The following is a 70,584-nucleotide window of genomic DNA, read 5'->3' as shown; positions in this document are numbered from 1 at the left end:
GCCCGAGTCCGAGCCCTGGGGTCGGGCGGGGCGGAGTTCGCCGTGGCGCCTTTGGCAAGGCCTGACTGCCTGTCAGACTCACTCTGTCGAGTGGCACTGCAGTCGGAGTGGCGCAGGCGGCGCTGTCCTTCTGTCAGACTGGCCAGTGGAGCGGTGGAGTGACGGCGGTCACTTCGGCTCTGCCGGGGGCGCGTGTCAGGATAAAGGTGTCAGGCCACCTTTGCGTTAAATGCCCCTGCAATTTGGTCAGTCGGTGTGGCGATTTAGTCAAGGTTGCTTCTGAGCGAAGCCAAGGCCTCGGGCGAGCCGGTGATGTGTCCGCCATAAAAAGGGGGCCTCGGGCGAGACGGAAGTCTCTCGAGGTCGGCTGCCCTTGGCCGAGGCTAGGCTCGGGTGAAGCGTGATCGAGTCACTCGTGTGGACTGATCCCTGACTTAATCGTACCCATCAGGCCTTTGCAGCTTTATGCTGATGGGGGTTACCAGCTGAGAATTAGGCGTCTTGAGGGTACCCCTAATTATGGTCCCCGACAGTTAGTGTAGCAGATTAATCGAACTAACTGATGTACAATATTTATATTTGATCATGTTTGAACTAAAAGTTATTGTTAATACTTGTTTAACGTTAACGCGCTAACTTCTCAACCGTAGTTTCGAGTTCGACGTTTCTTTCCCTCGCGTAACCATAGAATTGAGCTCTATTTTATGCTGCATGTTTTTATAACATTTTATCTTGTATGGTGTAATGTTCTTATGCATATATATATATGTGTTTGTTTGTTTGTGCCTGTTTGTATTCGCTGTGCGTCGCGAATAGATTGCGATCCATCTCCAAGCTTCAAGGAATCGAAGATCAAGCGTTGGCGACCAAGTGATGTAGCTCTTCGAGTTCTACGAGATTGAAGATCCTGAGCATCTGTTTGTGAAGGCAAGTGTCCTCTGACCCATTATGTCCTATTCACTTATAATTCACTATCCCGCATTACTTAATTGAAACCTAAGGATTGACTAGCTTTATATTTACCTTATCTTTGATGACCTTTTTGGGTTATTATGGTTAGCATTTTGCTATTGCTTTAACTTAATCAATGAACATGATGTGACTATTTATGATACGATACTGTTATCCTGATTATATTGATGATCTTGTTATACTCTAGGGGGCTCAGGCTGTTTCCTGAGTACCTCTCCGTAAGGACCTGTTCGTTGAGAGACAACCCGGGATAACAGTGCAACCATGAGGGTGAAATGGGATGCCCTTAGCTAATTAATTAGAGGAACTAGAGGTGTAGTTGCTTCGCCGTCGTGCCGTCAATGGGGTCCAGGCACAGTGCTTGCTCTGCCGAGGCTGAGTGCCGAGGTTCTTTCGTTTTGCTTTTGTTAGTCACCCTCCTGCGGGGAGAGGTACTGTGTTTATCAAACTGGAGAAACCTAACAGGCGGCTATGACCTCTAGGGAATCTTTGTAAAGGCTACGTAGTGATACCCTGCCGGACCACCTAGGAAGTGATCAGTGGGGAGTCATGATCCCCGGGCAAAACGGGAATCACGGCTCATTGGTAAAGTGTGCGACCTCTGCAGAGGGTAATGAAACTGATATATCAGTCGTGCTCACGGTTAAGAGCAGCCTTGGGATCCTCTTTGATTAGAGATACAAATGATCTGGGATACAATGGTTCTAGTTATTATTTTGGTTCGATGACGATAATGATGTTCCTCGATGAGGAAATGATTCACGGGTTGGTTATATGATAAAACTTGGCTTCCACTAATAATAAATACCTGACCAACTAAAAGCAACTGCTTAAGCTTAACCCCACATAAAGCTAGTCCACCTCAGCCAAACGGGACATTTGCTGAGTACGTTGATGTGTACTCACCCTTGCTTTCACAAAACACCAGGTTGCCTTTGGTGCAATCTATGCTCAGGTAAAGAAGAAGGTGTCGAGGCGGATCTCCAGGAGTTCCAGGACTTCGACGAGTTCGAGGATTAGGCTAGCGACCTCCCCCAATCAGCTGCCTGTGGTGGGTTTATTTACGTTGGCTACGTTTCTATTCTGTGTACTTTGATTATATTATGTAAATGACTCTAGTCTTTCATATTATTACTTATCTTTATTGTTATTCGAAGCATTGTGCTATGATGAGTCATTTATGTAATCGCCGTGTACGTGAATTTCTGATCCTGGCACGTACATGGTTCGCATTCAGTTTACCTTCCAAAACTGGGTGTGACACGTCGATGGGGAGCCTACTTGACGTAGACTCTTCTTTCTTCTCCTCCGTCGCTTTGAGTGCGACGGGTTGGACCTCGGGTGTGGAGGTGGCGCCTCGCTCGATGATTTGTTTGGAGCCTTTGATCATCAATTCAAAGCTCACAAACTTTCCTATCACTTCCTCAAGAGACATTAGTTTATATCTAGGATCACCACGAATTAACTGAACTTAAGTAGGGTTAAGAAAAACGAGTGATCTAAGAATAACCTTGACCATTTCATGGTCGTCCCATTTGGTGCTCCCGAGGTTGCGCACTTGGTTCACCAAGGTTTTTAGCCGGTTGTACATGGCTTGTGGCTCCTCTCCTTAGTTGAGCATAAATTGACCGAGTTCCCCCTCGATCGTTTCTCGCTTGGTGATCTTGGTCACCTCATCTCCTTCGTGCGCGGTTTTGAGCATGTCCCAAATCTGTTTGGCACTCTTCAACCCTTGCACCTTATTATACTCCTCTCGACTTAGAGAGGCGAGGAGTATAGTAGTGGCTTGGGAGTTGAAGTGCCGGATTTGGGCTACCTCGTCTGAGTCATAGCCTTCACCCCCCACGGATGGTTCCTGCGCTCCAAATTCAACAATGTCGCAAATACTAGCGTGGAGTGAGGTTAGATGGTGCCTCATTTTATCACTCCACATACAATAATCTTTACCGTCAAAAACCGGTGGTTTGCCTAGTGGGACGGAGAGTAAAGAAGTACGTTTGGAAATGCGAGGATAGCGTAAGGGGATCTTACTAAACTTCTTGCGCTCATGACGCTTATAAGTGACGAACGGTGTGTCGGAGCCGGAGGTGGAAGGCGACGAAGAATCGGTCTCATAGTAGACCACTTTCTTCATTTTCTTCTTCTTGTCGCCACTCCGGTGCGACTTGACGCGGGGAGGTGATTCCTCCCTCTTCTTGTTGCTGGACTCTCCCGATGGAGCTTTCCCGTGGCTTGTGGCGGGCTTCTCGCCGGTCACCATCTCCTTTTTGGCGTGAGCTCCCGACATTACTTCGAGCGGTTAGGCTCTAATGAAGTACCGAACTCCGATACCAATTGAAAGTCGCCTAGAGAGGGGTGAATAGGCAAATCTGAAATTTATAAACTTTAAGCACAACTACAAGCTGGGGTTAGCGTTAGAAATAAAGTCGAGTCCAAAAGAGAGGGCGAAAACAAATCACAAGCAAATGAAGAGTGTGACACGGTGATTTGTTTTACCGAGGCTCGGTTCTTGCAAACCTACTTGAGAGCACCTAGAGGGGGGTGAATAGGTGATCCTGGGAAACTTGAAAACTTAAGCCACAAAAACTTGGTTAATCGTTAGCACAATAATTGCCAAGTGGCTAGAGAGGAGTCAAAACACAATAACCACAAGAAATCAAACACAGAGATGGCACGATAGTTATCCCGTGGTTCGGCCAAGTACAAAACTTGCCTACTCCACGTTGTGGCGTCCCAACGGACGAGAGTTGCACTCAACTCCTCTCAAGTGATCCAATGATCAACTTGAATACCACGGTGTTCTTCTTTACTTTGATCTTTTCCCGTTTGCGAGGAATCTCCACAACTTGGAGTCTCTCGCCCTTACAATTGAATTTCACAAAGAAGTACGGAGTAAGGGAGGGAAGCAACACACACAAATCCACAGCAAAAATGCGCACACACACGACTAAGAATCGAGCTCAAAAGACTATCTCAAAGTTCTCACTAGAACGGAGCTCGAATCACTGAGAATGACTAACGAATGCGCAAAGACTGAGTGTGGATGATCAAGAATGCTCTAAGGTTGCTTTTTGTTTCCTCCATGCGCCTAGGGGTCCCTTTTATAGCCCCAAGGCAGCTAGGAGCCGTTGAGAGCAAATCTGGAAGGCCAATCTTGCCTTCTGTCGTCGGGTGCACCGGACAGTCCGGTGCACACCGGACACTGTCCGGTGCCCGATTTCCTTCCTTAAACAGCGCAGCCGACCGTTGCAGATCTGAGAGCCGTTGGCGCACCGGACATGTCCGGTGCACACCGGACAGTCCGATGCCCCCTTCCGACCGTTGGCTCGGCCACGTGTCCCGCGCAGATCGCGCGGCCGACCGTTGGCCCGGCCGACCGTTGGCTCACCGGACAGTCCGGTGCACACCGGACAGTCCGGTGCACACCGGACAGTCCGGTGCACACCGGACAGTCCGGTGAATTTTAGCCGTACGCCGTCGGCGAATTCCCGAGAGTGGCCACTTTGCGCTGAGTCAGCCTGGCGCACCGGACACTGTCCGGTGCACCACCGGACAGTCTGGTGTGCCAGACAGAGCTGAGTCTTGGCTGTACATAGCCAAGCTTTTTGCACCTCTCTTCTTTTCTTCTTCTTTCTGTTTCTAACACTTAGACAAGTATATTAGTACACAAAACCAATGTACTAAGGCTTAGAAACATACCTTTACTCATGATCTGCACTTTGTTCATCCATGGGCATAAATTCACATTTAAGCACTTGTGTTGGCACTCAATCACCAAAATACTTAGAAATGGCCCAAAGGCACATTTCCCTTTCAATCTCCCCCTTTTTGGTGATTTATGCCAACACAACATAAAGCAACTAGAACAAGTGCAAATTCACTTCAAATAAAACTCAAGTTTATTTTGATTCAGTTTTGGCATATATGGATCATCCTTTGCCACCACTTGGTTTGTTTTTGCAAATCAAACTCAAATTTCTATCTCTAAGTCAAACACACATGTTGAAACATAAAAAGAGTCATTTCAAAAGAGATTTCAAAAACTCCCCCTATTTCCCATAATCAACACTTCTCCCCACAAGAGGCCAACTTTTGACAAAAAGAGACAATGAAAGAGTTTTGACAAACCAAAAGCTCTACTCTACTATTTTCAAATCTCTCAAGTGGTAGCTGATCCATTTATTGCTTTGGCCTTTATTTTCTCCCCTTTGGCATCAAGCACCAAAACGGGATCAATCTTGGCCCTTTAACCCCATTGCCTCACCAAAATCTTCAATTAAGATCAAATGGCAATAAGAGTTCATGAGATGAACTTGGAATAAGTTACCCTCTCATCGGAGTGCAGTGGAAGTCTTTCATGGTCCAAGTCCACCTTTTCCCTTTCAAACCTCCTTTGAGACTAAAGCAAACTCAAGCATATGGTTAGTCTCAAAGGGTCAAGTTGTAACACATCTCCCCCTAAACATGTGCATCACTTTGCAACTGACTTGTGAGGTCCAGAGAGTGTTTGTACAACTTGAGCACCATTATAAGCAACAAAATGCAGAATGAACATGATCAAGGGCATAAACACATGTATGCTACAATTCAATCCAAGTTCCGCGAATCTAAGACATTTAGCTCACTACGCAGCCTGCAAAAGGTCTTCTCATCTAGAGGTTTGGTAAAGATATCGGCTAGCTGGTTCTCGGTGCTAACATGAAACACTTCGATATCTCCCTTTTGCTGGTGGTCTCTCAAAAAGTGATGCCGGATGTCTATGTGCTTTGTGCGGCTGTGCTCAACAGGATTTTCCGCCATGCGGATAGCACTCTCATTATCACATAGGAGTGGGACTTTGCTCAGATTGTAGCCAAAGTCCCTGAGGGTTTGCCTCATCCAAAGTAGTTGCGCGCAACACTGTCCTGCGGCAACATACTCGGCCTCAGCGGTGGATAGGGCAACGGAAGTTTGTTTCTTAGAGTTCCACGACACCAGGGACCTTCCTAAGAATTGGCACGTCCCCGATGTACTCTTCCTATCGACCTTACATCCAGCATAATCGGAGTCTGAATATCCAATCAAGTCAAAGGTAGACCCCTTTGGATACCAGAGCCCGAAGCAAGGCGTAGCAACTAAATATCTAAGAATTCGCTTCACCGCCACTAGGTGACACTCCTTAGGATCGGATTGAAATCTAGCACACATGCATACGCTAAGCATAATATCCGGTCTACTAGCACATAAATAAAGTAAAGACCCTATCATCGACCGGTATGCTTTTTGATCAACGGACTTACCTCCTTTGTTGAGGTCGGTGTGTCCGTCGGTCCCCATCGGAGTCTTTGCGGGCTTGGCGTCCTTCATCCCAAACCGCTTCAGCAAGTCTTGCGTGTACTTTGTTTGAGAGATGAAGGTGCCGTCCTTGAGTTGCTTCACTTGGAACCCATGGAAGTAGTTCAACTCGCCCATCATTGACATCTCGAATTTCTGCGTCATCACCCTGCTAAACTCATCACAAGACTTTTTATTAGTAGAACCAAATATTATGTCATCGACATAGATTTGGCACACAAACAAATCACCATCACATGTCTTAGTGAAAAGAGTTGGATCGGCTTTCCCAACCTTGAAAGCATTAGCAATTAAGAAATCTCTAAGGCATTCATACCATGCTCTTGGGGCTTGCTTAAGTCCATAGAGCGCCTTAGAGAGCTTACACACATGGTCGGGGTACCGTTCATCCTCGAAGCCAGGGGGTTGCTCCACGTACACCTCCTCCTTGATTGGCCCGTTGAGGAAAGCGCTCTTCACATCCATTTGGAACAACCTGAAAGAATGGTGAGCGGCATATGCTAGCAAGATACGAATTGATTCTAGCCTAGCCACAGGAGCAAAAGTCTCCTCAAAGTCCAAACCTGCGACTTGGGCATAACCTTTTGCCACAAGTCGAGCCTTGTTCCTCGTCACCACCCCGTGCTCGTCCTGTTTGTTGCGGAACACCCACTTGGTTCCCACAATATTTTGCTTGGGACGAGGCACCAGTGTCCAAACTTCATTCCTCTTGAAGTTATTGAGCTCCTCTTGCATGGCCAACACCCAGTCCGGATCTAGCAAGGCTTCTTCTACCCTGAAAGGCTCAATAGAAGAGACAAAGGAGTAATGTTCACAAAAATTAACTAATCGAGACCGAGTAGTTACTCCCTTGCTAATGTCACCCAGAATTTGGTCGACGGGATGATCCCTTTGAATCACCGCTCGAACTTGGGTTGGAGGTGCCGGTTGTGCTTCTTCCTCTTCAACTTGAACATCCTGTGCTCCCCCTTGATCATGCGCCTCCTGTTGATGAACCTGTTCATCGTCTTGAGTTGGGGGATGCACCATAGTTGAGGAAGGAGGTTGATCTTGCTCATCTTGTTCCTGTGGTCGCACATTACCAATCGCCATGGTTCGTATAGCAGCCGTCGGAACATCTTCTTCATCTATATCATCACAATCAACAACTTGCTCTCTTGGAGAGCCATTAGTCTCATCAAATACAACGTCGCTAGAGACTTCAACCAAACCCGATGATTTGTTGAAGACTCTATACGCCTTTGTATTTGAGTCATAACCTAACAAAAACCCTTCTACAGCTTTGGGAGCAAACTTAGAATTTCTACCCTTCTTTACTAGAATGTAGCACTTGCTCCCAAATACACGAAAGTAAGATACATTGGGTTTGTTACCGGTTAGAAGCTCATACGACGTCTTCTTGAGGAGGCGGTGAAGGTAGACCCTGTTGATGGCGTGGCAAGCCGTGTTCACAGCTTCCGACCAAAAACGCTCGGGGGTCTTGAATTCTCCAAGCATCGTCCTCGCCATATCGATTAGCGTTCTGTTCTTTCTCTCTACCACACCATTTTGCTGTGGTGTGTAGGGAGCGGAGAACTCGTGCTTGATCCCTTCCTCCTCAAGGAACTCCTCCACTTGAAGGTTCTTGAACTCGAACCCGTTGTCGCTCCTTATCTTCTTCACCTTGAGCTCAAACTCATTTTGAGCTCTCTTGAGGAAGCGCTTGAGGGTCCCTTGGGTTTCAGACTTATCCTGCAAAAAGAACACCCAAGTGAAGCGGGAAAAGTCATCAACAATAACTAAACCATACTTACTTCCTCCTATGCTTAGATAGGCGACGGGTCCGAAAAGGTCCATATGTAGCAGCTCCAGAGGTCTTGATGTGGTCATCACATTCTTGCTGTGATGTGCTCCTCCCACCTGTTTGCCTGCTTGACATGCTGCACAAGGTCTATCTTTTTCGAAAGTAACATTGGTTAGACCTAACACGTGTTCTCCCTTTAGAAGCTTGTGAAGGTTCTTCATCCCCACATGTGCTAAGCGGCGATGCCACAGCCAGCCCATGCTAGTCTTAGCTATTAAGCATGCATCTAGACCGGCCTCTTCTTTTACAAAAACAACTAAATAAAGTTTGTTGTCTAATACACCCTTAAAAGCTAGTGAACCATCACTTCTTCTATAGACAGACACATCTACATATGTAAAAAGACAATTATATCCCATATTGCATAATTGACTAACCGATAGCAAATTATATCCAAGAGACTCTACTAAAAACACATTAGAGATAGAGTGCTCATTAGAAATTGCAATTTTACCTAACCCTTTTACCTTGCCTTGATTCCCATCACCGAATATAATTGAATCTTGGGAATCCTTATTCTTGACGTAGGAGGTGAACATCTTCTTCTCCCCCGTCATATGGTTTGTGCATCCGCTATCGATAATCCAGCTTGAACCCCCGGATGCATAAACCTGCAAGGCAAATTTAGGCTTGGGTCTTAGGTACCCAACTCATGTTAGGTCCTACAAGGTTAGTGCAAATATCCTTAGGGACCCAAATGCAAGTTTTGTCTCCCTTGCATTTTGCCCCTAACTTCCTAGCAACTATTTTCCTATCCTTTCTACAAATAGCAAAGGAAGCATTTAAAGCACAATAAACTGTAGAAGGTTCATTCACTACTTTCCTAGGAGCATGAATAATATTCTTTCTAGGCACATGATGAATAGCATTTCTCCTAGACATATTTCTACCATGCATATAGGAAGAACTAGAAGCAAACATGGCATGAGAGTCAAAATCATCATAAGAATTATAATTCCTATAAGCATTTCTAGTTTGTCTCCTATCATGATACATAAAAGCATGATTCCTTTTAGTACTACTTGCCATAGGGGCCTTCCCTTTCTCCTTGGCGGAGATGGGAGCCTTATGGCTTGTTAAGTTCTTGGCTTCCCTCTTGAAGCCAAGTCCATCCTTAATTGAGGGGTGTCTACCAATCGTGTAGGCATCCCTTGCAAATTTTAGCTTATCGAAATCATTCTTGCTAGTCTTAAGTTGAGCATTAAGACTAGCCAATTCATCATTAAGCTTGGAAATTGAAACTAGGTGTTCACTACAAGCATTAATGTCAAAATCTTTACACCTAGTACAAATTACAACATGTTCTACACAAGAATTAGATTTATTTGCTACTTCTAATTTAGCATTTAAATCATTGTTGTCACCTTCTAATGTAGAAATGGTTTTATGACAAGTAGATAATTCACCAGAGAGCATTTCATTTCTCTTAATCTCTAATGCAAGTGATTTTTGTGCTTCTACAAATTTGTCATGTTCTTCATACAACAAATCCTCTTGCTTTTCTAAAAGCCTATTCTTATCATTCAAGGCATCAATCAATTCATTAATTTTATCTATCTTAGATCTATCTAAGCCCTTGAATAAGCATGAATAGTCTATGTCATCATCATCACTAGATTCATTATCACTAGAAGAAGCATAAGTGGAGTCTCGAGTACTCACCTTCTTCTCCCTTGCCATAAGGCATGTGTGACGCTCGTTTGGGAAGAGGGATGACTTGTTGAAGGCGGTGGCGGCGAGTCCTTCATTGTCGGAGTCGGAGGAGGAGCAGTCCGAGTCCCACTCCTTGCCTAGATGCGCCTCGCCCTTTGCCTTCTTATAGTGTTTCTTCTTCTCCCTCTTGTTCCCTTGATCCTGATCACTATCATTGTCGGGACAGTTAGCAATAAAATGACCAAGCTTACCACATTTGAAGCATGAGCGCTTCCCCTTTGTCTTGGTCTTGCTTGGCTGCCCCTTGCGGCCTTTTAGCGCCATCTTGAATCTCTTGATGATGAGAGCCATCTCTTCATCATTAAGTCCGGCCGCCTCAATTTGTGCCACCTTGCTAGGTAGCATCTCCTTGCTTCTTGTTGCCTTGAGAGCAAGAGGTTGAGGCTCATTGATTGGACCATTTAGAGCGTCGTCGACGTATCTCGCCTCCTTGAGCATCATCCGCCCACTTACGAATTTTCCGAGTACCTCCTCGGGCGTCATCATCGTATACCTGGGATTCTCACGAATATTGTTTACGAGATGAGGATCAAGAACGGTAAAGGACCTTAGCATTAGGCGGACGACGTCGTGGTCCGTCCATCGCGTGCTTCCGTAGCTCCTTATTTTGTTGATAAGGGTCTTGAGCCGGTTGTAAGTTTGGGTTGGCTCCTCTCCCCTTATCATTGCGAATCGTCCAAGCTCGCCCTCCACCAACTCCATTTTAGTGAGCATGGTGATGTCGTTCCCCTCGTGAGAGATCTTGAGGGTGTCCCATATCTGCTTGGCGTTGTCCAAGCCGCTCACCTTATTGTACTCTTCCCTGCACAAGGATGCTAATAGAACAGTAGTAGCTTGTGCATTTCTATGGATTTGTTCATTTATAAGCATAGGGCTATCCGAGCTATCAAATTTCATTCCATTCTCTACAATCTCCCATATGCTTGGATGGAGAGAGAATAAGTGACTACGCATTTTGTGACTCCAAAATCCGTAGTCTTCCCCATCGAAGTGTGGAGGTTTGCCAAGAGGAATGGAAAGCAAATGCGAATTCGAACTATGTGGAATACGAGAATAATCAAATGAAAAATTCGAATTGACCGTCTTCCTGTAGTCGTTGTCGTCGTCCTTTTGGGAAGAAGTAGACTCGTCGCTATCGTCGTAGTAGACGATCTCCTTGATGCGCCTTGTCTTCTTCTTCTTCCCATCTTTGCGCTTGTGGCCCGAGCCCGAGTCAGTAGGCTTGTCATCCTTCGGCTCGTTGACGAAGGACTCCTTCTCCTTGTCGTTGATCACGATTCCCTTCCCCTTAGGATCCATCTCTTCGGGCGATTAGTCCCTTCTTGAAGAGAACGGCTCTGATACCAATTGAGAGCACCTAGAGGGGGGGGTGAATAGGTGATCCTGGGAAACTTGAAAACTTAAGCCACAAAAACTTGGTTAATCGTTAGCACAATAATTGCCAAGTGGCTAGAGAGGAGTCAAAACACAATAACCACAAGAAATCAAACACAGAGATGGCACGGTAGTTATCTCGTGGTTCGGCCAAGTACAAAACTTGCCTACTCCACGTTGTGGCGTCCCAACGGACGAGAGTTGCACTCAACTCCTCTCAAGTGATCCAATGATCAACTTGAATACCACGGTGTTCTTCTTTACTTTGATCTTTTCCCGTTTGCGAGGAATCTCCACAACTTGGAGTCTCTCGCCCTTACAATTGAATTTCACAAAGAAGTACGGAGTAAGGGAGGGAAGCAACACACACAAATCCACAGCAAAAATGCGCACACACACGACCAAGAATCGAGCTCAAAAGACTATCTCAAAGTTCTCACTAGAACGGAGCTCGAATCACTGAGAATGACTAACGAATGCGCAAAGACTGAGTGTGGATGATCAAGAATGCTCTAAGGTTGCTTTTTGTTTCCTCCATGCGCCTAGGGGTCCCTTTTATAGCCCCAAGGCAGCTAGGAGCCGTTGAGAGCAAATCTGGAAGGCCAATCTTGCCTTCTGTCGTCGGGTGCACCGGACAGTCCGGTGCACACCGGACACTGTCCGGTGCCCGATTTCCTTCCTTAAACAGCGCAGCCGACCGTTGCAGATCTGAGAGCCGTTGGCGCACCGGACATGTCCGGTGCACACCGGACAGTCCGGTGCCCCCTTCCGACCGTTGGCTCGTCCACGTGTCCCGCGCAGATCGCGCGGCCGACCGTTGGCTCACCGGACAGTCCGGTGCACACCGGACAGTCCGGTGAATTTTAGCCGTACGCTGTCGGCGAATTTCCGAGAGCGGCCACTTTGCGCCGAGTCAGCCTGGCGCACCGGACACTGTCCGGTGCACCACCGGACAGTCCGGTGTGCCAGACAGAGCTGAGTCTTGGCTGTACACAGCCAAGCTTTTTGCACCTCTCTTCTTTTCTTCTTCTTTCTGTTTCTAACACTTAGACAAGTATATTAGTACACAAAACCAATGTACTAAGGCTTAGAAACATACCTTTACTCATGATCTGCACTTTGTTCATCCATGGGCATAAATTCACATTTAAGCACTTGTGTTGGCACTCAATCACCAAAATACTTAGAAATGGCCCAAAGGCACATTTCCCTTTCACTACTCCCCGTTGAGGTGGTCACAAAGACCGGGTCTCTTTCAACCCTTTCCCTCTCTCAAACGGTCACTTAGACCGAGTGAGCTTTTCTCCTCAATCAATTGGGACACTTAGTCCCCACAAAGACTACCACACAATTGGTGTCTCTTGCTTTGATTACAAATGTCTTGGGAACAAGAAAAGGGGAAGAATAAAAGCGATCCAAGCGCAAGAGCTCAAAAGAACACGACAAAACTCTCTCTTTTAGTCACTAATTGCTTTGAGTGGAATTGGGACTTGGAGAGATTTTGATTCAATCTATTTGTGTCTTGTATTGAATGCACTAGCTCTTGTATTGAATGTGTTGACTGAAAACTTGGATGCCTTGAAGTGTGGTGGTTGGGGGGTATTTATAGCCCCAACCACCAAAGTGGCCGTTGGGAGGGTTGTCTGTCGACGGGCACACCGAACAGTACGGTGCGCCACCGGACACTGTCCGGTGCGCCAGCCACGTCACCCAACCGTTAGGGTTCGACCGTTGGAGCTCTGACATGTGGGGCCACCAGACAGTCCGGTGGTGCACTGGACAGTCACTGTTCACTGTCCAGTGCGCCTTCTAGCGCCTGCTCTGACTCTGCGCGCGCAGTCCGCACTATTCACTGCACTGTTCACTTTTGCAGACGACCGTTGGCGCTGTTAGCCGTTACTCCGCATGGCACACCGGACAGTCCGGTGCTACACCGGACAGTCCGGTGCTACACCGGACAGTCCGGTGAATTATAGCGGAGAGCATTTTCCAGAAACCCGAAGGTGGCGAGTTGGAGTTGATTTACCCTGGTGCACGGGACACTGTCCGGTGGCACACCGGACAGTCCGGTGCGCCAGACCAGGGCTGCCTTCGGTTTTCTTTGCTCCTTTCATTTGAACCCTTTCTTTTAACTTTGTATTGGTTTGTTGTGAACCTTTGGCACCTGTGGAACATATATTCTAGAGCAAACTAGTTAGTCCAATAATTTGTGTTGGGCAATTCAACCACCAAAATCATTTAGGAAAAGGTTTGACCTTATTTCCCTTTCATCATGCAGAGGTATAAATGGTCAAATGAGCTGTGTCTCGCGGCCCGGCCCGAGGCCCGACCCATTTAATAGTGTCTGAGCTAGCCCAGCACGAGCGTGGTGCCATGCTTGGGCCGTAACCTCGACCCGTAGTGCTAACCCGGTCCCTCACGGTTATTTTTTTATTTTACAAAAAATCATAAATACATATATACAGTTTATATTCAATATTAAAAACAACTGAACATGATGTTCTAATTTGAAATAGATGTGAGGGGTTATTTGTAAAAAGATGATGCAGAACGACCGTTAAAACTAACACTTTAATATAGTAAAGAAATACCTTCTTAATTTAAATGCAACATCTATTATATTTATTGTGCCTAAAATATTGTTTTACCCATAACTTCTTTGTTTTAACTTCGATTTTAATGGTTCTCGAACATACGATCTCGTAGCAACGCGTATAATGTTCTTACTTAGTTTGTTCATACGTTTTAGTGAATGTTATTATATTCATTATTTGCTTGATTATATGTATTGCTATGGGTAGAGACGAGGTCACTAGTAATTTGGAGCCCAACTTTTGGGTCAGTGTCTAGACTACAAGGTTATCACAAGTAAAAGGCAAGATGTGCCCTTGATCACTCTTGTTTATCTAATAATGTTCCTGTTAATCATGGTGGCATGATGAGGTTAATTTGATGGGATCTAATATGTTACCCTAGTTTTGTTCACCCACATCTTGCAAACAAATGAACTATTGGGTAGACTTGCTATTGCTATACCTGGTTTTGGGATTAATATTATATATGAATTATGATCATGTTTCATTTTTATTGTTGGTTATCTATTATTGTTCATGATAAGATTATTGTGTTAATTGAAACATGGAAAATCACCTAGGAAAATAGTGTTACCACAAGGGTGGAATGAGACACTCTTGACCAAGTAATTGAGAAAGTTAGGTAGAGATTACTTTACCCGAAAGGGGCAAGCGGGGAATGCGTTGCTGCACAGTATAGCGAGGTCCTCGGGTCGAACTGTCTGTAAAGCTTTTCGGTAGTGGGATTCCTATGCTTCCTTCTTCCTGACATCGTAGCGGGTTTTCTCGAACTAGTGGAACTTTGGAAAGGTCTTGTAGTGTTATCATGTCTCGCCTCCTCGGTAGAGGTGTATGGGATTCATGACCCCGTGGCAGATGGGAATCACGTCTTGTGGGTAAAGATGTGCAACATCTGCAGGGTATAAAACTGATATACCAGCATTGCTCACGGTTAAGAGTGACTCGGACATTCACATGATTAACTTATGGAATTAAATTTAATCTATCATTTGCATTGCATTGTGAGATTTATTATTAATTGTGATATCTTATTTAATTGGGTTGACATCTACTTATACTTAGTAACTGCTAATAAAACTTTGACCAACTTTAAAAACAATGTTCAGCTTTAACCATCTTCTTTGATAAGTTTTACACTTCACATGAACCCTTATCGTAAGTAAGCTCATGCACATTATTCTCCACAATTTGTTGAGCGATGAATGTATGTGAACTCACCTTTGTTACAATTTGTTGAGCGATGAACGTATGTGAGCTCACCTTTGTTGTACCCACACTCTCCAAGTCAAGGATAAGTAACGCAAGATAAGGAGCATGAAGGATACCACGATGAGTTCGTGACAGGTCTAGGCTGTCGTCTTCCACTCAAATATGGTTGCGAAGAATTGTTGTCTTCTTATGATTCATCATATGTGTGAGACTTCTCGTAACACATATTTGATTCACACCCGATTTAACCTTAAATCCGGGTCCTACACATTGCCGTGTGTAAATTGTCTGTCCTGGTTGCCGAACGCCTGTGGCAGTTGGCATCCTTAGCCATGGCCAAGAGCCGAAAGACAACTGCCTGTTGGTTGCGTGGAGCTCATTTGGTTCGAGCCTGCTCTGTGGAAATTGGCAAATTGACTGTCCTGGTTGATGGTTGCCGAACGCCAGGCGTAGTAAAATGAGTGTATACTGTTTCTGACGCGGCTGCTTGGCCTGCCATTCTCTTTCGCCCACTCGGGCACGTACGGCAACCAGGAAATTGCCTGATGACCAAGCAATTCTGCAACCGCTGGCAGGCATGTCACACACAGGCTTGTAAAATGTCCAGGCCTCGTCTCGTTTCCTCTTCGCTCCCCCGTGACGTCAGTACGCCACCCATCCTCACCGGCTGTCGGCACCAGCCCGCCGCCGACCCCCGCCGCCGTGTCACGACTCACGACCCATTGTGGTTTCAGATCAGACCCGAATCGCGAGCAGCGATCTGTACGTCGTCCCCGTTCGCACGCCTAGCGCGATGGCGCACCCGATGTACGGCTCCGGGCCACTCAGATCCAGGTAAACCCTACCGTACCACCTCCGCCTCGTCTGGCTCCGTCGATTTGCCCCCCCCCCCCCCCCCCCCCCCCCCTGAAATTGTATCGGTGCCCGTGATTGATTCCGGTTTCTTGCTTGCGGGGTCGCAGGAACGCGGCGAACTCGGACGAAATCCAGCTGCGGATCGACCCGGTGCACGGGGACCTCGACGAGGAGATCGACGGGCTGCAATCCAGGGTCCGCATGCTCAAAGGGGTAAGGTTTGGATTCCCTTTCGCCTCGATCCTTCGTGGCGTTTCATATTCGTTTCGTGATGCGTGATAGCTTTGCTTGATTCGAGGGTCCTTGATCATCCTCGATTTTTGAACTGAAAACATGTTGATTCGGTGTAGCCGTTGTAGGTTTTGGGACGGTGTAATGTATATTTCACAACTCTTCGTTTCTGAGTTGACATATAATGCGATATGTGATTTAGTGCCTGGTGCTGGTGCAGCTTGCTACTTCGGCTAAGCCGGTTCTATTGTCTTCAAACCTAAGTGAATTCCCCTTTCCGCTTTAAATGTCATCCGGTTTATGATTTAGCGCTAGGTGGTGGTGCACCTCGCTAGTGCAGCTAAGTTGGCTCAATCGTCTTTAAATCTACATTAATTGTGAATGGATGGAACTTGGATTAGAATCTCAGGTAAGAATAAGAGGAGGTCATGTTGGTTTCATGTGAGGTGCTAGCTAGCCTTCTAAAACCAGTTGCTAGTTAGCCTTCTAAAACCAGTTCCTTATTCTGCTACTATCTAGGTTGTCTGCAACACAAGGATATGAAGGGAATTTTACGGGGAGTAGTTCAATTCTTATGGGAATAAGAAAAAAGATTGTGTCTTATCAGAGTGAATTTTGTGCAAAATTTCCTTAACTGATGCCATCTGGTGTTTTTGCTAAGGCGATATACTACTTAGTGTGTGTTAAGGTTGTCTGATCTACTTTGAAGTTTGGATCTTTTTGTTAACAGTCAATCAACATACATATGGCTCAGTTGGTGCCACATTGTCTTTAGTTTTCATCAGTACATCAGAAATGTTGGGTCCTCTTGGTTTACCCATTGCTTCTGGCCCCATCGATTTCCACTTTGTTTAATCTACTCTAATGAAGTCTCAATGATTTCATTCAACCTTATTTTGCCAGTGGCTTCGTACTGTTTAAGGCCTTGCTGTTGCAAGCTCTGCTCTATTACAGGTTGGATTTGCCGAAGACCAATTATTTGCATTCAGCATTCTAGTAGAACTAACCACATTAATATTTCAAATGTATTGCTTATAGGATTTATATCAAATGTTTCAACAATGAACAAAATGCGCTCAGATAATGATTGCTCCTTCTTGCTACAGTTACTCACAAACTGATCCTTTATTTGTTGTTAACTACTAGTCAGAATTTGTTCTGTTTTGGAAGGTATGTTTGACTTTTGGTATTTCCTCAATTCTTTCTCCAGGTGGCCCAGGAGATAAATTCTGAAGCCAAGTCCCAGAATGATTTTCTTCATGAACTGGTATTTTCCCCTCCTTCTCTTATTAACAGCGTTTACTCTGCCAACTGTGGAGTGTGGCATTATTTTTTGTTAACCCTCGGATATGTCTTGGCTACCGTAGATATGTAATCGGCGTGCATATAATTTATATTGCCCTTTCCCCTTTCAGATGTATTTGCTCTTGCTCCATATTCAATCTGTGTTACGTGATACTTGGCACAACATTTTTCACTCTTTGTATTCTAAATTTGTGTCTAGCTGAGTTGGTTAGCTGGTTTAAGTAGCACTCCTCAGGTTCTGTGTTCGAATCCTACCGGGAGCGAATTTCAGGCTGAGGTTAAAAAATGTCACTTGCAGGTTCCCCTGTGTGTGCAGGGGCTGGGAGGGTTCAAAGCACGAGTAAAGATCTGGCCTATAGGGATCCTCATGCTGCACCGGGGGGGGGGGGGGGGCAGCTTTCGCGACCTTTCTTGGTCGGGGCTCCTATTGAGCTTCTTTTAAATATAATACCGTTGGGCGGTCTTCCCCCTACCGTCTGAGTTTTACATGTGAAATGACTAAGGGCTTGTTTGGGAGCGAGGGTAATGGAGAGTAAGGGATTCTAGCCCCCTTAATCCTCAATAGTAAGGGATTCTAGCCCCCTGAATGCTCTCCATTACCCTTGCACCCAAACAAGCCCTAAGTGCTTGTTTCAGCCTTTTCTGGAGTCAATATGTTGTATAGGTCGGTTGTATTGTAGTCCTTGAAAGGCCCCTTAGACCAACACAGCAAACTGTTAATTTCTGGATTTATGTGTTGCATCTTACATTTGATCTTGAATCCTAAGTATTCTTTGAGTAATGTAACAGCATTTTTTTACTTTTGGAAAATTGTTAATCTTTCTATGATATGCTCGTTGACAATCAATATTGGGGTTATGCTCTGATTTTTGTTATTTCCTGTGCATGTACAGCAAATGACCCTCGCAAAAGCTCAGGCTGGAGTGAAGAACAACATGCGGAGGTTGAACAAGAGCATCATCCAGCAGGGCTCAAACCATGTTCTCCATGTTGTTCTCTTTGCACTGTTTTGCTTCTTCATTGTCTACCTCTTGTCAAAGTTCTCTAGAAGATAATTATGTCTTCGGTGGGCAAATCTAGAATACCATGATTTGTATGTAGTCTAAAGGGAAAGCAAAATGCTATTGTACTTTTATTTGGCCTTGTATCCTCGGTCTATTTGTCGAAAGTTGAAACAAATGAGAAAAGGGGAAATTAGTACCTCTAAGGGCTAGTTTGGAAACTCAAATCCCCTTCGGGATTGAAGGGGATTGGAGAGGAAATTAATTTATTTCCACCTCAATCTTCTCCAATATCGAAGGGGATATGAGGTTCCCAAAGTAGCCCTGAGGGTTGATTTGGTGACAAGTGAATTGAAGGGGATCCATGTGAGGAAATCACTTGCTATTCACCGTTGGGTGTTTCGTTGAGTGTATGCAACGAGTTGAGCATGGATGAAAACTGGCATATACTGGGATGAAAAGGACAAATGTTAACCACATCATTCAGAACAATTGCATAGCTTGTATGTGAATCCATTCCAGTTTTTTTTATAAGATTATGTTCCATTGTAACTGTCTGGGGTGGTTTTGTGTCCCACCTATATATGGGCTTATCATTGCCGCCTTGAGTTCAAATTGGCACAATATGGTGGAATTATAGTTGAAAGAGACTACAGGAGAAACTGTCTAATCATTTAGGAGCACCTTATTGCTTCAGGGTTCGTCTTTTCTTCAAGGACATTGCTTCGGAGTTCATATTTGCTGTCTCTGTCTATATTGGTTTTGGTTGCCTGAAGAAATTGGAACTCCTACACTTCCAGTATAACAAAGCTATACTGGAAAGGAGCATTCTAGTATAACAAAGCTAGATAAGCTCCAGAATTTTATTTGTTTTACTGCCCAGAATGCTCGCTGGGCTGGCTTCAGTGGAGGACAGCGTAGCACTGGTTTCAACTTGCACGCCTCAGGTACGTATATGTGGCCAGGAATTTGCTATTGTATGACGCAAGATCACTTGTTGAATTGCATTTTCGGAAAGGAGCATTCCAAATCGAAGTCTTGTGAAAGAAAAAAATCTGACAAAAGCTTCTCACCTGAGTTCACGAAACTTGACTTCTTTTCTTTTATTTACTGGGACGTTTAAATCTTTATACTAGATCTTTAACTCAGCAATCATGCAAAAAGTTCAATCCTTTTATTTTTCCTCAGGTGAACTGGGGATAAATACCCATTAGTTATGAGACATGATATTATAGAAACAGTAGAAATCGATACGGATTAAAGCTAAACGAATATGCTGACAACTAGTTCTTGCATTGAATAGTAATATTGCGTAACCACAAGAGTTTCGTAGTCCTGGAGTATTAGTTTTTTGTTTCCTTGATCAAATACCAAGCAAGTTTTGCTTGAAAGGACTACAGAAATATACTACTATATAGAATAACATTGTTGTCACCTGCGTTTACAGAACCGGTCGGTTTATCGAAACCGTTGGGCCACAGTTTCGGTTAACCACCGTTTTTTCCAAATTCGTCCTAAATTTTAAAAAATTGAAAAAAATATAAAAACGAAAACCGTCGGTAAACCGTTATTTTGAACGGTTAAACTGCTATTTTGGATCGGTAAACCACCATTGTTTTGCTGGAAAACCAGATTTAGTTCCAAGATTGAGTTCTAGTTTAGGCATTTAGTGGCCAGTTTAGGCATATTAGTCTTGTTTACTGTTATATGTATATGTGAAAATGTTATATGCTATATGTGAAGATGATTTACTGTTAGATACTATTTTTTGCCCAGTTTAAGTGCTAGTTTAGTGCTTAGACATTACTAGTGTTTAACTGTTTATACATGACATATATATGAAGATGTTTTATGTCAACTATGTATTGTTGTTGTAAGAGACATGACAGACATAGTATGTAAGCATGGAGAGAAGATTGGCACGTGTTTCAAGTGCAAGTATTGTAGAGAAACGAAGAGCGTAGAGGGACATGCCCAAATGCATGCACATATAACTACAAGCAGTCTAGTGTGTTATTTTTGCTTCGTCGATAAGTATTTATTTGTTGTTCTTGTTTTTCTTATTAATGTATCTAATACCTTTTATATAGGACTACGTATACAGAATGGGCCATATCACGATCCTTCCACACATGCCTGAGTACTATTACTATGATTCAAACTGAATACGTGAGTATTGTGAAACATGTCAACATATTTGTCGTGGGAGAACTCTAAAAGAACTTGTATTTGAGTATTGTGCAGTCCGGTGATTGATTGTTGCATGAGAACTGAAGTTTGTGGTTGCATATGAATGTCGTATGTCATTTTGGTGAACATATGTTGTGTGAATCAATTAACATAAACTTTCAACGCGAATTGAGCAAATTATAAATAAACACTGACATTTTTCTGGTTTTCTATAAAAAACATAAAAAATCGATTCGTTTTGACAGAAAACCGACAGTTTCGGACAATTTACCAGCGGTTTTGATATTTTATCGCCGGTTTTTGCAGGGAAAACCGTTTTAAATTTGTTTTGGTTTGAACTGGCCAAACCGGTCGGTTTTTACCGGGTTTTAGCGGTTTAGCGACGGTAAACCATTACCGCTGGGTAGCGGTTTTTTCTGTTAAAATGGTTTGGTTAACGTTGGTTGTCACTGACAAATGGTCCTGGGCCCCACATGTCATCTTCATGAGGATCACATCCCTAAGAGTGTTAATAATGAACAGAATCTTTTAGTCCAATACACCGACCATACTACCACCACACCAGCTTGCCATGCTGATACCACTGTTGTGTAGGATAGTATTGTCCAGGGCTCGACCTGTATAAAAGGCACACACCGGGGACGCATATCCCTTCACCAGGAGCTCACACACACATCCAACAGCAATGGCGACCACCATCACCAGGCTCTTGCACCACCTGGCGCTCTTACTCCTCGTTGTCCAGTTCGCCGACGCAGTTTTCGTCCCAAAGACCAAGAACTACGCTGTGCTGAAGCCTCAGTCATGGGGCACCACCTACATAGTCCATGCCAACTTCCTCGCCAAGCCGCCCCACTTCGGCTCCCTGAAGGAGTGGTACCGTTCCATGGTGACCACCCACGCCTCTTCCACTCGGGCGGCGAGCTCCAGCAGCATCCTGTACACCTACGACACCGTCATGCACGGCTTCGCGGTCCAGCTTACTGGCGACGAGGCCCGGCTCATGTCCAGCGCGCCCGGCGTGATCGGCGTGTACGAGGACAGGGTGCTCTACCCTCAGACCACGAGGTCGCCGGGGTTCATGGGCCTCGAACCCGGCAACGGCGCCTGGAAGCAGACCGACTTCGGTGACGGCGTCATCATCGGTTTCATCGACGGCGGCATATGGCCCGAGAGCGCGAGCTTCAACGACAGCGGGCTCGGCCCCGTCCGGTCGGGGTGGCGGGGCAAGTGCGTCGACGCCCACGGCTTCGACGCCAACTTGTGCAACAACAAGCTGGTTGGAGCCAAGGCCTTCAGCGCTGCTGCGGACGCCGTGGCGGGTAGGAAGAGCCGTGGCGTCCCGTCCCCGAGGGACAAGGATGGGCACGGCACACACGTGGCCTCTACGGCCGCCGGTGCTGAGGTCCGGAACGCCAGCCTCTACGCGTTCTCCCAGGGGACCGCTCGGGGAATGGCGCCCAAGGCGAGGATCGCCATGTACAAGGCATGCAGCGAGAATGGCTGCATGCATGCGGACATCGTAGCAGCGGTGGACGCTGCGGTGAAGGACGGCGTTGACATCATCTCCATATCCCTCGGACGAAGTTTTCCCATAGCCTTCCACGATGACGTCCTCGCGGTCGCCTTGTTTGGTGCAGAGCGCAAAGGCGTCTTCGTCGTCGTAGCCGGCGGCAATGCCGGCCCGCAGGCAGCTAGGGTGGTCAACTCAGCGCCGTGGATGACCACCGTAGGCGCCGCCACCGTGGACAGGCTGTTCCCGGCGCACCTCACGCTCGGGAACGGCGTCGTGCTCGCCGGCCAGTCCCTTTATACCATGCATGCCAAGGGCACGCCCATGATCCCGTTAGTGTCCACGGACGGCATCAATTCGTGGACGCCCGACACGGTCATGGGGAAAATCGTGGTGTGCATGTTCGGAGCAAGCGACGCGGATGGCATCTTGTTGCAGAATGCTGGTGGAGCAGGGATAGTTGATGTGGATTCTTACGAGTGGTCTCGTGATGGTTCCGCGCTTTATTCCTTCACCCTTCCGGGTCTCACGCTCAGCTACACCGCCGGCGAGAAGCTCAGGGCGTACATGGTCTCGGTGCCCTATCCGGTGGCGTCCTTGAGCTTCGGCTGTGAGACGGTCATCAGCCGCAAGAATCGGGCGCCGGTGGTGGCGGGATTCTCGTCGCGTGGCCCCAATCCTGCCGCACCCGAGCTCCTCAAGCCCGATGTCGTCGCGCCGGGAGTGAACATTCTTGCGGCCTGGTCAGGCGACGCACCACTAGCGGGGGTCTTCGTTCCCGATGGGAGGAGAGCGAACTACAACATCATATCGGGGACTTCCATGGCGTGCCCGCACGTCGCTGGCATCGCGGCACTGATCAAGAAGAAGCACCCAAGCTGGACGCCGGCCATGGTACGGTCGGCGCTGATGACGACCGCCGGGACGGTCGACAACAGAGGCGGACACATCCTCGACAACGGTCACACGGACACCCTTGGCCGCACCGACAACGTCAGGGTCGCGACGCCGCTGGTGGCCGGTGCCGGGCACGTCCACCCGGACCTCGCTCTGGACCCGGGCCTCGTCTACGACGCCGGCGAGCGCGACTATGTCGACTTCCTGTGCGCCCTGAACTACACCGCGGAACAGATGCGGCGGTTCGTTCCGGACTTCGTCAAGTGCACGGGAACGCTCGCCGGCGGCCCCGCCGGCCTGAACTACCCGTCATTCGTCGTGGCCTTCGACAGCCGCACCGACGTCGTCCGCACACTGACGCGGACCGTGACCAAAGTGTCCGAGGAGGCGGAGGTGTACACCGCGACTGTCGTCGCGCCGGAGCACGTGAAGGTGACTGTCACGCCGACGACCTTGGAGTTCAAGGAGCATATGGAGACGAGGAGCTACTCGGTGGAGTTCAGAAATGAAGCCGGATGGCACCGAGAGGCAGGGTGGGACTTCGGGCAGATCATCTGGGCGAACGGGAAGCATAAAGTCAGGAGCCCGGTGGCGTTCCAGTGGAAGAACTGACGACTTCTAGTAGTATTGGAGTAGAAGATGCACAAGAATAAGCAATATGTTGAGCTGCCGTGCTTAAATCTGTCAGATGTTGTCATGCAGATGAGTTCATTGGTTAGGGGAAGGGAAATCAGTAATTCCGATTCTCGGACAGCAATCGTGTACTATCACTGTCATCATTGGCCGCGAGCTGTTTTTTCATGGGCTCAGGGCGTGGCTATCTCGAATAGCTCTCGTAAAAGAATCGTAATAGTAATTTATTTATCTCTTGATTCATCTTATATCTATTTGCTCGTCGCTATCTATTTTTGTTTTCCTATATTTTTTATCCACCTAACAAAGAGAGTGTGAAATAGCTAGCCACCGGAACGCCCTCACGTGCCTCCCGCTCTACGGCTGCTCGTCGTTCCTGCGCCGAGGTCCAGGTCCGCCGTGTTTCATGGTCCTCATGTCAGATTCGAAGCCGAGCTAGCTTCGAAGTTGCAATGACTAGGAAGCTTCTCACGCCACGTCGGACCCGCCAGGAAGCTGAATTTGGAAGGTATTTATAATCCCGTATCCCGCCGGATCTTCATCGGCTACTCTGACTAGCCGGACTATGGAAGCCTACGACTCTACGAGTCGTAGCCCCTAGCCTTAACCGCGCGTGTTCGGCCCCACAGCCGCGGTGCAGCGTTCGATCCGTGGCACGCGCCGCCACCCGTATATATCGCCGCCTCGCGGCCCGCCGGAACAGCAACATAATTTTTTTGGGTTTCTACTACTAGCACGAGCACGACAAGGGAGGCAAGCCAGCGCGTGCAGGGGATGACGGGAAAGCGGAGGAGCGCCGAGCGCGCGCAGGAAGGCGCAGCGGGGCGCGGCCGCGGGCGCCGCGCGCTGGGCCTTATCCGCGACCGCCGGGCGCGGGTGGACACGTTCGGCAGGCGGAAGGAGACGCTCAAGGCCAAGGCGTTCGAGCTCTCCGTGCTCTGCGGCGTCGACGTCGCGCTCGTCGTCGCCGCTGCGGACGGCGACGGCGACGCGGCCGCGGACGTCTGGGAGTCCACCGAGGGCGCTGTGCTGGCCCGGTACCGCGCGCTGGACCCGGAGGTGCGCGCGCGGGCGCGCCACACGCACCGGGCATACCTCGAGGGCGGGCTGGGCAAGGAGGAGGCCAAGCTCGCCCGCGTGCACCAGGCAGGGCCCACCGCCCTCGACCCCTGGCCCTGGGACAAGGCGCTGGACGGCACCGCCACGGCGGAGGAGGCGCAGCGGCTGCTCGAGGCCATCGACGCCGCGATACGGGCCTCGGAGGACAGGATGAGGGCACTGGGTCTGCCGGTCGACGGCGAGGACGTTGTCGGCCCTGGCGCCGCGCTCGAGATGATCGCGACGCTCGACTCTGCTGGCGTGGACGGTTACCCGCTGCACCCGCCCGGCGGCGGCGACACCTACGACAACCAGGCCATATGGAGCAATGAGGGCTTCAACGCGTACAACTTCCAGCAGTGCCCCGCCGGCAGCAGCAGCGCGGGCATGGAGGGTTACCACCTGCAGGTGGCGCCGGAAATGTACACCGGCAGCGGCCACAACAACGGTCGCATCGCGACCGACGCCCACATGTACCAGCCGCCCGATGCCGGCACGATGCAGCACGGCTACGGCTTCCACCAATGCGCAGGCATCGACTGCTTTGGCATGCCTGCTGGCCACCAGATGCAGGAGTTGCCGGGCTGGGGCACTGCCCAGGCCAATATGGCCATGTGGAGAACCGAGGAGCCGCGGCATGCCATGGTGCCTGTCCATTATCCCTCCGCCCAAACCGGCCTCAGCTACATGGAAACGCTGGCGGCACTCGGTGCCCAGGGCGGCGGTGGCTTGTCCTTTGCCATGGGCACCAGCTGCAACTTCGTCAACGCGCCACCTGTACTTCCCCTCGCCATGGGCACCGCCGGCTGCGGCGGCCGCGACTTCATCAACGCGCGACCAGTAGCCTTCTCCCACGCCATCTGTGGCACCAGCGACAACTGCACCGACACAACGCCAGCCGGGCCGCTCGCCATGAGCTACGGCGCCGACCTGACGATCGCCGGCGGGTACGCGACGCAGTGGCAGGCAGGGCGCAGTGGCCACCAGTCCGGCATCGAGCTGCTGCGTTACCTTGGTAGGTTGGAGGAGAACACGCAGCTGCATCTATGGGGAAACTAATCTTGCAAGTACAGTAGTAGCGATGGTGGTGGTGTACAACGTCGTAGGGTCAGATGTGCGACATCACGAGCCCGGCAATTTTGGGCGACAGAAGTCTGGCCGCCGGGTTCTGATGATGTCGTCGCCGCCGCCCATGGTTCCCGAGCAATTTTCCCGGCCAGATAGCAAGGGACAGGGGCTAGGCATCTTAGGCAGGTTGTGCTTGTGCACTTTCGAGAGAGAAAAAAGGTTGTGCTTGTGCATGGTCACCAGGTGAAACCCGGAGACTGCTCGGCTAGGTAAGAATCTGGCAAAATTCCCTCAGGCCTAGTTTGGGTACTCTAGTAATGAGTGAGATTGAAGTGGATTGAGATGTATTGAGAGAGTATTTGATCTATTGGGGATTTACACCCTCTCCAATCCCTTCAAAACACTCTAATCCCAAAGTATCCAAACTAGGCCTCAGTTTTGCACCTCTGCAGCTCTGCTTGCTTGATGGATGGAGCAGTTCCCGTTAGCCAGAGAAGCTGCAGAAAAGACCCTCATCTCTGGAGGTTATCCTTGCGAAATCATGTAAATAAAAATCTAAGTATACAATCATATATGATACGACATCACGAAGTGCTTCGGTCCACCAATGCCTGAGAGCTTAAACTACGTAATATTCAACAAGTATTCGGGAATGGTGATTTAAAAAAAATGTCCTATAGTGTACCTCGGTCGAGAAAAACCACAAAATACTGCTACTGGCTACTGCCCCAGCCAAAAAAGACAGCTTAGTTCCGGGCCTTTGCCTGGGTTGTCTTCAGCAAACTGTGTGTATTAGTCGCTAAAGTTTAGCAGGTAAAAACCAAACACCTTCTTAGGATCAATTTGGTGACAAGGGAATTAAGGAGGATTGAGGCCTGATTTAGTGTCTAGGTAATTGAGGGGATCCATGAGAGAGAATTTCCTTAATATTCAAAATTGAATAGTAAATTGATTCATCCGCATGAATCTTCTTCAATTTCATGTTCACCAAACCAGCTCTTAGAAAATCCTTTGCTATAAACTGAATAGTAGGGATTTCCTACCCCTCAACCCCCTCTAAGAGCTTGTTTAGGAGCAAAGATACCGTAGGCTATTAGAGAATCTAAAATCCCCTTGTATATTAAAAAATTAAATAGCAAGAATATTTTAGCTCTCTAATCCCCTACGGAATATTCCTAAGGCCTAGTTTAGGTACTCCTGGAATGAGAAGGATTGACGTGAATTGAGATGTATTAAGATAGATTTTAATCTATTGTGGATTTAAACACTCTCCAAACCTTACAAACCACGCCAATCTAAGAGCATCCAAACTAGGTCTAAATAAGCCCTAATTTTTTTTGTCACCAGACCAACCCTTAATCTAGTTGACATTATTCTTTACTATAATATTGAAGTCTACTCCCTCCGGTTTCCTATTAGTTGTCGTTTAGGACAACGACACGGTCTCCAAAATATAACTTTGACCAATGTTTTTTGTTAAAATACAAATGAACTCTTAATACATTTATACTTTCATAAAAATACTTTTTATAACAAATTGGTGCATATAAATATTAGGTTCCAAAACTAAATAACAAAATAGTTATTTGTAGTCAAAATTTTATAAGTTTGACTCGAACCTTATCCAAAACGACAACTAATAGGAAACCGGAGGGAGTAGATGTTACACTATAAAAAATGCTTAAAATATGTTGCTATGAAACTTGGGTTCAAATAGTGTTTAAAATTATGTTTACGCTGCCTAGATGCCATCTTGTTCGTCATAATATCTCAAGGGTAAATTTGGTCATTTCCAACATGTTTTGTTTGAGGAACGAGGTACTCCATTTTTTTCAATCTTCATTTTCTGTTTGGTTTGTAGAATAAAATAAACTCATAGTCTAATAATTAGTAATAATACAAGGAATGAGTTCATTCTACCAAATTTATAGAATAAACTCATAATGCATCGCCTTATCTATACCAAACATCCCCTTCATCTACCATTTAACGCCATTAGACGCAACAGAGATGATTGTAGTACCATATTGGGAATCAAAAAGCTTCAAGTGAGGGCGAATAGGTAAGAAATTTTATTTCAGGACAAGGGCCAAGAAAGAAAGACAGGTTTCAATCAGGGCCAAATAAGAAATTTTCTCAAACATGACACCGAGCAAAGCAATCGTCCTCAGTTGTGGGGCAATTTACCGCACAATATAATACAAGGAAACAGATAGGTAAACCTAGATTGACATGTGTAAACAATAAAAATTCGAAATTAGGCATTCACATTGACTCCAAACATGTCCATGGCTCTGAAACGTCTTATTGGAAATGAGCTCATTGGAAGGTGATCCAGGTGAAGTCAGGCCATCTTCCAAACAGAAGGCACGTAAGAAAAGGTAGCCTCATTAGTTTTGTTTGAGGCCATGGAAGGAATTGCTCGCAATTGCCCATGAGCATCAAAATGCGGTTTCTCAATGTCTCTACTGTACCATCGTCTATTCTACCATTCCACGCTGCTTGAAGATTTCAAACATGGTAGAGCCAATCTTCGCTGGTGACTCGACAACGGTAACACCTGCCTCTCTGAGTGCCTTGATTTTGTCCTGGGCAGTACCCTTTCCTCCTGCCACGATAGCTGCACATAGTTCACAAGAGAAGGATCAAACTGAGATTAGCACATGCAACACTTGTGCCAAACCTGATAAAAAACTGCATTAGTAGACATTAGTATGTGTAAAGTATGTGTAGCAAACCAAGGACTTATTCGGCACACAATTCTAGCTCCAGGACTCGTGCAGGATTCTGAATTTCTAAAATAAATTAAATGGCTAGAACATGTATAACCAAAATACTAACGCCCCGACAGCTCCAGCTCCAAAACAAAATGGCCAGACGAACAAATAACAGATCGACGGTTAGTTGATGACTAGAGCTATTCAACAACGCAAACCAGGTTTGATGAATGCCATAACAGTAAGCCAGTAACAAGGGATTTCCTCAATTTTGCAGACATGATTTCATAGCTGACACAAAGATATATACAGAATTGACCTCACCTGCAAATGACTGAACAGATACCACATTCATCCTGGTCCGATAGTCATACAGAATTACAGACTCAAGAATAGATTGATAAAAAATCATTCCCAGTAACTTATCTCAACTAAATGCAAGTACATATTTCAACATAACACATTCAAAGTGCAATTGAATGGAGCTCAAATATGTAGATTAAAAATTACAAAGGGCAAAGAATAAAGAGCTAGGTTCGTACCTCCAGCATGACCCATGCGACGGCCCGGGGGTGCTGTAAGTCCAGCAATGAATGCAACAACAGGCTTTTGTGTTTTGCTTTCCTGAGGTATTTCAGAACAGATGAAATTAGTAGGTAGGAAATGTAAGTTTTTATTTATTTATTTATAAAAATGTAACTTTTTATTCAGCACTAATAAAAAAAAGCTCCAACAAGACACGCATCATAATAAATCAATAGCAGCACTTCAAAAGTGACTGGTGACAATTTATCCCTTTATGGGATCAATAAGGCATAAGCATATGTTTTTAAACTTCTAACCTCACCAATCATTCCATGCCACATGAAAACCTTTTTTGAGTTCATTGTAGCTTTAGGTCTATGGCAAGACCGCGAGAATATCTCTTAATGCAATGCCACCCAACTCCCTTCACGTAGTAGATTGCTGACAAGTAGTTTTACTAAATCTGAATGCGCATATTAAATGGATAAGATGGTCTAGAACACGCGCACCACAATGCAACTTACTTAGGAACTGTATGGAGTAGCTTAAGTCAGGGTTGTGGTATGCTAGCTTAATTCTGGGTCTTTCCTACAAGCTTTCTACTTAAAGGGCAAGGTAGCCAGCCTGAGACAAGAACATATTCAATTGTTTGTGTGTTGTGTTTACTTTCAAACAATGCTTGAGTAAGCCAGTTCATCATTCACAAACATGATCCAAATATGCATCATCGTATTTTATGAAAGGCAAAAACGACCTTCGAGGTATCTTCGAAACAGTGCCAACTGCCAACACTCAAATACTCCAGGAGACAACAGGTCAGAAATATTTTGTGAAATAAAAGCCAACAACATCACAGATATGGGTACTTTAAAATACTCTGGCACATAATTTGAAAAGACATCAGTTTTAATATTCATCATGTTTGAACTGCAATAACAATAAGGATCAAAGAAAATAATAGATAGGTCAACTTTGAATGCTCAAGACAGAAATTGAATGGAACTTCACTAAACCATGAGAGGATGGGTGTTGCAACATGCAGAATCAATACAACAATATTACAGAAAACTAATGCCCTAACACACTCTTACCTGGATGAATGTCGCAGCATCCTCCTCAGCCGTACCTCCAATTTCACCAATGAGAACAATACCTGAAAGACATAGATTACTATTCAAAACTGAGAACAATACAATGCGGATGGAGCTGTATTAACTGAAAAAGGCATATGGATGTAGCAATTGAAATGAAAAAAATGCAGTTGAAGTATTCAAGTACTAAAACTGTCAAACACAAGGGATTAATGCCACTGAGAAGAGTACATTATCCACTAGAGTTGCGGCGGGAGATTCTAGAGTCCAAAGATTTTAGACTTAATAAAATCAAAACCATACGTATGAGATGTAACTTCAGCACTACTACATATGATGGAGATATTAGTTTAGAAGGGCATGTAGTGCCCAAGAAGGATACCTTTTAGTATTTATGATCAATGGTACAGAGAGACGGAGGTATTGATATAGATGTTAGTCATAGAATCAAAGAAGGATGGATGAAGTGTCGTCAAGCGTCTAGCATTCTATATAGCAAGAGGGTATCAAAGAAGCTAAAAGGCAAGTTTTATAGAATGGCGATAAACCCGCTATATCGTATGGTGCATAATGTTGGCCTACAAAAAACGACATGTTCAACAGATAAGTGTTGCGAAAATACATATGTTGCATTGGATTTGTGGCCATACAAGAAGAGATCGAGCTCTAAACGATGATATTCGTGATAAGCTATGGGTAGCATCAGTTGAAGAAAAACTTGTCCAACACTGGTTGAGATGGTTTGGACATGTTCGAACAGAGACCTCCAGAGGTACCATTGCACCATTGCGTGGTGGGATCCTAAGGCGTGATCGCAATGGAAAGATAGGTAGGGAAAGGCCAAAGCTGATATGGAAAGAAACAGTAAAAAGAGATTTAAAAGGATGTAATATATCAAAAGTTTTAGCTTTTAATAGGAGTGCATGAAAAATAGCTATCCATGTGCCTAAACCTTGACTTGTGGTTCCGACTGGGTTTCAACTCTAGCCTACCCCAACTTGTTTGGAACTAAAAGGCTTTGTTGTTGTTGATATAAAAGAGTATAGGATCCGAGAAGATATATTTCATAATAGAATTAAAAAGGAAGGCTTTTGCTTAAAACATAAGGCCCTAATCTCAAAAGATGTACCTTCTGTCTGAGGGTCGTTGACGAACTTTTCAAGGCAATCAACAAAATTTGTGCCGTTGAACGGGTCACCACCAATGCCTACACAAGTTGACTGACCCAATCCTACAGCTGTTGTTTGAAACACCTGTCAACAAAAATCAAACATTGCATTAACCAAACAATTACCTGATTAGGTTTGCACATACAAAATAATAATAATAACAGACATACCGCTTCATATGTCAAAGTACCAGAACGAGATACGATCCCAATACGCCCAGGCTTGTGGATGTAACCTGGCATGATTCCAATTTTACACTCACCAGGCTTAATGATACCAGGGCAATTTGGCCCAATCAATCGAGTTTTAGACTGGCTGTTTAGTGCAGCCTTCACTTTCACCTAAATTTGCAAATGAAACATTATAATGTCACCTCATGGAGTTCCGTCAACAAAGCAAAATATAACTAACTGATTTATGACATGAGCCAAAAGCAATATGCAGAAAAAATACCACAAAAAGAATGTCAGCAAGCAAACTGCTCGATGGACCATGATAGTAAAATCTGTGTCTATTTGGATCACATACATCTATTTACCAATATTTGAGTCCCATCCTGCACAAAAGAGAATAATAGCCTACTACATGTCCGTCTAAGATAAACTGAGATAAGCGTTGACCACACATTCACACTACTTTCTTGTCCTTTTGCCAAAAATAAATGAATTTGTAATTTACATGTGCAGTGATTTCCAAACCAAAGATGATATGACAGTGAGCAGATTCCCAGGATCAGATGACTAACAAAGTACAGAAATGGTTAAAAAATTACCATGTCATGCTGAGGTATTCCTTCTGTAATGCAGACGGCAAGGTCGAGCTCAGCCTCCATTGCCTCCATTATAGCAGCGGCGGCAAATGGTGGTGGAACATATATAACAGTTGCATTGGCTTTTGTTTCAGCCTTAGCTTCTGCTACAGAGTTAAACACTGGGAGCCCTAAATGTTCAGTTCCACCTTTCTTAGGAGTCACTCCACCAACCTGTTACAACAAAAAAGAAGCTTAATATAAAATGAGAGACACAAGCTACAGGAAAAACATAAAAAATAACAATAATATATTTATAAGCTATATCTATTAACTGAAATACTGTTGAAACATAGAAATCATTGTTCAAATATCCACTTTCAGTTGTATTCATAATATATTAGTATTAATACCACATGGTATAAAAAGGTAGCATCTGGGTCAATTCCATTGTCAGAAACAGTGTGCCACGTTAATTATATGATTCTAGTGATCATCAGCATAAATGTAAAAATGCCAGTTGACAGGTCCATGGAACCATCTTGCTAAAAACCAGACTTCAACATTCTTAGTGCCTCAATTCCTTCTTCCTATTATCACAATATTTGGTTGTCTGAGGACTGCAGACCATTTTCATCAAACAGATCAGACGGAAACAAATTGTCAATAATGAAGAATAATTACATCTTCATAAATCATACATGATTCTCTTTTTTTGTTAGGTTGTGCTTAGAAGAGCTTAAAAAGTTTCAAAGCAGGGAACATACTCAAAGGTGTACGGTGCTCATATGCATATTTTAAATCTAGAACATCCATTTCGTATCCAATGGCATTAACTAATTTTACAAAGAACCCCTCCCACCAGGGGAGAGAGGGGAAGGTTTTTTTTATTATAAAATTGGTGTTGTTGTTGGACACGAGATGGATGTCCCAGATTTAAAATACACACGTGAGCATCGAACCCCTTTGCCTTCAAAGCATCGATGATGGGTATGATTCTCATAATCTCAAGCACCTTGGTTCAAATCAGGTTTCCTCATTTCCTGTGAGGAACATTTTTCTCAAACCATAATGAACTTATGCTTCCTAAGAAATGCTTGTGCATCCTGTCTGACAGACAAATGCTGACTCAGTAGATCGCATGGTGAAAAGCGCCAAAATTACTAGAGCATGTTAGTGACATCAATTAGCAATCAAATCAACAAATGATAATGGACCCTGATTTTTTGCAGCTTGAACTAAGGTTTCAGACCTCGTACAAAATGAGCAGCTATAGTTGCAAACGTCTTTTACTCCAACAGCATCCGTTAAGGGTAACACCGTTAGTTTCGCTCTCGATCGGAATGTAAGGTAGCCAAACGAAAGAGTAAGACCCGAGGAAATGGAGATCGGCGACCGAGCACCCAGGGGACCGCGCAGCACGAGCTCTGCCAAATCCTAGAATAGCTCGGCATGGAACGGAGCACACGGATCGAGCCATTGAGGGGCACATCAAAGGGAGACAGACGAGGGGGGCCGCGGCGGGGGCATACCATGTTGGTGCCGTACTCGATGGCCTGCTCGGTGTGGAAGGTGCCGTTCTTCCCCGTGATGCCCTGACAGATCACGCGGGTGCTCTTGTCGACGAAGACCGCCGGCGAGGGCGCCGCGGCGGCCGCCGCGGCGAAGCCCCGCGCGTGGAGGAAGCGGGAGGCGGCGGACCCCAGCGATTGCAACGCGCGGGGGGAGGAGGCGGCCATGGCGGACGCGGTGCTGGCGACGGCGCGTGCTCTTCCCTTCTCGATTCGATTTCTCACGGGTTTGGGGGATGGTGGCCCTCGCTTTCCTTTGTCTTTGGTCTACTCTACTTGGGTCTCGCGATCCATTCTTGCAGGGAAAGTTGAGCTTGAAAGTTTGCTTATGACCCCTCTTGAAAATTTTGATTCTAGTTGGAGTCGCTAATTGTTAAAAAACTAAAATTATTTAGTTAAAACAATTGTCAACTAAAGATTTTATTAAAAAAAATGGCAGCTTGTAACATGGATGTCGCTTATCACACGACACTGCCGAGCCTCAAGCAGCATTGTCGTAACAGTGTAACACATATTACCTCATAAAATACTTAACTTTTTTACTTTGAACTTTGTTTCTAGTGATCTTGGTTTTTTCGAAAAACTTGTTTCGAGAGCTATCCAACACAACAGATAACATGCCCAAAGATAAACAAGTAAAAAATGTCATGCTTTTGTGTTTCTCTCGTGTTAGCACTTGGGATTCGTTTAGTTTGAACACTTGAGACTTATCTATAACTAGGTCTATGCCCGTGCGTTGCTACGGGTGCATTAAAATGCATAACACTGTTAGTGCCAATGTGCCATTATATAGGAACTAATCCTTAGTAATACTGCACTCTTGTAACCGAAGTATCATAAGACCAATACAAGCGAGTAAACTCAATAGTCGCCCAAAGCGAAACAACAAATTTGCCGCAAGCTGCCTACTGCTGGGCGCACTGCACCCTCTGCCCACCACCTGGCACATCATCATCCTCGTCGTAGGCCTCCTGGTGCTGCTGCTGCCGCCTCCGCATCTCCTCTTCGATGTTCACGTCGTAGGGCATCGTATCCTCACACTCGTCCAGCTCCATGTCAGTGTACTGTGATACTGGCTTGGGCGGGAGAACAACCTCCAGGGCCTTGCACTGCTCCGAGCTCAACAAGTCCGAGAACTCCACCGAGAAGTGGATGTATAGCTTGCCCTTCATGAAGGGCCTCTGATACATGGGCATGCCTTCATCGTTGATTGCCTTGAAAGAATCTGCACAAATTTAAAGTAATCAATGAGCATTGGCCAAATCACGAAGGCGGAATCATAATCATACGTCAAAATCACCCACTAGGCTTCACAACTTCGCCAGGGTTCGATTTGATCAGCAGTTGCCTGTTATCCAAGTGAGTCAGAACAAACTGGAAGCCACACAGAGATTCAGTCAAGGTCAGTGTGTGCTCGTAGAAGAGGTCATCGCCCTTTCTCTTGAACTTGGGATGCTCCTTCTACTGGAGAACAAAGATGATATCTCTAGTGGCAGTATCAGGCTGCACACGAGCACAAGATAGTTAGAACCCAAGGTTGCACACATTAGTTAGAACAGAAGTTTAGTTTGTGCCAGAGGAATAACTTTAGAACTGAGGACTAAGGAGTCATTACTGCTTCATCAGCTTCGCCAAGGAATGTGATCTTATGCCCGTTCTGCATACCTTTCTCAACTACCACTTCAAAAACTTTCTTCTCCGGCACAACTTTATCACCTTTGCATTGTGGGCATCTATCTTTATCGCTGATGGTCTCTCTAGAACCCTTGCACTCATTGCAAGGATGTTGCATTTGCTGAATCATTCCAGGTCCCAACTGCCGGATTTGGACCTTGAAGCCAGAACATTGACAACCAGCACACCTCGACGAAGCTCCAGACTTGGAACCCTTACTGCACGATTACAAGCACACAATGAGATCCTAAGAATCTAATATAGAAAGCATACTGTAATTGAGTTTTTGGCATCCTTGTGTTGTGGATTCAGATGACCTACCCATTGCACTTGGAGGAGAGGACATTGTGGGACAGAGAGAGCTTCTTTGATGTGCCATTGTACAAATCCTCTAGAGAAACCTTCAGAGGATGAACCACATCATCTCCCCATCGTTGCGTTCTGCCCCTACTGCTGCCACCTTTGCACAAGTACAAACAGGGTGAGCCACTATGTAGGCAATTCTTGATCAAATGGCATTGCATCAGTTTTTTTTGTTTTGTAACATACCTCCAAAAGGGCTTCCACCACCAAAGAATGACTGGAATAAGTCGAAGGGATCATGCATCCCACCACCGCCTCCCATTCCCTCCTTGAGGGCATCCTCCCCATACTGATCATAGATCTCTCGCTTTTCAGGGTCGCTGGGGACCTCATAAGCCTGAGCTAGCTCCTTGAACTGAAATAGTAGTTTTTATCATAAATCAACAGCTCCATTCGACCATTCATACAGCCTTGTAACCAAACATCGTCATACTCTTGTAGATTAAGAAAAATGATATATACACACTATCAGGGAAGAGCAAAACACCATCATAGCAACACTGGAATAACAACATATGGGATAAATCATTCTAGGAAATCAAAACGCACTATAGATCAGACAAGTAACCACACTGTATTTAGATAAGTCATAAGCAGTGCCATAAGCAGAATGTGTGTATTCACATCTTTTAGGACTAACAAATTCAGGGATTCAAATAAGTTAAATCATATTTTTAGCATCAGTTTGACAATTCGAATGAATAGAGACAACTACAACATTCAGTTCAGGAAATTGAACCATGCATGTGCATATTCACAATTCAAGGTCAGTGCATTGATCTAACAACTCAAGTATTCAAATAAGTGGATCAGTTTTTAGAATCAGTATGGCAATTCGAACTGGTAGATCACTACACAGCGTTAGGTAAACTGAACCAAGCATGCCCCTCTGTTCCTCACATAAAGATTGGCAATCATTTTCATCAGAAGATACAACATGACCATTATAGCATCAAACCAACCATCTATTATACAACAACAGTCAGGTCTAACAAGACTAATACGATATCAATAAAATATAACTATATATAGACACGATAGTATAGAACGAATCAAGGATTCTGGCATGATCAACGAGCTTTCTAATAATTAATTACTAATTATCCGACTAATGATACCACATAGAGCGACAATTTCCATGCAACCAATATTCATAACAGTTTCCATGCAACATCTCCTTCCCCATACGAATTCCCTCCACTACCCCAACCCATTAAACCCATCTAAATCCACGCCGCCTCAGATCCAAACCACCGCTCCGAACCCACAAGCACTAGCACCTTATGAAATCGACACAGCCAAACCGTCTCAACATCGATGCAAACCCGACAACCCGCCTACTAATCCCCGTCGCGGACAGGTCGGAGCCAGACGAAATGACCAGCTCGCGCGCTCACCTTCTCGGGGTCGCCGCCCTTGTTGGGGTGGTCCTTGATGGCGGCCTTGCGGTAGGCCTTCTTGAGGTCATCCTGTGACGCGTCCTTGGAGACCCCCAGGATCTCGTAGTACCTGGAAGGCCACCTGAACTCTGTGCAGACTGATCATAATAGTTAGCTCATTGGCTGTACTGCTGCTGGTAGTGGGCAAAGCTTGTAGGATGTGAACGACAACTCTGAACTACATTACTATCTAGGTAGGAACTCTGATACAATTGGTCATGATTATTCACAGAACTTCCATTACCAGGCATTGTTTTGATGATAATAGTAATTGCTTGTTGCATATCCTGGCATGGTCTTATGAGCACCAACAGTATAATATGTGTTACTTGTGGGACCAACATAAGATCCTGAATCCAGAAACGATGTAAGCTGGTAAGCAGCATCTGGACCTTGATCAACTCCTCATTGAACAGAAGAATCATTTGCCACTTGTGGATAGTTGTAGTAATGGTTTTGATGTTGTAGAGCACTGTAGACCTGTTGAACCGATGTCAGATAAAGCACATAAGAGTTAGCTGACCGAATCACATGAGATTCACTCTTTGTCACACTTTGAATATATTCTGAAACTGATACATCCCTCTGGAGATCATAATAAACAGACTTTTGATTCATAATATCCATTAAATAGTACAAGAAACTCACAGTCAGAAAAGTCAAATGATGGCTAGGAGGTAAAGACAGGTACAAAGATGGAATGGTTTACTCCTAGCTCCTGCTCTAGTAATTAGAAAAAACAACGAGAGAAACCATTGTGAGATCAGCATTCCATACAGAACAACATATCTGGCACTGGCAGAACAAAACGACTATGGAAAGAAAGTGTGAAACCTGGGTTCATGGTGTGAGCATGGAAATCACCACAAAGGCACTGCTAGTGCTTGCTTACTACTTGACCATAAGGCCATCATAAGTAATACTAATCAATCAATATGAACAGCATCAGAGACTATGAAGCAAGTGCCAACAAAGATTTGTATGCAGTAATGCAACAACGTAAGAATTTTTTCCTTGCTATTATAACATGTGATCAGCCCCTAAAGTATGGAAGCCAATCAATATCTTGACATGTGTTAGGTTGAAAAACAAGGGCAAGATAAAAGAATGGACCTTTTCTTATTGTGGATTTGTTGTGAATTTGATTAACCACAAAGAGGCTGAATTGTGCGGATATGGGTGGTAGGCTGGCGTGCGGGCGGTTCGCGGCGGCGGCAGGCGTGCGGTAGCGGCGGGTTTCGCGGGGCTGGCGTGCGGGCTGCGCGTGCGGTTCGGGAGTGGAGGTATTCGCTGCAGCGGGCGTGCGGGCCTGAGGGCGTGTGAGATTCGCGGCGGATGCGGGGGACAGACGGGCGTGTGGACGTTTCGCGCGGGCTGGCATGCGGTAGCGGGGGGCGTTGGGTAGCGGCGGGGGCAGTCTACAATACCTCCTTAATAGTTAGTAGAGATAAGCTAATTGAAGGAAAATGATCCCTAAGATTATCCAAAATATATTGATAATGGCACAAATATCAAGACAGTGATGAAAAAATAGACAATAACTATCACCATGGAAATATTTAGTGTATAACATTATTCACCTTGGTCCTGGATTTTTTAACGATAGAATGACCGATAGTAACTTCATTCCAGAATGAAGTGAAATTTTATGCCATTAAATCAACATATGTCAAATCCAGAACAAAAGACAGACCAAATAATTCTAGAAAGGAATCATTAGTTATGATACAGCAAAAGAAACCAAAGACAGACCTTGAATTGGAAGTGGTCATCTATGCTTCAGAATGCGAAAGTAAGTCTCAAACAGAGCAGAAATTGTTTCTTTTTTTATCCCTTTTCTCTCCTTCGGATCAAGAGTGAAGGAAACTGCTCTAAGATCTGCATCAACCTGCAAAAATACAATGGAAATGACTATACAAACTCACAGCCTCCAAGTAAATAATGTCTTATCTGATGTTACCTCCTGTCTAGCTTTTGAGATCGGTTCATGTCTGGTTTTCTTCTTATTACTAACTGGCAATTGCCTTGGAGCCTCCTCATTTTTGCCAATGTTTATTCCTCTTTGGTTTCACCTTTTTCTCAATCTCATCTTTTCCAATATCTTCATCAAATCTCAAAGACAGGAAGACCTACGATAAACATCCCTTTATATAGTCAGCAATGATAGGATATTGATTCATGCTCAGTTTCTTTTAGAAATAAACTGCATGAAAACGGTACAAAATGAACATTATTAAATACATATGACAAATAAGACAGACGATAATCACCATAGCTTAATGCTATCAGGATGAAGCTGGCAATCATTGAGCTTCACATGATCTACAATCAACCTAACTGCTCCTATTGTTGCCTCACCACGATGTTTTCCTTCTTTTATAAAAAATGATCTTATTGCTTCACAACACATTTTCCTACAAGATAATTAGGTATATGTGGAGTACTTCAGTGAACCAATGGACTACAAAACTGAGCCGAGGTAAGAATTGTGGACATTATTATCACATGAAATACTCCTTGGTTTACTAATTACTAAGAGAATGTTGTCAAGGAATAACAACAAATACCACAATTAGTGCTATTGGGTATAATGATATATTTGCTCAAATAAATGATTCATGCCCCGTATCCTTTCCAGTTCAAGGAAAGAAGGAAACTCAAATGCAATTTAGACCACTGTAAGATGAACCAATAAAGTTATTCTGCTACCTAGCACCATGGTGTATCTAATCAATAAAAAACAAGGATGATGGTTTTATTTATAAAGTGGTCAACTATATTATTTTAAACAAATTCAGATCAGGCAAGGACTTGACTTTGACACACAAAATGAGTATTTACCTTACTACATCATCTGAGGAGCTTAAATTTTTTTACCACGTTAGCCAATAGGCTTTGGCAGAAGTTAAAATGTGGGGCAGTATCTAATAAAGCATCCATGCAGAGTATGATAGTGGGGTTACTTCTCCAACGATATCAATTTCTGTAGGTAAGCCTAAAAATTCACAAAAGAAATCCAGCTCCAACCATTGTTTGATTTTCTTTATAAGCATGTATGTCAGCAGGGAGAAAACCAACTGAAAAGTCTACAGTGGTGCAGAGTTGAGACAGAGCGAGGTTGGTTTACCCACCTTAAGCAGTGGGTGCAGCCACTCTTTGCACTTGTAAGAGTTGTGCAAGAACACGATAGCTGGTTTTCTTCTAGGGACGGGGTCGTCAAGCTTCAGCAGAAGTACAGGTACTCGTCCTTGTTCACCTAGCTGCTTTGAAAGGAAAAAAAGTAGTGATAGTTTCTGGTTAGAAAAATAGAGGGGAAAATAAAAACCAGCAGTAAGGCGTTGACTCGGTAGTTTAGTGTGGGAATACATGTGAGTCTGGATCTGAGAACCTAAAAAAAGGATGTCGACTATCAAGGTGCACCCAAGTATTCAGCAGAGGGATGCAATGGAGTCTGCATGTATGTGGAGTAAGAGTGCACTATTATATTGTTGCTCTTCAATCTCGTGAGGCTGCTTAGACGCGATTGGCTCCTGTAGGCCGTAGGTGACACGATCTGGCCGTCGCTTACCTCAGTGATTAGGTAGAAATTTTCTTCAACCAGCTTCTCCCTCAAGTTCTCCACCTCTTTACTGGGGCACGACTCCATTGGATTTGCCTGAGATTACCACAGACAATCAACCCTGTAGGTTCAACCACTTTAGCAGCACATTCATTTACCAAGAGTCCAAGATACTGAATGTGAACCAAAGCCCTTTCAGTTTACACGATAATTTGAAGAACATAGAAAGAGATGCAGACCTCGACATTTAGGATAGATGACGCCCTCAGGAGCATCATCTGGTGTTGGGTTTTCCATTCCAGTTGACACAGTATGTACATTTGTAACTCTGTTTTTTTTAAAAATCTCTTGACAGTAGTAGTTCACTCAAGTCAGCTCCTAAGTTCAGTTTAGTTTCCTTTCGTTCTTGCTTGCAGTTAACTCGCATGTTTTGACAACACCACGAGCAATACCTCTTTTCAGGTCGGGGGCATTGTGGACCAACTCATAAAATTTGGCAGGGTGACAAGACCTATTCTGGGAATAAAATTTGCCCCAGATCAATCCGTAGAGCAGCTTGGGTTAAGTGGAGTGCTTGTCTTGGATGCTCCTCCAAACGGACCAGCTGGAAAAGCGGTGAGATGCCTTTTGCGTTTCCTGGAATTTCGAAATGAGTTCCTTGAAAGCAGGGAATTTCTTTAGGCTGGGCATGCTGTAATTATGCGTTAGTTGCACTTTGAGTATTATTTTCGGTTCATCTCATTCCCGGCTCCCAGTTACAACACATCCAACCATTACAGGATTATAACGGACGGATTCACAACATACACAGTTCCAAGAAGTGAAGTGAACCAATTCATCTCACCTGGCTGGGTATGGCGTGATAGGTCTTGAAAGCCCTGACCTTGAGGTCCCTCCTGAGCTCGTACTCCTCCCTGACCTCCAGGGGGACCAGGTTGTGGTTGAGCTCAGACTGGTCCATGGCGCGGTGCACCTCAAATAGCCGCTCCACGAGGTCCCGGAGGCACGCCGGGACGAAGATGGTGGGCGGACACAACCTGAAGAGCCCCCGCTGGCCACATATATGGGAAGGCCCCCGATGTGGTCGAGGTGCCCGTGAGAGACGAAGAGGAACTCCTGCGAGACGGCGCACTGCGGGCATCAGTCGATGTCAAAGGCGAGGCTCAGCGTCGGGAAGATGACGCAGGTCTCTTGACCGCCGATGGAGACGCCATCCACAGGGTACCCCTCGATCTCTATATGGTGTTTCGCCTTCGACCTCGTAGCCAACGCGGAAGCGGGAATAGGAGAGGAGCTGGAGGACGCAACCTCCACAGTGTACTCGCCGCAGCTTTTCGCCATTCCGGCGCCGAGGAGAGAGGATGGGGGGCTTAAGGGTCGTGGTGGGCTGTGCGGGCGATTCCCGCGCTCGTAGGGAGGGAATCACGGCGGCGGGGTCGTGCGCGTGATCTGCGGGGGAGGGAATCACGGCGGCGGGGGGTCGTGCACGTGATCCGCGGGGGAGGGCAATCGCGGCGGGGGGAGGGGGAGGGCGTGATCCGCGGCAGGGAGGGGAGCGGGGGCAGTCTACACTGCACCCTTAATAGTTAGTAGAGATTTGTATTGCATCTTTCTTGATAATGTGACATACTTATACTCAAGATTAACAGAATATAACCAATTTAACCACTTGAGTTTTCAATGTCGCTAGATGTTTCTTCTAAATATCACTCCATAAGGAGTTACAATCATCTTCGTATCATCTCTTCAAGCAAACACACCCTGAGTATTGAACATTCATTGAAAACACATTTCTTCAACATCATGAACCTTGCTTGAATGTATTCTATATATGAATATTGAGATCAATCAAGTTCAGTTTGATTCACATATCGCCTGATTGGTTGCCTCGTCCACGTGTGTCGGCCTCGCGCGAGCCTTCATCGCCACTAAAGACCTAACAGGTAAAAGAACTAAAGTTGCACGTGCTCATCCAGGCCCACGGACGACGACGTAGGAAACCAATCACAGGAATAGAGACATATGAACCAACATTGATATGGTCAAGACAATTTAGGATTCCTTATATTATCTTCATTTTGGTTTGACACTTCCTTCAATCTCTATCGTTAGATTTCTAGCTTGATCATATTAAAGCTTGGCGATTTTCCAAAACTTTATCTATATAAGCAAACCAATGTAGAGATCATGTTATATCTATTGTACATTGTTTCCTTTGTCATTTGACCTTTGCTTGGCATCTCCTCAACTGCACTCTTGATTCATTCCTCAATATATGATCAAAGACAACCCTCTATCATGCTCCTATTGTTCATGCAAAGCAAAGCACTGGTGTGAGACCTTTCCATAATCATCAACTCATGTCCCATTTGCTATTTACCAAACATGATTGCTTTCACATAATGCTATGATATCCCATAATATAAGTCATTTCATTTATTTCATTTGCATTGTTTTTTGTCTTGGACTATGTAGTCTCCAATCAAGAGATCCGCCATAAAATCGTCGCAACCTAGCCATATCAGCAAGCTACCCATTTTTTGCTTGGCTTAAGTGGTATTGTCGGTCCTTGACAATCTTCTTCCATTATGACAATACACAACTTTACCCTTCATTTGAGAACTATATGGAATATCATCAAGTTTGACTTCTTGTTGAACCTTTGTGTACTACTCATTATACAATACTCAAGTATATTTAATATACTCGATTCTATGTTCAACACTTAGCAGACTTGTTAGATGTCTAATTTGTTGTAATTTAATTCACCAAAACCCATAAAAGATCTAGATACACTTATAATGTTCCTTAGATCACCACTCCATTTAGCCTTCTGTTGAGCACACTTTTTGATAGTGCAAATGGTCCGGCCTAGAGGTCGGACGGTCCACGGTCCGAACGGCCCGCCGTAGTGGCGTAAACCGTCTGCGCGTGCGTAGAATCAGTTAGGGTTCTATATTTTTTGTGGGATTTGTTAGCTAGACCTGCGGGATTAACTCGAGAACTGACTTCTAATAGGTACAGACCTCCCCTTTACATAGATAAAGGGTTACGGCCGATTGAACCCCACACAATCGATCCAATCAATTCTACTTGTCGTTTTTACCTTATGCATTAGGAGTAGCCCTAGTTTAGCCTTCCTCTACCTCAAATATTCACCTCTATTCGGCTCTACGTTGACTAGAGGCGTCTTGGGTGGCCTACCGACTCCAAGTCACACCCTAGGATCTCTCCTCCCCGACGAGGTCCCTCTTGGACTGCTCGTCGTCTAAATAAAGCAACCATACATTCAATACATTTGGAAAATGACAAATGAATAGCACACCAATCATGTACAAACAATGGAACACATCTCAAACGGAAGAGTATAAACTCAAAAGGGAGTTTAGGCTATAGGGTGAACTAATCATATTTAGTAGTGTCGGCGTTTCGACCCCGGGGGGTCCCTGGACCGACGAGTAAATTGTCGCTGCGTGTCCCAGCCCAGATGGGTCGGCGCGAGACGGGACACAAAGGGGGGAAAACAGTGAGGGGAAACCGTGGCCTTCGTGTTGTCCTGCGCCCAGGGCGGATGCGCTTGCAGTAGGGGGTTACAAGCGTTCGCGAGGGAGAGAGAGAGAGAGCCTTGCGCGTCGGCCCGTTCTCCCGCGTGGCCACCTTCTCGTACGAGAGCCCTGGACCTTCCTTTTATAGACGTAAGGAGAGGGCCCAGATGTACAATGGGGGGTGCAGCAATGTGCTAATGTGTCTAGCAGAGAGGAGCCAGAGCCCTAAGTACATGCCGTCGTGGCTGTCGGAGAGGTTTTGGCGCCCTGTTCATGTGATGTCGTGGCCGTAGGAGGAGCGCTTGAGCCCCGTGGAAGTACAGCTGTCGGGGCTGTCGGATCCTTGCTGACGTCTCCTTGCTTCCGTAAGGGGCTGAGAACCGTCGTCGTCATGGAGCACGCGGGGTGCCATCATTACATGTTTTACCGGGGCGAGCCAGATGGGACGCCGGTCCTGTTCCCCGTAGCCTGAGCTAGCTAGGGGTAGGATAATGATGGCCCCCCCCTGTGACGTGGTCGGTTCGAGCCCGAGGTCGGGCGAGGCGGAGGCTCCTCCGAGGTCGAGGCTGAGTCCGGGCCCGGGGGTCGGGCGAGGCGGAGACCGTTGTCCGAGGTCGAGGTTGAGTCCGAGCCCGGGGGTCGGGCGAGGCGAAGACCGTCGTCTGGGGTCGAGGTTGAGTCCGAGCCCCGGAGGTCGGGCGAGGCGGAGATCGTCTTCCGGAGTCGAGGCTGAGTCCGAGCCCTGGGGTCGGGCGAGGCGGAGACCGTCTTCCGGAGTCGAGGCTGAGTCCAAGCCCTGGGGTCGGGCGAGGCGGAGACCGTCTTCTGGAGTCGAGGCTGAGTCCGAGCCCTGGGGTCGGGCGAGGCGGAGTCCGTCGTCCGAGGTTGAGGTTGGGTCCGAGCCCTGGGGTTGGGCGAGGCGGAGCTTCCTATGGCGCCTGAGGCCGGTCTTGGCGGCTGTCAGCCTCACCCTGACGGGTGGCACAGCAGTCGGAGCAGCGCAGGCGGCGCTGTTTTCCTGTCAGGTTAGCCAGTGGAGGGGCAAAGTGACTGCGGTCACTTTGGCCCTGTCGACTGAGGAGTGTGCGTCAGGATAAGGTGTCAGGCGATCCTTGCATTGAATGCTCCTGCGATACGGTCGGTTGGCGTAGCGATCCGGCCAAGGTTGCTTCTCCGTGAAGCCTGCCCGAGCTGGGCCTCGGGCGAGTCGAAAGTGCGTCCGTTGCTTGAGGAGACCCTCGGGCAAGGCGTGAATCTGCCTTGGTTTACTATTCCTGCCCGAGGCTAGGCTCGGGCGAGGCGAGATCGTGTCCCTTGAGTGGACGGAGCCTTGAACGGAATCGCGCCCATCAGGCCTTTGCAGCTTCGTGCTGCTGGGGGTTACCAGCTGAGATTAGGAGTCTTGAGGGTACCCCTAATTATGGTCCCCGACAGTAGCCCCCGAGCCTCGAAGGGAGTGTTAGTACTCGCTTGGAGGCTTTTGTCACACTTTTTTGCAAGGGGACCGGCCTTTCTCGGTTGCGTTTCGTTCCGGTGGGTGCGCGTGAGCGCACCCGCCGGGTGTAGCCCCTGAGGCCTCGGAGGAGTGGTTTGACTCCTCCGAGGTCTTAGCGCGTTTCGTGATGCCTCGGCCGGTCTGGTTGTTCCCTCATGCGAACTGGTCGTTGCCCGGGTGCATAGTCAGGTTCCAAGTTCTCGGGCTGGTATGTTGACGCTGTCAACGGTTTGGCCGGAGCCGGGTTTGCGAGAGCAGCCCCCGAGCCTCCGCGCAGAGCGAGAGGACGGTCAAGGACTGACTCGGCTTGTTTCATACGCCCCTGCGTCGCCTTTCCGCAAGGAGGAGGGGGAAAGCGCCATATTGCCCTCGGAGGGCGCCGAACATGGTGTCTCCAGTGAGTTGCTAACGGGTGATCCGAGTGGACGCCCGTGCCTCGTTCGATAAGGGTCGGCTAGTGGCCCAGAGGCGCGCTCCAAAAGTACTTGCAGGTGATTTGCTGGACCCGGTCCCGTTTGATAGGGTCCGAGGGCTCGATGCCTCCCTCTGATGGGATTTCGTTACAGAATCGCTCCTGCTGGTCTCGGAAATGTCCTAGGGTACCTCGAGAGCGTAGCCCGAGCCTCGGCCATGTATCGGACGTACCCAGAGTCATCCCTCGCTCTACGTGCTCTGAGGCGGCTATCGAACCCTTCGGGGGCCAGCCTACGAACCTCTGATCAGTAGTGGGCGCGGAGCCCGAGTGGCCTGAGGCGGCTGTCGAACCCTTCCGAGGGGCCAGCCTTCGAACCTCTGACCAGTAGTGGGCACGGAGCCCGAGCGGCCTGAGGCGGCTGTCGAACCCTTTCGAGGGGCCAGCCTTCGAACCTCTGACCAGTAGTGGGCGCGGAGCTCGAGTGCTCTGAGGCGGCTGTCGAACCCTTCCGAGGGGCCAGCCTTCTAACCTCTGATCAGTAGGAGGGCTCGGGGCCCGTTTCCTTCGCGGAGAAGGATCCCTTTCAGAGTATCCCCTTTCCCGGTCCCTGTAGCAAGAGAGAGAAAGAGGAAGAGGAAAAGGATACGAAATCGAACGACATGGCACACCTTTTTTGACACGGTCATTATGGCGGAGGTGAAGCGTCGCCTGCTTCGCCTGCCAAAGGTGTCGCCTGTTCTGCCGCAGAGTTAATGCGATGGGACGAGTGGTTGGCGGGCCGGCCGTTGTGCGTGCGCGAGCCGTTCGAGGAACGAAACACGGGCACGTCGTCTTCACGCCGTGGGAGAGGGCTCTCTCGCTATCCCAGGAGGGGACGTGAGCCTGCAGACAACTTGACTGCTGCTTCCGCCCGCCTGCCGCCGCCATTACTGTCGGCCCACTTTTGGCCATATCGACCGTCGTGTCTTCTCCCGCGGCGGATCGACCCGTGACCGATGTGCTCGGTTGGCACTGTTGGGCCATGCGCAGGGTTGCCTCGAGTCGCGGCACCGGTTCCGCAGTCGAGAAGGCGCGGTACTGGCGCAAGTGGCGGTGCAGTTTCTCGCATGTAGTAACCGGCGCGCCGGTTACATGACGCGTGGGCCTGGGCCCCATGCTGGACGCGTCGAAGTCGAAAGGATGCGCCCCTTGGTGCAGTTGCATGCCGCCTGCATGGTGGTCCGTCCTTTCACCCGTTGGTTTGGGCGAAAGTGGAGGAGTGCTTGTAACCGCTGGGCAGTTGTGTGTTCCGCGCGCGGCGGTTTGGCTTCTTCTGCCCTGGGCCAGCTTGCATGGCGCGCGGGACCCAGCCCCCGTGTCGTAGGGGGGAAGACCTTGGAGCGTGTTGGTGAAGACTCAGTCTGTGACGGCTGAGGACGCAAGTGGGGAGAGTCGCCTCTAAAAGGAGGGCGACCCCCTTGGATGGCAACCATGTCTTCGCACTCTCCTCATGCATCGCGCCCTTCCGCCTTCCGAGCCCCCGGATGGGGAGCGCCCGTGTTGCTTTCGTCTTGTCGTTGTTGGAGGAACGCAACTTCGCAGAATGTTGGTACCTTTCAGCCATCGCTCGGCTTCAAGGATTTTCATCAGGCAGCCCGGCTGTATCCCCTCGCTGATGGTCACCTAAGACGGTGACCACCAGTTTGATGGTGGGGAGAAGCAAGCCGGGCTGCGGCCTCTGCCCCACCCTCAGCTTCAAGGATCTTCATCATCCTTGCTGGGGCGGAGGGCGAGCTGAGCCGGAGCTCTACCTCCCGCATGGGTTCGTGGGTCACCCTCTCCTTCAGCATTCAGGGGAGAGGGCGCTCACCGGCCTAGTGGAAGGGGCGGACTTCGACAACGCGGGGCTGGTCGGCCGCGAGCGTCGTCAGCTTCAGCGCGTTGGGCTCGCTGGCTCAGCTGGCTCTAGCTCGGCTCCCGGTGCCCCCTCCCGCCGTACGAGCGGTCGTTGCGCCGTGCGCACCGGAGGACCGCCCAAGACGTCGCGCGCTGCTAGGGCGGTGTTCGTGTTCTTGGGTTGTCCTGCCTTTGCTCCGGTATGACGCTTCTGCGCGGAGGTCGGTGCTCGTCCGTCCAAGAGGATCCGAGTGGGGATCTGTCGGTGGGCAGATGGCTGCCGTCGTCGGCGCTGAGGTGATGGCGGCTGAAGAAGTCCTCGTCGCCGACGAGATCGCCGCCACCATCCGCGCTCCGGGCCTCCGGCTCTTTGGATTTGATAGCTTGTCCTCGCCCCTCGAGTGGGGACGTAGGTGAGGGCCTCATCGCAGCAGCGTCTGCCCTGAGGTCATTGCTGCTGCTGTTTGGTCGTCCGGAGCGGAGGTCGTCATTGCTGCCGCCGGAGCGGGTGTCGGCGAGCCACCTGGGGTTTTGTCGTCCCACATGCCCTCCGATGTGGAGGTTGTTCATACCCGCGGGAGTGGAACCGGAGTTCCGTTTGTAATGGCACCTTGAGTGCAGGTGTCTGTTCATTGCGGCTGTCGGGGCCTGAACATCTAGGTGTTTTGGGTGTAATACCATGTTTTTTCCTCATTTCGAGCACCAGGACTTGCCTGTTGGCTAGCTGAACCGCTTAGCCAATGTGTGAGTTGCCCCGTGCGGAAGGTGATGAGTGAGGTATCCGTATCCCGGAGACGTAGGAGTCCCTTGGCTCGGTCGGCCTTTGCCGCCCGAGGCTTCTCTTGCTTAGTTAAAGAAACCCTTGGCCGCTCTACGATGAGCCGGGGGCGGAGGCAGCGGTGTCAGCATGGACAGAGGCAGAGTTGGCTCGAAAAGAAGACTTCGTCGACCCAGGAGCTGGGGACTTCCTAGGCCGAGGAGGCGTAGCAGCTGCGGCCGGAGCCTGGCCGGGTCGTCCACTAGCGGGACCAACCCTGGAGTCGGGCTGCCGAGGCCATGAGCCGGGCCGGTGTCCCCAGGGGACGGCTGGCTGAAGCCACGGAGCGGTCGGTTCGGCCATCTGCTTGGGCCGGGTCCCTGGAGGAGGCCCTGGCGGTGATGGCTCAGGCGTGGTGCCGACAGCTTCCTTCGAGGCGGAGATCCTCCGACCGTGTCGTCGTCCGAGGCCGGGTCAGATTCCGTCGAAGGTGGAGTCGACGCCGAGGGTGCTGCAGCTCCCCCTGCTGATGTCTGATCCTGCAGGAACAGTTTATCTGTAGTGTGCGTATGTTTTTTGCGGCCGCCGAGGCCCAAACATACCGTCGTCGTGTTGTAAAGCTGCATTTCTTTTCCCTTTATTTCGAGTATCAGGACTTATTTGTCGATAGCAGAATCGTTTGCCTGAGCGAGAGTTACTTATCGCGAAAGGTGATGAGTGAGGTATCCAAATCCCAGAGGCGTAGGAGTCCCTTGGCTCGGTCGGCCTTGCCGTTTACGTGTACTCTTACTCGTCCATTGGATTCTGTTATCGATATAGTCGAGAAGGCACGAAAAATCGTTTCGGCAGAAAAGCTTTCGAACGTTAAGACTTGTTCGGCCAGCGGGGTCGCTTATCCGAACGTGAGTTACTTATCGCAGAAGGTGATGAGTGAGGTATCCGTATCCCAGAGGCGTAGGAGTCCCTCGGCTCGGTCGGCCTTGCCTGCTTACGTGTACTCCGTCGTTTTCAGGATCCCACTTTCGAAGTAGTCAAAAAGCATGAAAGATGTTCTGGCAGAAAGACTTTTTCCGAGGAAAATTTTGACGCAGAGGGGGTTCCCCCCTTCTAGCCCCCGAGGGAGGGTCAGGCTTTGCCGAGGCAAGGCTAACCCTTCCTTGATGGTTAGACTTTATTTGTGTATGTAAACGAGGTATATGAACGACTTGAAAACATCTTAAGGGTAGAAGCAACGTAGCTGTCGGATGTTCCAAGCGTTGCTGTAGACCTCGCCTTGACTGTTGGCCAGCTTGTATGTTCTGGGCTTCAAAATCTTGGCGATGATGAACGGCCCTTCCCAGGGAGGCATGAGCTTGTGGCGCCCTCGGGCGTCTTGTCGTAGCCGAAGCACCAAGTCGCCCACCTGGAGGTCTCGGGACCGAACCCCTCGGGCATGGTAGCGTCGCAGAGACTGCTGATACTGCGCCGAGTGTAGTAAGGCTACGTCCCGAGCCTCTTCCAGCTGGTCTAGCGAGTCTTCTCAGTTGGACTGGTTGCTTCGGTCGTCGTACGCCCTCGTCCTCGGGGATCCGTATTCTAAGTCTGTGGGCAAGATAGCCTCGACCCCATAGACTAGAAAGAACGGCGTGAAGCCCGTGGCTCGGCTTGGCGTCGTTCTCAGACTCTAGACCACCGATGGGAGTTCCTTCATCCATCGCCTGCCAAATTTGTTGAGGTCGTTGTAGATCCGTGGCTTGAGTCCTTACAGAATCATGCCGTTGGCACGCTCTACCTACCCATTCGTCATGGGGTGAGCTACGGTGGCCCAGTCCACCCGGATGTGGTGATCCTCGCAGAAGTCCAGGAACTTTCTGCCGGTGAACTGGGTGCCGTTGTCGGTGATGATGGAGTTCGGGACCCCAAAGCGATGGATGATGTTGGTGAAGAACGCCACCGCCTGTTCGGACCTGATGCTGTTTAGGGGTCGAACCTCGATCCACTTGGAGAATTTGTCGATAGCGACCAGCAGGTGCGTGTAGCCCCCGGGTGCCTTCTGCAAGGGACCAACGAGGTCCATACCCCACACAGCAAACGACCAGGTGATGGGTATCGTTTGCAGAGCCTGAGCGGGCAGGTGGGTCTGCTTCGCGTAGAATTGACACCCTTGGCAGGTGCATACAATCCTAGTGGCGTCGGCCACCGCGGTTGGCCAGTAGAAACCCTGTCGGAAGGCGTTTCCAACAAGGGCCCGAGGTGCTGCGTGATGACCGCAAGCCCCCGAGTGTATTTCATGCAATAGTTCCTGACCTTCGGTGATGGATATGCATCGCTGGAGGATGCCTGAGGGGCTGCGGTGGTAGAGCTCCTTCCCGTCACCCAGCAAGACGAACGACTTGGCGCGCCGCGCCAGTCGCCGAGCTTCGGCTCTGTCGAGGGGTAGCTCTCCTCGGTGGAGATATTGCAGGTACGGGGTCTGCTAGTTTCGATTAGGCGGGACCCCATTCCGCTCTTCCTCGACGCGTAGTGCCTCACCCTCGGGGGCCGAGGATGCCTCGGGCTGAGCCGAGGGTGCCTCGGGCAGAGCCGAGGACGCCTCGGGCTCGGGCGTGTCGTCGGTCTTGACAGAGGGTTGATGTAGGTCTCGGGAGAAGACGTCCGGAGGGACTGTTGTCTGCCCCGAGGCTATCTTAGCCAGCTCGTCTGCAGTCTCGTTGTATCGTCGGGCAATGTGGTTGAGCTCGAGCCCGTAGAACTTGTCCTCTAGGCGCCGAACCTCATCGCAGTAGGCTTCCATCTTCGGGTCGCGGCAATGGGAGTTCTTCATGACTTGGTCGATGACAAGCTGCGAGTCGCCGCGAGTGTCGAGGCGTCGGACACCTAGCTCGATGGCGATACGCAACCCGTTAACCAGAGCCTCGTACTCGGCCACGTTGTTGGACGCCGGGAAATGGAGGCGCAACACGTAGCGGAGGTGCTTCCCGAGGGGTGAGACGAGGAGCAGGCCCGCGCCCGCTCCTGTCTTCATCAGCGACCCGTCAAAAAACATGGTCCAGAGTTCCGGTTGGATCGGAGCTGCTGGAAGCTGGGTGTCGACCCATTCAGCCACAAAGTCCGCCAAGACTTGGGACTTGATGCCTTCCGAGGGGCGAACGAGATTGTCTCGCCCATGATCTCCACTGCCCACTTTGCAATTCTACCCGAGGCCTCTCGGCACTGGATGATCTCCCCAAGGGGAAGGATGACACCATAGTCACCGGATGAGACTCGAAGTAGTGTCGCAACTTTCGCCGTGTCAGAATTACCGCGTACAATAGCTTCTGGATTTGCGGGTAGAGGATTTTGGTCTTGGACAGTACCTCACTGATGAAGTAGACCGGCCTTTGGACGGGCAATGCGTGCCCTTCTTCTCGTCTCTCAACCACGATCGCGACGCTGACCACCTGAGTGGTAGCGGCGGCGTAGATCAAGAGGGCTTCTCCGACGGCGGGGGGCACCAAGATGGGCGCGTGTGTAAGGAGCGCCTTTAGGTTCCCGAGGGCTTCCTCGGCCTCGGGGGTCCAAGTGAAGCGCTCGGTCTTCCTTAAGAGGCGGTACAGAGGTAGGCCTCTTTCGCCGAGGCGCGAGATGAAACGACTCAGAGCCGCAAGGCATCCCATGACCCTCTGTACTCCTTTCAAGTCCTTGATGGGCCCCATGTTGGTGATGGCCACGATTTTCTCCGAGTTGGCCTCGATGCCCCGCTCGGAGACGATGAACCCCAGGAGCATGCCTCGGGGGACTCCGAAGACACACTTCTCGGGATTGAGTTTTACGCCTTTCGCCTTGAGACACTTGAATGTCGTTTTAAGGTCAGAGAGGAGATCGGAGGCTTTCCTCGTTTTGACTATGATGTCATCGACGTAAGCCTCGACCGTTCGACCAATGTGCTCTCTGAACACGTGGTTCATGCACCTTTGGTATGTCGCACCCGCATTCCTCAAACCGAATGGCATAGTAACATAGCAGTACATGCCAAAGGGTGTGATGAAAGAAGTCGTAAGCTGGTCGGACTCTTTCATCCTGATTTGGTGATACCCCGAGTAGGCATCGAGGAAAGACAGGGTTTCGCACCCAGCAGTAGAATCCACGAATTGATCGATGCGAGGCAGAGGGTAGGGAACTTTCGGACATGCTTTGTTTAGACCAGTGTAGTCTACACACATCCGCCATTTGCCTCCTTTCTTTATCACAAGCACAGGGTTGGCTAGCCATTCGGGATGGAATACCTCTTTGATGAACCCTGCAGCCATCAGCTTGTGGATCTCCTCGCCTATGGCTCTGCACTTTTCTTCGTCGAATCGGCGCAGAGGCTGCTTCACGGGTCGGGCTCCAGCTCGGATATCCAGCGAGTGCTCGGCGACATCCCTCGGTATGCCAGGCATGTCCGAGGGACTCCACGCAAAAACTTCGGCGTTTGCGCGGAGGAAGTCGACGAGCACTGCTTCCTATTTGAGGTCGAGCTCGGAGCCGATCCGGATCTGCTTGGAGGCGTCGTTGCTGGGGTCGAGAGGGACGGACTTAACCGTCTCAGCTGGCTCAAAGTTGCCAGCATGGTGCTTCGCATCTGGCACCTCCTTGGAGAGGTTCTCCAGGTCGGCGATGAGGGCCTCGGATTCAGCGAGGGCCTCGGCATACTCCACGCACTCCACGTCGCATTTGTACGCGTGTCGGTACGTGGAGCCGACGGTGATGACCCCGTTGGGGCCCGACATCTTGAGCTTGAGGTAGGTGTAGTTGGGGACGGCCATGAACTTGGCGTAGCATGGCCTCCCCAGCACTGCGTGGTAGGTCCCTCGGAACCCGACCACCTCGAATGTGAGGGTTTCCTTTCGGAAGTTGGAGGGAGTCCCAAAGCAGACGGGCAGATCGAGTTGCCCAAGGGGTTGGACGCATTTCCCGGGGATGATCCCGTGAAAGGGCGCCGCGCCGGCCCAGATCGAGGACAGATCGATCTGCAGGACTCCGAGGGTCTCGGCGTAGATGATGTTGAGGCTGCTGCCTCTGTCCATGAGGACCTTGGTAAGCCTGATGTTGCCGACGACGGGATCGACAACGAGCGGGTACTTTCCTGGGCTCGGCACGCGATCGGGGTGGTCGCCCTGGTCGAAGGTGATGGGCTTGTCGGACCAGTCTAGGTAGACTGGCGCCACCACCTTTACCGAACAGACCTCCCGGCGCTCTTGCTTGTGGTGCCGAGCCGAGGCGTTCGCCACTTGCCCACCGTAGATCATGAAGCATGACACACTCCTCGGGGAACTCATCTGCCTTGTGATCCTCCTTCTTGTCGTTGTTGTGGGCTCTGCCACCTTCCGCCGGTGGCCCGGCCTTGTGGAAGTAGCGCCGAAGCATGACACACTCCTCAAGGGTGTGTTTGACGGGACCCTGATGATAGGGGCACGACTCCTTGAGCATCTTGTCGAATAGGTTGGCGCCTCCGGGAGGCTTCCGAGGGTTCCAGTGCTCGGCGGCGGCGACAAGGTCTGCGTCGGTGGCGTCGCGTTTCGCTTGCGACTTCTTCTTGCCCTTCTTCGCGCCGCGCTGAGCGGACGCCTCGAGGACGTCTTCCGGCTGGCGCCCCTGAGGCTGCTTATCCTTCCGGAAGATGGCCTCGACCGCCTCCTGACTAGAGGCGAACTTGGTGGCGATGTCCATCAGCTCGCTCGCCCTGGTGGGAGTCTTGCGACCCAGCTTGCTCACCAGGTCGCGGCAAGTGGTGCCGGCGAGGAACGCACCGATGACATCCGAGTCGGTGATGTTGGGCAGCTCGGTGCGCTGCTTCAAAAATCGCCGGATGTAGTCCCGCAGGGACTCTCCCGGATGCTGGCGGCAGCTTCGGAGATCCCAGGAGTTCCCAGGGCGCACGTATGTGCCCTGGAAGTTGCCGGCGAAGGCTTTGACCAGGTCGTCCCAGTTGGAGATCTGCGCAGGAGGCAGATGCTCCAGCCAGGCTCGGACGGCGTCGGAGAGGAACAAGGGAAGGTTGCGGATGATGAGGTTGTCATCGTCCATCCCACCCAGCTGGCAGGCCAGCCGGTAGTCCGCGAGCCACAGTTCCAGCTTTGACTCCCCCGAGTACTTGGCGATGGTAGTCGGGGTTCGGAACCGGGTCGGGAACGACGCCCGTCGTATGGCCTAGTTGAAAGCTTGCGGACCGGGTGGTTCGGACGAGGGGCTCCGATCCTCTCCGCTGTCGTAGCGTCCCCCATGCCTGGGGTGGTAGCCTCGGCGCACCTTCTCGTCGAGGTGGGCTCGACGGTCGCGGCGGTGGTGCTCGTTGCCGAGGCGACCCGGGGCCGCAGGCGCGGTGTTCCGCGTTCGCCCGGTGTGGACCGAGGCTTCCCGCATGAATTGGGAAGTCGTGGCGCGATGCTCCGGGGGGTACCCCTGCCTTCGAGAGGCAGAGCTTTCGGCCCGTCGGACCGCGACATCTTCCAGGAGATTCTTGAGCTCTCCCTGGATACGCCGCCCCTCGGTGGTGGATGGTTCCGGCATCGCTCGGAGCAGTATCGCTGCTGCAGCCAGGTTCTGGCTGACCCCACTAGAAGCTGGGTGCAGCCTTGCCCTGGCATCGTCGGTAATGCGGTGCTGGACGTCCTGGGCCAGATGACGTGCTTCTCCGGCCGGTGCTCGGCCTGCCCACTCCTGCCCGATATTTTGCCAAAGCTGCACAAGTTGTCCTGCTTCCTCGTCGAGCCTGGCCTGCATCTCGTGGATTTGCTCAAGCTGTGCGTCCTGACCCCCCGCAGGGACTGGGACCACAGCTAGCTCCCGAAGGATGTCAACACGAGGCGCAGGCCTAGGGGGATCACCGTCCTCCAGCATACCAAGATGGTTGCCTTCGTCAAGACCCCCTAGATCGACGTGGAAGCATTCGCGACTTGGGCCACAGTCCTCGTCGCCGAGGCTGTGGCCACTATCGGAGCAATCGGAGAGGCAGTAGTCACATGCGATCATGAAGCCCTGCATGGCACTGGGGTCACCGAGCCCGGAGAAATCCCAACCAGAGTCGGGCTCGTCATCTTCCTCGGAACCGAGGGGCCCGTAGGTCGAGACGGCCGTCAGTCGGTCCCAGGTTGACCGCATATGATACCCCGGAGGGTTTGGACATGCCTTTATGAAAGCGTCCACCGAAGCGGGGTCGCTTGGTGGGTCTCAGCTGAATCTAAAAGGCATGGGATGGGAAATAGACAGTACCTCTTGATCGACGGGTGGTGACGAAGTCGCGTCAGGGACGGGCTGCACCGTTGTCTGAGGTATGAGGCTAACGCCCAGCAAGTCCTTCGCGAGCGTGCTGGCGTTGTCCATCTGCTTGGGGTTGGCGTGTTGCGGGGAAACGACGCTCGCCTTCATCTCAGACGCGAGGTCAACGCCTGACGTGTCCCCCGCTGGGGCGCCGACGCCATCGACTCGCTCGACAACCGATGAGGTGCTGCCTCCTGCTTGGCCACGCCTGCCCCACCTCCTCCTCCGTCGGCGGGGAAGGTGACGGGACAGACCCGGATGTTGATCTTCCGCCACGTGGGGAAGACGTTGTCGATTCCGCCACCGGCGGGCGGGCTGACGGCCACCATTGTCGTTGTCGCGTGGCGGAGGAAGGAGTATCATGTCGTAGCTGCCGTCGAGGGACATGAACTCAAGACTCCCAAAACGGAGCACCGTCCCGGGTTGGAGTGGTTGCTGGAGACTACCCATCTGGAGCTTGACGGGAAGCTGTTCGTCAACACGCAGCAGGCCCCTACCTGACGCGCCAACTGTCGGCGTTTCGACCCCGGGGGGGTCCCTGGATCGACGAGTAAATTGTCGCCGCGTGTCCCAGCCCAGATGGGTCTGCGCGAGACGGGACACAAAGGGGGGAAAAACAGTGAGGGGAAACCGCGACCTTCGTGTTGTCCTGCGCCCAGGGCGGATGCACTTGCAGTAGGGGGTTACAAGCGTTCGTGAGGGAGAGAGAGAGAGAGCCTTGCGCGTCGGCCCGTTCTCCCGCACGACCACCTTCTCGTACGAGAGCCCTGGACCTTCCTTTTATAGACGTAAGGAGAGGGCCCAGGTGTACAATGGGGGGTGTAGCAATGTGCTAACGTGACTAGAAGAGAGGAGCCAGAGCCCTAAGTACATGCCATCGTGGCTGTCGGAGAGGTTTTGGCGCCCTGTTCATGTGATGTCGTGGCCGTCGGAGGAGCGCTTGAGCCCCGTGGAAGTACAGCTGTCGGGGCTATCGGATCCTTGCTGACGTCTCCTTGCTTCCGTAAGGGGCTGAGAACCGCCGTCGTCATGGAGCACGCGGGGTGCCATCATTACATGTTTTACCGGGGCGAGCCAGATGGGACGTCGGTCCTGTTCCCCGTAGCCTGAGCTAGCTAGGGGTAGGATAATGATGGCCCCCCTGTGACGTGGTTGGTCCGAGCCCGAGGTCGGGCGAGGCGGAGGCTCCTCCGAGGTCGAGGCTGAGTCCGGGCCCGGGGGTCGGGCGAGGCGGAGACCGTCGTCCTGGGTCGAGGTTGAGTCCGAGCCCGGGGGTCGGGCGAGGCGGAGACCGTCGTCTGGGGTCGAGGTTGAGTCCGAGCCCCGGAGGTCGGGCGAGGCGGAGATCGTCTTCCGGAGTCGAGGCTGAGTCCGAGCCCTGGGGTCGGGCGAGGCGGAGACCGTCTTCCGGAGTCGAGGCTGAGTCCAAGCCCTAGGGTCGGGCGAGGCGGAGACCGTCTTCCGGAGTCGAGGCTGAGTCCGAGCCCTGGGGTCGGGCGAGGCGGAGTCCGTCGTCCGAGGTCGAGGTTGGGTCCGAGCCCTAGGGTTGGGCCAGGCGGAGCTTCCTATGGCGCCTGAGGCCGGTCTTGGCGGCTGTCAGCCTCACCCTGACGGGTGGCACAGCAGTCGGAGCAGCGCAGGCGGCGCTGTTTTCCTGTCAGGTTAGCCAGTGGAGGGGCAAAGTGACTGCAGTCACTTTGGCCCTGTAGACTGAGGAGCGTGCGTCAGGATAAGGTGTCAGGCGATCCTTGCATTGAATTCTCCTACGATACGGTCGGTTGGCGTAGTGATCCGGCCAAGGTTGCTTCTCCGCGAAGCCTGCCCGAGCTGGGCCTCGGGCGAGTTGAAAGTGCGTCCGTTGCTTGAGGAGACCCTCGGGCGAGGCGTGAATCTGCCTTGGTTTACTGTTCCTGCCCGAGGCTAGGCTCGGGTGAGGCGAGATCGTGTCCCTTGAGTGGACGGAGCCTTGACCGGAATCGCGCCCATCAGGCCTTTGCAGCTTCGTGCTGATGGGGGTTACCAGCTGAGATTAGGAGTCTTGAGGGTACCCCTAATTATGGTCCCCGACAAGTAGATTGTTATTCTCTAAGTGTTGTCTATCTCCATGGTTACATAATCTGATTCTTCTTATTTTAATGAGACGTAGAAGTTAAACCAGGGATAAATTCATATACTACCTATTATTAATCTCACAAGATTAAACATCTATTCACCACTAGGGTTTACCTCTTTACTTATCTTATTAAATAAATAAATCATTACATAAATTAACCTATAGCCTAGGCAAAAAAATAGAATGCACCAATAGTGAATGATCCTAATTTATTTTAACAGAGAATAATTCTATGAGCATTTTTCAATTTGAATCACTCAATTTGGAGTTCATATGCAAAAGATATGAAATAAACAAGTTTGGAAGCTTTAAATACAAAATTAGGCCTAAATCTATAATTAAACAAAAGTCGAGGGTTCTGTTTGCAAGAAACCAGGGGTCTGCGCATAAAACTAAAGGACAGGGTGTTGATTCCTACAAAATCGAGGGCTTCTTTAGCAAAATCGCCGCGCGAGGGGGTACGGGGTCCTCTCAGCCGTCAGATCCACGATCAACGACCGAGATTAGATCGGTGGGCGAGCGCACGGGCGCGGTCGAGCGAGCGCGACTGGCAAGTGGGGTGGGGTGTCAGCGACCTGAGGAGGGAGGCGGGCTAACAGCCGGGCCCAGCGCCAGGGGCACAGGCACTAACCGGCGGGGCCCAGGGGCAGAGCACGTGGGCGCAAACCGTTATCCATAGATATGAATCGTTCGATCGGGGATGGACGGTTGTGATGGGGCGCGCTGGGCTTTACAGCTTGGTGACAGGCGTTGCTCCCTCCGTGGCGGCAAGGTCGCCGGAGGCGAGGTAGACACGGTCGCCGGGGGTCTAGGATTGCCGGTGAGGGCTGGAATGGGTGAAGAAGGTCCGGCGAACTCACTGGCATGGTCCTGGCTGCAAGAATGGGACCGGACACGAGAGCACGACGAAGGGGAGGTGCTCCGGGCAGGTCGTACAACTCCGATGAGGAATTTTGGCCGGGGAGAGGGGGTCTAGGGCACGCTAAGGCCTGGACTAGCTATGGCAGGGTAAGGGGAACACTACGGACCAAAGCAGGGGCACAGGACCGGGCTAATTCGGCCAATCACCACACGGGCGCGGCCGAACCCCCGGTGAAGCCGAATTGGCCAAGACAAAGCGGAATTGGGAGAAACCGAGCATGAGAACAGATGTCTCACCTCAGGACAGAGCTCGGGGTGGCTTGGCGCGGCTTCTTGCGAGCTGGACGACCGGCAGCACAGCCACGGAACTTCGGCAAAGTCGAGCGGCGAGAGCAGAGTGTGAGAGAGGGTGAGCTTGCGCAAAATAAGGCAGGGGAGGGAGTGCGGGTGTAGGCCGTGCTCAAAAGGGCGCTGGGGTGCGTGGGCAGGCGACGTGGTCAGGGATCTCGACGTGCGTGCACGCTGGTCCACGACAGTTCGCGGGGAAGGCAGAGCTGACAAGGCAGCCCCCCCCGGCGCAACGAGGGGGAGCGGGCGTGCGGGGGGAAACAACTCATCACGCTGACAAGATGGGCCCATGAGGCAGAGACGGAAAGGAGGCGTGCAGGCGAGGGCGACTGGCGTCGACACACCGGCCCCACTGGGCAGAGGGAGGAAGAGATGGAGAGAGAGTGTGCGGGGGGAAGAAACCGCCGCTGACAGGTGGAGCCCACCTGTCAGGCGGCGTGGGTGCGCGCGCGACCCTGCTGGGCTGGACTGGGCCAGTTTGGGCTGAAATGGGTTTCTCTTTTTCTAGAGAATTTCTATTGCCTTTCCTTTTATTTTCTCTAGGGTTTCAATTCAAATTCAAACCAAGTTTCAAATTCAAACCAAATCAAACATGTGCATCAATTCAAAGAGTATTTTGGGTTCAGCATGATGCAATAATTCATGACTCACATAAGTTTTGACAAAAATAAATAATAAATCCCTCACTAATTAAGCTAAATCTATTCAAAAGAAAAGGAGAGAGAGAGAGACTAGATAGAGGCAAAGGGTAACACATGAATTTGGTAGATATTTAGAAAGAAATTTTATACCCCCAAACTTAGGGTGTTACAAACCTATCCCCCTTAAAAAGAATCCTGCCCTCGAGATTCAGGGTTGGCTAGCAAAGAGTTCAAGGTACTTGGCTTTTAGATCATCTTCTCTTTCCCAGGTTGCTTCTTCTTCTGAGTGATGACCCTATTTGACTTTGCACATCCTGATGGTGCTCCTTCGAGTGACCCGGTCTGTCGTCTTCAGAATCTGAGTTGGCTTCTCAATATATGTTAGATCCTCTTGAACTTCAAGGCCTTCTGTTGACAACTGCTCTTCCGGCACTCGCAAGCATTTCTTTAGCTGAGACACATGGAACACATCAAGCACGACTGACAGACTTTCTGGCAAGCTGAGTTGATATGCTACTTCTCCACGTCTTGCATGGATCTGGTACGACCCGATGTATTGAGGTGCTAGCTTGCCCTTGACTCAGAACCTTTTGATTCCTCTGATGGGTTACACTTTCAAGTAGACATAATCTCCTACTTCAAAACTCAATTATCTTCTTCGGGTGTCAGCATAGCTTTGCTGTCGGGACTGCGCTGTCTTTAGATTCTCTAGAACCATTCTGATGTTCTCTTTAGCCTCAAGCTGAATATCTGGACCGAACACCTGCCTTTCACCGGGTTGGTCCCAATGCAACAGAGTTCTACAATTCCTCCCATAGAGTGCTTGGAATGATGACATCTTCAGGCTGGCTTGGTAGCTGTTGTTTGTAGGACAATTATGCATATGGTAGCTTCTTGTCCCAACCTAACTTGTCTTGCAATGCATAAGCTCTCAACATACCTTCAAGAATCTGGTTGGTTCTCTCAGTCTGACCATCTGTCTACAGGTGATAAGTTGAACTGAACTTCAAGTGTGTGCCCAAATCTTTGTGTAACTGCTGCAAAAAATGAGAAGTGAATTGGGTACCGCTGTTTGATACTATCTTCTTTGGGACGCCATGCAAGCATACAATTCGAGACATATATAGTTCTGTCAACACTATGTTGTTATAGGTGGTCTTAACTTGTATGAAATGAGCCGACTTTGTTAAACGGTCCACTACTACCCAGATGGAGTCATAACCAGCACGAGTGCGAGGCAAACTGACTATAAAATCCATCCCAATCTCATCCCATTTCCTCTGAGGAATCTGCAATGGTTGCAACAAACCTGCGGGCCTCTGATGTTCTACCTTGATTATCTGACAACCGTCGCATACAACCACATATTATGCTATCTCCCTTTTCATTCCATACCACCAAAATCTTTTCTTTAGGTCTTGGTACATCTTCTCGCTACCAGGGTGTATAGAATATGTTGTCTCATGAGCTTCTTTGAGAATCAGTTCCCGGATCGATTTCATGTCAGGAACACACAATCTATCCTTGAACCACACCACTCCTTCTGTGTCTTCACAGAAGTCTTTGCCTTTACCATCCATGATCAGTTGTCGTATCTCGTTGATATTCTCATCATCCTTCTGGCCCTTCCTGATATCTTGCTCTAAAGTGGGTTTCAGCTCGACTGTCACTCCTTGAGTGTTGTTCAGAAATCTGAGACTCGGCCTATCGAATTCATTTGCTAGCTCGTACGACATTAGGTGAACAGCCAACATATTGACTTGACTCTTTCTGCTCAAAGCATCTGCAACCACGTTCGCTTTGCGTGGATGATAATGTATTTCCAGCTCATAGTCTTTGATCAATTCTAGCCATCTTCGTTGCCTCATGTTTAATTCTGATTGGGCGAATATGTACTTGAGACTCTTGTGATCTGTGTAGATATCACACTTCTGTCCATACAAATAGTGCCTCTAGGTCTTCAGTGCATGAACTACTACTTCTAACTCCAGATCATGACTGGAATAATTCTTCTCATGAATCTTCAACTGTCAGGACGAGTATGCCACTACTCTCCCTTCTTGTATTAACATGCATCCCAGTCTAGTGTACGAAGCATCACAATATACTGAGAATGGCTTATGAACATCTGGCAGAATCAGTACCGGTGCGGTGGTCAACTTCCTCTTCAGTGTCTCAAAGGACTCTTGGCATGCTGGGGACCACTTGAACTCAACCTTCTTTGCCAGCAAGGTTGTCATTGGCCTGGCAATCTTGGAGAAACCTTCAATAAAACGTCGATAATAGCTAGGAATTCCAATGAAACTCTTGATTCCTCGGATATCTTTCGGTGCTTTCTAGTCCAGAATCGCTACTACCTTCTTTGGATCCACAACTAATCCATCTCGGTTTATAATATGACCCAAGAACAGAACTTTGATGATCCAGAACTCGCACTTGCTAAGCTTGGCATACAACTAGTAATCATGTAGCCTCTGTAGTACTTTCCTCAATTGCTCTTAATGCTCTTGCTCACTCTGGGAGTATATAAGAATATCATCAATGAACACCACTACGAACTTGTCGAGATTTTCCATGAACACACTGTTCATCAGGTACATGAAATAAGCTGACACATTTGTCAGACCAAAAGACATGACAGTGAACTCATATAGTTCATACTTGGTGATGAACGCTGTCTTCGGTATATCCGAGGGTTGGATCCTGAGCTGATGGTAACCTGACCTCAGGTCTATCTTCGAGAATACACTGGTTCCTCTCAACTGATTGAATAGATCTTCAATTCTGGGCAGGGGGTACTTGTTCTTGACAGTGACTTCATTCAAAGATCTGTAATCAATCACATCCTCTTTGTACCATCTTTCTTCTCCAGAAACAACACTGGGGCGACCCAAGGCGAGGTACTTGGTTGGATGTAGCCTTTCTCTAACAATTCATCAATCTGCTTCTTGAGTTCCACCAATTCTGGTCTGGACACTTGATAGGCTCTCTTGGAAATAGGGGCGGTGCTAGGTATAAGCTCCATGGCAAATTCAACTTTCCTTTCAGGTGGCATGCCCGGTAGCTCCTCGAGAAACACATATGTGTATTCTGACACTACGTTCATAGCTTCTGATGTTTCGATTTCCTCAATATGGGCGGTGACTTGGTGACAGCTTCCTTTCCTTGGTCCAGACAAGACCAACTCTACTAACACTTCCTCTCCTGATAAGGACACTAACTTCATCGTCCTCTTGTCACAACTAAGACTTGTTTGATATTTGGTTAGCCATTTCATCCCTAGGATGACATCTATAGTCGCATCCTGGTTACCCATTAGATCAGCGGGGAACTCTATCCCCCCTATTTGAACTCTTGCACTGGGGCAAAATCTATCTGTTTGGGTTCTCCCACCAATTGAACTAACCCTCACAGGTGGATACATGGGTGCTACTGGTATATTGTGTGATTCTACCCATGATGCAGTCACAAAAGAATGCGTTGCTCCAGTATCAAATAACACATTTGCAGAATGGTACTCGACTGAGAACGTACCTAGTGCCACTCCTGGGGCCTCCTGGACTTTGTCAGCCTCCAGGTGGTTCACCTTTCCGTACTGGGCACGAGGCTACCCACGGTTGTTGCTTTCTTGTTGCAATGCATTTTGCTTGGCAGGGGCATTGGGAGCTGGCTATTGCTGAGCTGCTTTCTTTGGGCAATGATTCGCCCAATGGCCTTGTCCCCTACAGTGGAAACATGCATGACCTTCTCCTTGCACTGGAGCTACTTGGTTGTTCTGGTTGGTTGCTGGGACAGGAAGGCGAGGTGTCTGGCTGTTCTGACGCTGGTATGAATTTCCTCCTTGCGAGTTGCTCTGACGGTACTGCTGCTGTTGCTGAGTAAACTGCCTCTGATACTGCTGCTACTGGTGTTGGCGCTGATGCTGGTGCTGGTGCTGGTGACCTTGCTTGAATTGTTGAGGTGGGTTGCCTGAGTAGCGGGGACGGCTGCTACTCCCGACCTGAGATCCACCAATCTTGTGTTTCATGTCTTTCATCTCCCGGCGCTTCCTTTCAGTCATTATGGCTCTGTCGATCAAATGCTGTAAGGTAGGGAAAGTGTGATTCATCAGATGGTAGTGAAGGGGATCAACCAAACCTCTCAGAAAGCGGTACTGCCTCTTAGCATTTGTATTTACATCTTCTGGTGCATAGCGTGACAACTGCAGAAACTTGTCCCTGTACTCACTGACAGACAACAGGCCTTGCTTCAACGCTAATAATTCCTCCTTCCTTACTATCATCAGTCCTTCAGGCACATGGTAACAATGGAAGTTGTCCCTGAACTCCTCCCAGGTGATGACTTCAGGGTCGGCATGGGTGGCGAGGTAAGACTCCCACCAGGACTGTGCTGCTCCCCTTAGTTGGCGGGGACCATACATAACTTTCTTGTGATTGTTGCATTGAGCAGTGTGCAACTCATGCTCCACGGTACGCAGCCAATCCTCGGCGTCTATGGGGTTAGCAGAATGGGCAAATACTAGGGGATGGCCCCTCATGAACTCTACCCGTTTATCTCTAGGAACCTGTGGCATCTAAACTTGCACCTGAGGTTGAGGTGGGGTTGCTACTACTGCACCTGCTGCATTGTTGCTAAAGTCTGACCAATTGCTTGGACTGCTTAGGTTTGCATCAGGAACATCTGCTCAATAGTCATCAGGGGTGGGGTGGCAACTGCTTCTGAGCTGTCTCCTCCTAGGGTGCCTGTGGGGGATAGATATCCCCCGGGTCCACTAAAAGAGTAAAAGACCTCACGAAAGGCCCAAGGGCCCAATAAATCGTAAGGTCATTCTTTCGTGGGCTTGGGGAGGAACAATCAGCAAAGCAGATCGACATGGAGCCGGATTGGTGCAAACCCAGACGGCCCACAACGTCGAGCGAGTGATCACAACCGAGATCCGACTTTCCCGCGCTGGAGCCCCCATGCAACGGAGCCATGCGAGGATAAGTCGGCAGAACTATAGGGAGATAAACTCAAACAGTTCACTATCTTTTAGCTACATATTGTTATCATATCCACGTGTATTGCCCCACGGTCGAGTATATAAGGCCTAGGGGGCACCCCTTCAGATTGATCGACCCTATTTTACTTAGCCACCCACTTCAACTCTCTGCATTCTCAATTCAGAGAGTTCTCTTGTAACCACATTCACCCAACATACTCACCAGGACGTAGGGTGTTACGCATCTCTAAGCGGCCCGAACCTGTAAACGTTGTCCACTGTCCCTCGTGCATCTGGCACGAACCATTTTGCTACAGTTGTCGACACCGTCCTACTCTTAAAAACACCTCGAGGGGCAACCCCGGGTGTGCGGTCGGACCCAAAACACCGACAGCTGGAGCGCCAGGAGGGGGTGTGTCGACGATCCAAGCTAGCTCAATGGCCGTCACCTTCCACAGCAAGATCACCCTCCATCCCGGATCCGTATTCTGCTTCAGAACAATCTCATCCATAGCAGATGAAGAGGGAACTCTACACCGCATTGCAGATCCGCCGGAAAAGAAGTCTCCTCCAACAAACTCTGAAAATGTCAGAGAAGCGCAACCTCCAGCTCTCCGGAAAAAGATCGTCTCCGGACAGTCAGGGGCCGAGGGCCCGCTGACCCGGAGAACTCCACTGTCTACCTCCCCGACAAAAGAATGGACACAGATCGCGAGGAAGAAGGAACTTGAGGGGAAGCAAGTTGTTCTTTCCGTTCCTCCGCCCTCAAAGGAGAATGGAAAGAAGGTCGCCACGACAGCAGCACCATTCTATCCCGACGTCCTCTTCATCGGGAGAGCGGAGTCGCCCACCGTCTCCGACGATGAGCAGACCGCACCCGGAGAAGAACCGCCTCAACGAGAATCCCGCCGACGGAGGAACCGGCGCAGGAACGTTCGACGACATCACGCGGCCGGAGAACGGGATCCGGAGCAACCTGTCTCGCCAGACGAGGTCTCGGAGATAGGAGAAACTCCGGAAGAACGCGTCTTCAGAGAACGAAGGAACTCCCGATGATGTGATCGCCGTCGGGCTCAGGAACAAGCCGAGCAAGATGCAAGGCAACACCGGGAAAATCCATTCTTCGGGCGCAACCTGAACCCCGACTTCGCACGAGCCATGAACACGCCAAGCGAAGTCGGAGGGGTACTAGCTCGGATAGCTGATGGACTCCCTCGGACTCCCGACGCCGAGGGCTACCGACGACTGTTCACCCAGGCAGCCAACCATCTTCTACCGCTTGCTCACCCGCCGAACGATCTACGACACGCCATCAACAGTCGCCGAGACGCGCGAAGCTCCATCAATGCTTCACGTGAACGGCGACATGAGAACAAGATCCGTCGCCGGGAGGAGTACGACAGGGATCATGGCATCCCAGCTCGGAGCCAGGCCACCAGAACTGAGTCGGCAACGGCCTCAACTGGCGGTACAACCCAGGGACGGTCGAGGAACCACAACAACAACTCCCCTCCCCGGGACAGACATCATCCCCGACGACAGGAGGACACCTGCGGAGTGTCTGCTCTTACTCCGCGCCTTAGGGCCATTCAATGGCCTCCCAACTTCAAGGTATCCAATGTCGACAAATATGAACCTAAGCAGGATCCAGGGGGTTGGCTAGCCGTCTACACCACCGCTGCTCGAGCTGCCGGGGCGTCCGAAGACGTGATGACCGCGTACTTACCCATTGTCCTTGGGCAAGACGCGTTGCAATGGCTGCGACATCTACCCCGACATTGCATCGACGACTGGGGCGACTTCAGTCGACGCTTCACCGCCAATTTCCAGTCCCTCTCCGACAAACCGGCGCAACCATGGGACCTCAAATCCATCAAGCGCCGGGGGGACGAAACTCTCCGGTCATACCTCAAAAGGTTCCAGACCATGAGAAATCGTATCCCCGAGGTCACGGAGGCGGCCGTGATCGAGGACTTCTACAGAGGATCCAACGACTCGGCTTTCGTCCGAGCCATATTACAAAAGGCGCCGACTACCTCCGAGGAGCTGTTCCGGGAAGCCGACCTCTACATCACCGCCGACGAGCGGGCCCAGGACCTCATCGGAGGAGCAAAGCCCGCACCGGCGGCACCACGACGCGACGCGAACCAGCAACCCGACAAGCGCTGGGAGAAGAGGCCTCGCGAAGAAGTGCACGCCGCCGGACCACCTGCATGTCGCGCCCGAGGAGGACCTCACGGAGGCGAGCGCACGCTGGACGACATCCTTGACGCCCAGTGCCCGTACCACAAGGACATGCGCCACACTCTTCGTAACTGCCGGGACTTCAAGCACTCCGTCGGACACGGCCGACCCTTCCAACCTCTACCTCCTCCTCCGCCGAGGGGAGGACCAAATGAACCACGACAACCCCATCAGCAGGAGGAGGGAGGAGGAGGAGCTTTCCCGCGCGTTGACAGGGAGGTCAACGTCATCTTCGGTGGGCACAGGTCGCAGGAGAACAAAAGACAACAAAAGCTCAACGACCGCTAGATACTGGTGGCGACCACCGGTCCACCCGCCCCATACCGGTGGTCGGAGCACCCGATCACTTTCACTCGGGAGGATCAATGGCTCAACTTCGACCATCCAGGCAAATACCAGCTCCTCGTCGATCCGGTGATCCGAGAGAGCCGGGTGAAGAAGGTGCTAGTGGATGGGGGGAGCAGCATCAACGTCACCTTCCCCCGGACACTCCAAGGCTTGGGAGTTCAACTCAAAGAGCTCCATGAGTCGGACACTCCTTTCTTCGGCATCGTGCCGACGCAAGGGGAATACCCGCTGGGCCACATCTACATGCTCGTCACCTTCGGAACTCTGGAGAACTACAGAACCGAGTTCCTGAGGTTCGAGGTGGCGAACTTCGACTGCGGGTACAACGCCATCATCGGGAGGCCGGGATTGGCCAAATTCATGGCCATTCCACATTACACGTACATGATACTGAAGATGCCAGGACCACAAGGAATCATAACTGTGCGCGCCGACTTCCAAGGCGCCGCAGAATGTTTCCGAGTGGCCATCCAAGCAGCCCTCACCACCAAGCCGTCGACGGTCTCTTCAACACAGGCGAACTCTAAGCCTGAGGAGGACCTTGCGGTACCGGCAAATGAAGCTCAGGCCGCGACCTCTATGCGGCCGACTGAAGAAACTAAGAGGATCAACCTGGGGTTCGCTGATGAACGCAAGACCGCCATCATCAGCTCCAGCCTAGGCGACAAATAGGAAAGCGCGCTCGTCCAGTTTCTGCAAGATAACCGAGACGTATTCGCATGGCAACCTGCGGATATGCCGGGAGTCCCAAGAGAACTGGCCGAGCACAAATTGAAGGTCTATCCCCAGGCGAGGCCGATCCGGCAAAAACTACGTCGTTTCACGCCCGACAAGAGAGAGGCCATTCGTGCCGAGTTAGCCCGCTTGGTCGCGGCTGGATTCATTAGAGAAGTGTTACATCCCGAGTGGTTAGCCAACCCTGTTCTTGTACTAAAAAAGAATAAAGTGGATTGGCGCATGTGCGTCGACTATACTGATCTCAACAAACACTGTCCGAAGGATCCCTTCGGGCTCCCAAGGATAGATCAGGTGGTGGACTCCACCGCTGGATGTTCTGTGCTATCTTTCTTGGATTGCTATTCCGGATACCATCAGATCAGTTTGGCGAAGGAAGACGAGGAAAAAACAGCGTTCATCACTCCGTTTGGTGCTTTCTGTTATACCTCCATGCCGTTCGGCCTCAAAAATGCTGGAGCGACTTATCAGAGAGCCATTCAAACGTGCTTAGTCGATCACTAGGGCAAGCGTGTGGAGGCCTACGTAGATGATGTGGTAATCAAAACGGAGAACTCAGAAAACTTCATCGAAGACTTACAGCTGGTTTTCAACAGTTTGAGACGGTATAGATGGAAGCTTAATCCCGAAAAATGTGTTTTCGGGGTACCAGCAGGAAAGTTACTCGGGTTTATTGTCAACCACCGGGGAATTGAGGCTAATCCGGATAAGATTGAAGCTATCATGAAGATGGAAGCACCTCGATCACAAAAGAAGGTTCAACGACTTACTGGATGTATGGCAGCTCTAAGCAGATTTATATCCAGGCTGGGGGAAAAAGGTTTACCATTTTACAAGCTACTCAAGAAGGTAGATAAGTTTCAGTGGACTTCAGAGGCACAGGAAGCTCTAGATGCACTGAAGAAATTCTTGACAACACCACCAGTACTGAAGCCACCCCGACGAGCTACGTCAACTCAACCAGCCGAAGATCTGCTACTGTATATCTCTTGCACGACTCACGTGGTAAGCACCGCATTGGTAGTCGAGCGAGAGGAAGAAGGACATGCCTACCCAGTGCAACATCCTGTTTACTTCATCAGTGAAGTTCTGGGCCCCTCAAAGAAAAAGTATCCTCAAGTTCAGAAGCTATTATATGCAGTACTTCTAACTGCCCGCAAGCTACGTCACTACTTTGATGACCACAAAGTCATAGTAGTCACTGGTTTTCCGATAGGGGATATTCTTCACAACAAGGAAGCCATCGGCCGAATAGCCAAGTGGGCTTGTGAGCTGGGATCTCATGACATCGAATTCCGACCTCGCACTGCCATCAAAACTCAAGCACTGGTTGATTTCGTATCAGAGTGGACCGAACAACAAGTACCAGATAACCCAGAGACTGCAGAAGTGTGGCGAATGTATTTTGATGGCTCGCTGAAGCTGTAGGGAGCAGGAGCAGGAATTCTCTTCACCGCACCTGGAGGCGAGCACCTCAAATATGCCCTCCAGTTGCTGTTTCCGGCCTCCAACAATGCAGCCGAGTATGAAGCTCTGATCCATGGATTGAACATCGCCATATCATTGGGCATCAAGAGATTGATGGTGTACGGAGACTCTCTGGTAGTCATTAGCCAGATAAACAAAGAGTGGGATTGTTCAAGCGATTCAATGGGAAAATACTGCACTGCCGTCCGAAAGCTGGAAGATAAATTTGAGGGTCTGGAATTTCATCATGTAGAAAGAGATCGGAACACAGCAGTCGATGTATTGTCCAAACATGGATCCAGTCGAACTCAGGTCCCACCTGGAGTCTTTGTGCAAGAAATACTACAACCGAGCATCTCAATGGATCAAACAGAAGAGTGTAATATTATAGATCAACCCGAGTTAGACTCTGATGACTGGAGAAGGCCAATCATCAAGTATATAAAGAATGAGGAGGAACCAGATGACAAGAATTCAGCCGAGCGCATTGCCAGACAGTCGGCTCACTACACACTCATTGGGGAGACATTGTACAGAAGGGGTGCGTCAGGCGTCCTCATGAAGTGTATTCTCCCATCTACTGAGAAGCGACTTCTGGAGGAGGTCCATGCTGGGCAATGTGGAATACATGCGGCATCCAGAACACTAGTCGGGAAGGTCTTCAGGTCAGGATTCTATTGGCCAACAGCGAAGAGTGATGCAGCTGAGTTAGTTCAGAAGTGCGAAGCTTGCCAATACTTGTCAAAACAACAACATCTGCCAGCATAGCAACTGCAGACCATACCAGTAACTTGGCCTTTCGCATGCTGGGGA

At 49.4% G+C, this 70,584-nt stretch overlaps 4 protein-coding genes and 2 pseudogenes across 4 annotated transcripts; 3 read left to right on the top strand and 3 right to left on the bottom strand.

Moving 5' to 3' along the window:
* Window positions 1-15,583: 15,583 nt before the first annotated feature.
* Window positions 15,584-18,602, top strand: LOC100382407 (uncharacterized). The gene is made up of 4 exons (NM_001366789.1): window positions 15,584-15,873; window positions 16,002-16,107; window positions 17,336-17,392; window positions 18,324-18,602. Exons 1-4 carry the CDS (start codon window positions 15,833-15,835, stop codon window positions 18,483-18,485), a joined length of 366 nt encoding a protein of 121 aa, NP_001353718.1. The 5' UTR covers window positions 15,584-15,832; the 3' UTR covers window positions 18,486-18,602.
* Window positions 18,603-21,286: 2,684 nt separating this feature from the next.
* LOC100304374 (putative subtilase family protein) lies at window positions 21,287-23,911 on the top strand. The gene has a single exon (NM_001165812.1). The coding sequence runs from the start codon at window positions 21,307-21,309 to the stop codon at window positions 23,641-23,643; it is 2,337 nt and encodes a 778-aa protein (NP_001159284.1). The 5' UTR covers window positions 21,287-21,306; the 3' UTR covers window positions 23,644-23,911.
* A 521-nt stretch (window positions 23,912-24,432) lies between these two features.
* Window positions 24,433-26,120, top strand: LOC115072892 (uncharacterized). The gene has a single exon (NM_001371073.1). It carries the CDS (start codon window positions 24,439-24,441, stop codon window positions 25,819-25,821), a length of 1,383 nt encoding a protein of 460 aa, NP_001358002.1. The 5' UTR covers window positions 24,433-24,438; the 3' UTR covers window positions 25,822-26,120.
* A 1,762-nt stretch (window positions 26,121-27,882) lies between these two features.
* Window positions 27,883-33,961, bottom strand: LOC100283329 (succinyl-CoA ligase alpha-chain 2). The gene is made up of 7 exons (NM_001156230.2): window positions 33,613-33,961; window positions 32,105-32,314; window positions 31,503-31,673; window positions 31,293-31,416; window positions 30,164-30,225; window positions 29,090-29,171; window positions 27,883-28,450 (listed from the first exon to the last, which is right to left on the bottom strand). The coding sequence occupies exons 1-7, from the start codon at window positions 33,817-33,819 to the stop codon at window positions 28,311-28,313; spliced, it is 996 nt and encodes a 331-aa protein (NP_001149702.1). The 5' UTR covers window positions 33,820-33,961; the 3' UTR covers window positions 27,883-28,310.
* Window positions 33,962-34,542: 581 nt separating this feature from the next.
* LOC103649271 (dnaJ protein homolog 1-like) lies at window positions 34,543-37,202 on the bottom strand (annotated as a pseudogene).
* A 4,319-nt stretch (window positions 37,203-41,521) lies between these two features.
* On the bottom strand, window positions 41,522-42,027 carry LOC103649270 (nuclear ribonuclease Z-like; annotated as a pseudogene).
* Window positions 42,028-70,584: the final 28,557 nt, after the last annotated feature.

Source organism: Zea mays, chromosome 2, assembly GCF_902167145.1.
Source record: "Zea mays cultivar B73 chromosome 2, Zm-B73-REFERENCE-NAM-5.0, whole genome shotgun sequence".
Lineage (NCBI taxonomy): Eukaryota > Viridiplantae > Streptophyta > Magnoliopsida > Poales > Poaceae > Zea > Zea mays.
The sequence above is the reverse complement of the archived record's forward strand: the minus strand, read 5'-3'. Positions and strand labels throughout refer to the sequence as shown.

What these genes read in the sequence shown, in the direction of transcription:
- LOC100304374 (NM_001165812.1), top strand. Translation starts at nt 21,307, where the DNA reads ATGGCGACCACCATCACCAGGCTCTTGCACCACCTGGCGCTCTTACTC.
- LOC100382407 (NM_001366789.1), top strand. Translation starts at nt 15,833, where the DNA reads ATGGCGCACCCGATGTACGGCTCCGGGCCACTCAGATCCAG. An exon ending in GGGTCCGCATGCTCAAAGGG is followed by an intron (nt 16,108 to 17,335) that starts GTAAGGTTTGGA and finishes TTCTTTCTCCAG; the next exon opens with GTGGCCCAGGAGATAAATTC. An exon ending in ATGATTTTCTTCATGAACTG is followed by an intron (nt 17,393 to 18,323) that starts GTATTTTCCCCT and finishes GTGCATGTACAG; the next exon opens with CAAATGACCCTCGCAAAAGC.
- LOC100283329 (NM_001156230.2), bottom strand. Translation starts at nt 33,819, where the DNA reads ATGGCCGCCTCCTCCCCCCGCGCGTTGCAATCGCTGGGGTCCGCCGCC. An exon ending in GAATACCTCAGCATGACATG is followed by an intron (nt 31,674 to 32,104) that starts GTAATTTTTTAA and finishes TTGCAAATTTAG; the next exon opens with GTGAAAGTGAAGGCTGCACT. An exon ending in GTACTTTGACATATGAAGCG is followed by an intron (nt 31,417 to 31,502) that starts GTATGTCTGTTA and finishes TTTTGTTGACAG; the next exon opens with GTGTTTCAAACAACAGCTGT.
- LOC115072892 (NM_001371073.1), top strand. Translation starts at nt 24,439, where the DNA reads ATGACGGGAAAGCGGAGGAGCGCCGAGCGCGCGCAGGAAGGCGCAGCG.